This window comes from Saimiri boliviensis, chromosome 10 (assembly GCF_048565385.1).
Source record: "Saimiri boliviensis isolate mSaiBol1 chromosome 10, mSaiBol1.pri, whole genome shotgun sequence".
NCBI classification, from domain to species: Eukaryota; Metazoa; Chordata; class Mammalia; order Primates; family Cebidae; genus Saimiri; species Saimiri boliviensis.
This window is the reverse complement of record NC_133458.1, coordinates 8111540-8182203: the sequence shown is the minus strand read 5'-3', so window position 1 is coordinate 8182203 and position 70664 is coordinate 8111540. Positions and strand designations below refer to the sequence as shown.

Here is a 70664-nt window from a genome sequence, read left to right as displayed (position 1 = left end):
TGAATTTTCATTAAGAATGTGAGCTATATTTATGATCAGAAAAACACTGAGAAGTATCCAAAGGGAAGAACACCAAGGACCCTCGCAGATGCATCACCTGTGCACTGACTACATCGTAGGATGTTGTCTCAGCTTTGCTAGCCCAGAAACTCCACTCAGTCCCTGCATCAGTGAAGACCACCACCAACTCTGGCTTAAACGGACAGGGGCTTATTTTCTACAATACCCAGAGCAAAGCAAATTCGGGCTGGGGCAGTGTCTCATGAATGTCACCAAGGAAGCAGAGCTCCTCTCTCTCGTTTCTCCTTGAGTGTGACTTCTTGAGTGACATCCTTGAGTGTGACTTCTGCCTTCATTGTCACAAAAGCGCTGTTGCACTTTTGGGCCTCACAATCATGTTCTAGGTAGAAAGAAACGGGAAGGGCAAAAACATTTTCTCTAGCAAGGCTTTACCTTTGTTATCCTGCAAAAGGACACATTCCCTATAAACTTCTGACTACGTTGCATCGGCCAGAACTATGGCACACGGCCCCGCTGAGCTTCAGGAGGATCTGGAGGAGAGAGTTTTTTAGCTTGCACATGGATTCTACCAACAGAGAAGAATGGAAAGTAGATGTGGGGCAGCCGTCAGTGGTGCGCAGCCCCCATGGGCAATCGTTCTAGCAGAGAACAGTTCCTGCCTGCGGTAGGCTGATATATGAACCAGGGCCCTGTGGATTCGTTGCCACTCCAGCCACCAGAATGACCTTCCCACCAGAACACTCTCCTTCCCAGGATCAGGGAACTGGGAAGTAAGATTGTTAAACTAAACACTGCCTGGTGAACATGGAATCAAATCCGTGGCGGCTGCTAATATTGGAGGGCATTAGCCCACGCTATGATGTGGCCTGAAAACTCTCCCTGCCAGAGGTCAGCATGCCAGCATCCTAGAATCCTAGATGTTCATGACATTCAAATCCCACACCACCCCCCACCCCCGGACAGTGCTGGGCAGACACCGTCAACACCCATCTCTTGGACTCCCCATTTTGTGGGGCATCCATCCCTAGGTCACCCTTCATCTGCTCACTTTATTTATTTAGCTTTATTAAAGCCACCTCTCTGGTTTACCTTTGGCCTAGAAGGCTCCCTGTCTCCTGATGTTTCTGTTGATTCTAGTAACCAAACTCTCCTGGGGGCCCTTCTTTTGTCACCATGGGGACAGCCAAGGAGTAAGCTCTGCAGACTCATGAAGCCAGCTGGTGGGGACTGTCTTGCTGTGTCCTGCCAGCATCTCGAAATTCTATCCTACCTTGAGTGGTTGCAGTGTTGAGGGTTGTTTTGCCCAGAGAAGAAAAGGTTGGGGGGACTGGAGCATCTGCCTAACATACCTGAGTCATCGTCAGGGGCTGGGCTGATGGAGCATCTGGGAGAAGAAGCAGGACCCACAGATGGAAGGAGCTAGAAGACAGATTTCGCCTATAACAGGTACTGTCCAATGAAGTCAAGCATGCTTCACTCCTGGACAAGGATCCATCCATCTGGTCTGTGGTGGAGGGGATTTTCATTTTGCATCGATTCAAAAGAACGTGCCAGCAGTAAAGAACGTACATCCACCACCAGTCCAGGTTCATCTCCCCAGAGTTTTCAATTTCTCCCATCTTTTTTTGGTTTCCTTTCTCCTTCTGAGAAATTTAGACATCTTTTTTTAAATGTCCTTACTGCCAGCCTCCTGCTCCCAATCCGGGCCTGAGTGTGAAAGTGTGAACCTCCTTTTCTAATAGGACATCTGAGGCCACCGTGGGTTTTGCTAAAGAAATTGTTATGGGGTTCTCATTCAAAGGAAAGTGTAAAATGTCATGTTTGTGGAAGTAAAGAACTAAGCTATGAGAGTCAGCCCATCAGCCTCCCTCATGTTTCCTGGCCTCCCGTGAATTTCAGTGGGGCCATGAAACTGGCCCCAAGCTGGTGTATCTCTTCTGTCTCCACGTGGCAGAGGCTGCCCGCTGAGAGGGCAGAGCCACAGGATGTAAGCTGCCCGACCCCTGTCACGGCACGGAGGAGTACTTTGTGGGACCTCACACTAATGAGAAATAAACCGCGGTTAAGCCTCTGACGTTTTGGAGTTGGCTCGCGGCAGCAGTGAGCCTGGCTTAACCTAACTAAACACTTGCCAAGCCTTTTCACATATCCTTAAATTGCATGACCACATATGGGGAGATCCTATCACTACCACTTTACAGATGCAATAAATGAGGCCCTTTAGCAATGACTCTGAGGTCACATAGCCAGCACATGTTGGAGCTCATATTTGAACCCAAATCAGTCCAACTCCAAGGCATATGTTTCCCCCTTCCATGCTAACTCCCTTTCTTCAAAGATAGTCCCAAATTGATTCTATTGGCTGGGGATTCTTTTTCCTACCTTAAACCCAGTCTAGAGAACTCAACCCAAAAGAACATCTTTATATATGCGAAGCTCTCCTTTATACCTCGCTCCTGTTCACTCACCAATCCCCTCAGCCAAGAGAGAGCTGGAGGAGCACCCCCCAGTTAGAGGAAACATGACTACGCACCCAGGCCCAGGCCATGCACGCCAGGACCCCTTGCTTCACCACACAGAGAGCTGGAGGCCGTTTCCCACAAACACGAGTTCACCTGGAGGACATGTAAGTCCCATTTTAATGTCCAAGGGCTAGAATTTCATGAAGTAGCTGGAAAGTTATGAGGGTTCAAGTGTCACAGCAATGGGATGAACCAGGTCAATCAGGGGAGGGAAGCACAGCTGGACCTGAGAACGCTGATCAGGGAGGTGAGGGACAGGCTGGAGATGGAGAAAGTGCTGACCCTTCAGGAAATGCCAAGTCTGGGGTCTCAGAAGCCTGATGGAGCCAAGACAGGATGGAGTCCAGGTATGTCCACAGCGAGGTGGAGACCGAAGGAGCCTGCAAGGTATGCTCACCATGATGTGTGTGCCCAGGAACGGAGCGACGAGAAGTCAGGATCATCCAGGAAAGGGGCAAGGCCCAGAGGGCACCAGCCACGTGGATTGTTGGGACTGTGTGCTGCAAGGATGGCGTGCCTTTGAAATGGAGTGGCAGAGGGTGGAGTGTGGGAGAGAGCGCAGGTCACAATGTCTCCTGTCCCCCTAGAGAGAGGAGAAGGTGATTCTCCAAGAAGGAGAGGGAGCAGTTTGGATTCGGTGGTGTGAGATAGCTTCCCCCTTATCTTCTTGGAAACTGCCCAGGACCATCAAGCAGAAAAGAAAACCAAAGCACAGTGGCCATAGCTGATGAAGCTAGGAGACAGATGAGTCTCTGAATAATATCCTCTCCAACTAGAGTGAAGACTCCACCTGCATGAGAGGAGAGAGGCCTTGGTGGTGGCAGCTCAGGAGGCTGAAGGCATAGCCCAAGGAGATAAACCTGGGACTCCTTCCTTCAACAGTGGAGCAGACCCAGGGGGCCTCTGCAGACCGAATCAGCTTCTGAGAACCAGAGGCAGGTGAAGGCACAATCACACTGACGGGCCTCTGTGTCGGGAGCAGCCTGTCCCAGGGAAGGGGATCCGTGGAGATGCACCAACCAAACCCCCTCTGAGGAAAGACCTGTCCCACCTTCTGCAAGTGCCTCAGGGGCAGCCTCCAGCTGTCAGCCTCCCCAGGGCTTCTTCAGATGAGGACCACTGCTCATCCAGGTCACGCCAGCCTGTGTGCATGTACAAAGACCGATGGAAGCAGAAGTATCAAAGTCTACCGCATCTGTCCAAACCAGGACAACCCTCTTGTTCCTTTCAGCCCTGGGCCTCCTCATGGGTAAGCAGAGGCTGTCAGGCTGCATCCCAGCTCAACATCTGCCTCTTCCCATTCCTGCTTCCCCTCCTCCCTTCTTCAGCCATTGACCCAAGGCCACCTATAACAAGCATCCTAATCCAGACTGTGACCCCCATGGTAGGTAGGAGAGTGCCCTCGCCAAGATGTCCTCATTATAATCCCCAAAACCTGTGAACACGCTACTTTACTTGCCAAAAAGGACTTCGCAGGTATGATTAAGTGAAGGATCTTGAGATGCTAAGATTAGCCTAGATTTTCCAAGTGGGCCCAATGTAATCACAAGGGTTGTTATGAGAGGCAGGAATGTCAGAGACAGAGAGATCTGGAGATGCTGTACTTCTGCCTTTGAAGATGGAGGAGCGGTCCATAAGCTAAGGGATGCAGGTGACCTCCAGGCACTGAAAAAGACAAGGAAGTGGCTTCCTCCCTAGGGCCACCAGAAAGAATATAGCCCTGCAAACATTTTGACACGACTTTATATCTTACAGTTCTGGAGACCCAAAAAGAAGTCATAACCCATTTTGCCCACTATGACCCTTTTTGGATCTCCAGAACTGTAAGATATAAAGTTGCATTATTTCAAGCCAAATGTGCATTAAGTTTTCAGTGTTTTTTACCAGAAAGTTGGAAGTAATACACACCCTATGGCAACAGCGGAACAAAGACTTTGCCCTGTGGACAGCTCCACACCTTCCGATCCCTACGGAGTGGAGAAAAGAAAAAGTTAAACAAATTCAGGGTTTTTTAAAAAATAATTCACAGGTTCATTTTTGCCAGTCTAGAACGGCCCCAGCCCCTACCTCTTATGAACCTCCTGCGAATATCTGGTCCAAGAAAACTTGTCTGTCTCAAAGAAGGATAATATTTAGATCTATACACGATCTATACAAAAATATTATAGCCTAAAAATGAGAGAAAAAATGGCAGATGAAAAACACTTGTCAAAAATGTATTGCAATGAACAGATGAAAAGCATATCCAAATATTTTGCCATGAATGTTTTAAACTTAATGAAGCAACAGCTCAAGAAAGAGATGGTGAGAAAACAGAAGGATATGAGAAGAAAGTTGGCAAAACCCAGGAAAGAGTAGAATCAAAATTTAAATCAACACAGAAATGAAGACAAAACTGGAAGCAGCACGAGAAAGTGCTATAGAACCCAGAAGGGGGAAACAGATTAGACAGGCTAGTGAAATGAAAGGCAAACAAAGGAAGTGACAGCTGTGAAGGAGGGCAGAGCAGCTCCAACTTCCACAAAATTGGAGTGCGTGAGGAAGGAACGCAGCCACAAAACAAAAAAATAATTCACACACAGTTCCCTAATGAGACAAGGCACTTTTTCACATTTCCTGGCCATTTGGCTTTCCCATTTTGCAATGTGCTTGTTCTGTTCTTTTAATCATTTTTCTATCGACTCCAATGCCTTTTTCATATTGATTTGTAAGGGCTCTGTACATTCTGAACAGGAGTCTTCTGTAGGTTATGTGCACTGCACATATCTTCTTCCCCTCTGTGACCCAGCTTTTTTTCCTCTTTACAGATGTTTTGTTTTGGTTTGGTTTGGTTTGGTTTAAGGCAGAGTCCCACTTTGTCGCCCAGGCTGGAGTGCAATGGCGTGATCTCAACTCACTGCAACCTCCGCCTCCTAGGTTCAAGGGATTCTCCTGTCTCAGCCTCTGCAGTAACTGGGATTACAGGCATGCACCACCTCACCCGGCTAACTTTTGTATTTTCAGTAGAGATGGGGTTTCCCCATGTTGGCCAGGCTGGTCTCAAACTCCTGATCTCAAATGATCTGCCTGTCTCGGCCTCCCAAAATGCTGGGATTACAGGCATGAGCCACCGCACCAGGACTTACGAATGTATTTTTAATAAACTTCTATTTTGGAGTAATTTTATATTTACAGAAAAGTTGCAAAGATAATGCAGAGCATTCCATAAACCTTCACCCAGCTTTTCCTAGCGTTGACATTTTAAATCACCACAGTACGTTTGTCAAAACAGAGAATTTAACAGGGGTGCAATACTCTTAATTAAACGAAACTCTCTTCACACTTCACCACTCTTTCCACTCTTGTTCTTTGTCTGTTTCAGAATCCAGAACCCAATCCAGGACACCAGGTTTCACTTCATTGTCATGTCTCCCTAGGTCTCCTCCCATGTGTGACTGTTTCTTAGTCCTTTTTTAGGATCTTGACCCTTTTGAAGACGAAGTATTTTGCAGAATGTCCCTCACTTGGGGCTTGTCTGGTGTCTTTGGATGATTAGACTGCACATATATGTTTAGAGGTGAACCATGGAAGTGAGGCGTCCTTCTCCTCAGTTCATTTCTAGGGCACATGATCTCAGCATGACTTATCTTTGGGAATATAAGCTTTGAGGATTTGGCTAAGACTTTCCCACTGTGATGTGACTCTTCTTCCCTTTCCATATTCCATTCTTTGGAAGCAAGTTCCTAAGTCTAGCTCATACAGAAACCCATATTTCTGGAGGGGGTAGTGTTTACCTATATTAGAACTCATCTGTATGGAAGATTTATCCCTTCTTCTCCTTTTGTTTACATATTCAATCATGCATTTATATCCATTTGTATTTGTGGATATTTATTTTATTCTTTAGTTTGTAATTCATTACTATTTGTTATTTACTTTGCTGCTTGAATTGTTCCAGCTTTGGCCGCTGCAAGCTCATTCAGGCTGGCTCCTGTGTCCTTGCAACACGTCCTTGTCATTGTGGGAATTTGTTTGATTACTCACCAAAGATGTCTCTTGATGAACAGAACTTCTTCATTTTAGTGTATGAACCCATGTTTTCCTTTAGAGTTAGTGCTTCTAGTTTCATGCTATTACTTTCTAAAGGGTTTTTTGTTTTGTCTTTCACAGATTGTGATCAGGAAGCATCACACAGGAGCTTCCAGGGGACAGATGAGTTCGATTTCTCAATCTAGATGGGAGTTATCTGAGTGTATCAAGTACGAAAGTATGGGCACACTGGCCCGCAAGAAATAGGACATGGCAGCTAGAATGCAGGTGCAGGCTGGAGGAGGAAGAAAGGCACTCACGGCATGAAGGGTAGGGGCGGGAAACGTAGCATTACGGTGGGCTCTGCTGTGCTCCAGCAGCCCAGCTATCCTTCCTTTTGGAAATTGCCTCTTGCACAGCTTTGTAGGGTTCAACTACCCCACAAAGGAAGAATCAGATGGCTCATGCCTGCACATCCTAGATTAATTCAAGAAGGATGGGCACATGGCCCAAAAAGGGCCAATATTCCATTTGATACTGCTGATTTTGTTTTACTGCTTTTTCTTCAGAGACAGAGTCACTCTGCGGACCAGGCTAGTGTGCAGTGGCACTGTCATAGCTCGCTGCAGCCTCAAAAACTCCTGGGCTCAGGTGATCCTCCTACCTAAGCCTTCTGAGTAGCTGGGACTACGGGTGCATGCCACCACACCCAGCTAATTTTTTTTTTTTGTAAAGATGGGGTCTCTTTATGTTGCCTAGGCTGGTCTCAAACACCTGGGCTCTTGAGCTCCCACCTCGGCCTCCCAAAGTGTTGGGATTAAAGGTGTAAGCCGCTGCATCCAGCCTTGTTATTTCTATTTTAGAGAGAAAGGGCTTCTCTCATGAGAGCTGGATTTGTAAAGATCACAACCTGGAGCTGCTAATGGCTTCCTTAAAGCCACAGAAAGATACTGCCAAAAAATAAACCCAACAAAAGTAAAGCAGAGCCAAAGTTGGAGGGACACTGAGCTCTGAGAGCATCAGTTGAACATGAAAATCCAGCCAAAGCTAAAACCAGTAAGGTCCCTTTCCCGTTAGAGCAGCCAACAAATTCCCTTTTAGCATAAGCTAGTCGAAGCTGGGTTTCTGCAACTTGCAACACAAAGCGTCTTGTCTAATAAAAATGTGTTCACGGCCGGCCACAGTAGCTCACACCTGTAATCCCAGCACTTTGGGAGGTCGAGATGGGCAGATCATGAGTTCAAGACCAGCCTGGCCAACATGGTGAAGCCCCATGTCTACTAAAAAAGTACAAAAATTAGCCAGACATGGTGGCAGGATCCTGTAATCCTGGCTACTCGGGAGACTGCGGCAGGAGAATCGCTTGAACCTCGGAGGCAGAGTTTGCTGCGAGCCGAGACTGTGCCATTGCACGCCAGCTGGGTGACAGAGGAAGACTCTGTCTCAAAAAAAAAAAAAAATGTGTTCAGAAGACAGAGAGCAAAGCTTCACTTCATATGAAGGTAGAGTGAGAGGAAGAAATGAGTTTACCATGAAGTTTACCCCCAGTAGAACAGTGGTTCATAGGACACACTGGAGAGTGAAAATTTCAGGGAGCAGAGGAAAGAGAAAAGGGCTAAGAAAGACAGGGCAGAGGTGTGTAGGAATAAGGCTCAGAGGAGAGCAACAGCCTGGGCCTTGTGACATTAGCAGGCAGCGCCTGGAATAGGTCCCCATCAGGCCATTCCCTTCATCAGGCCAGCAGTTCAGGTGATCTGAGAGTACATTGCCTGACAGAGGAATCCTGCGAATGTCCATCCAGAGTTCCACTCTTTTGATGTAAAGTCACTTTCTTGGTTAGAAGTAATTTGGGTGTAATACTGTCATGGTCAAGAAGACACATATTAAGAAGCTCGGGTCGGGTGTGGTGGCTCACACCTGTAATCCCAGCACTTAGGGTGGCTGAGGTGGGCAGATCACCTGAGGTCAGGAGTTTGAGACCAGCCTGGCCAACACGGTGAAACCCCATCTCTACTAAAAATACAAAATTAGCCAGGCGTGGTGGTGCACACCTGTAATCCCAGCTACTCAGGAGGCTGAGGCAGGATAATTGCTTAGAACCCAGGAGGCTGAGGTTACAGTGAGCCAAGATCGTGCCACTGCACTCCAGCCTGGGCAACAGAGGGAGACTCCATCTCAAAAAAAAAAAAAAAAAAAAAGAAGAAGAAGGAGAATGAGAAGGAGAGGAGGAAGAAGAAAGAGGAAGAAGCAGCTGAGCACTTAGTACTAGCAGGATGCACATCAGACTTGGTGAGGGAAAATCCACAGCATTGAGCCTGTGCATAGCCTCTGTCTCTGCTGCCACAGGCATTTTGTACATGGGCCCATTGAAATCACTGGGATGGCTGGGGGAAGCAGTGGGGAGGCTGACCAATGTCCACAGGGGGGGGTTGCGTTTACTGAGAGCCTCTCCTGAAGAGAGCATTCACGTGGGACACAAATATCCTCACATGTTCAGGGTTCACCCACCTCCCTGTTCGTCAGGTTGTTCTTTTACCAATCACCCATCTCTGTCCCTGTGGAGCCTCTGAGTCTCTGACCAAATATTGTCCATTGCCCATGAATTACTGTTGAGCTCCACTCCGCTCCATCCGTTCTTCCAGGTAAAGTGTGCACCTCCATAGACTAGATCTTAAAACTGAGTTAAGTAGAAAGAGAGGCAGCAGCATGGAAGGCATCTATTTTCCACCAACAATTGTGACGACATTTTTGCCTCCAGATCACAATAAATGGTGTTGTGTTTGGAGAGAAATAGGCATAGCCATGGCTTCCTGATCCTGGATTGCAGCTAGTGAGTGATTCTGGTGTCCGTTTCCTGGTTGATGGAAGAGTTAGCAGTTCCCTTGTTGGGCCAGTTCCTTGGTGGTGTTCTGAGTGCTGGGTCTGGAAACAGTCTTCCAATTTGGCAACAATTTTATGGGCACCTAATTCTCTGTATTAAATCCTTTTCTGATTTAAACAGCTAGACTTGGTTCTATTGTCTGCAAGTCAGGTCTGCCTGATACCCCTGTTAGAGAAAGGAATAGAAGGAACGTAGACTAGACAGGTCTCCTTACCAGAAGAAATGGAGAATTAAAGAGAAGGCGAGTAGGAGAGAAGGACGTATGAAAAGACATGCAGAAATAGAAAGATGCATGCAGGGACAGAGGCAAGCACACAAATGGTCCAAATTACTGTTCATTAAGTCCCAAGAGCATGCTCTACATAAAGGTAGAAGGCCTTCCTGGGGACAATGGCCTGCAGTTGAGAGATGAACGGTTGGCAACACGGAATTGAGAGGCTGACTTGCGAGGAGGTGAGAAGTCGGTATGACGTTAATGAAGAATGAATAGAAAGTCTTTGAGAATGGTGGAGGATAGCATGCAACAGACTGGATAATTGTGACCTTGGGAGAATAAAGAGCTAACTCTATCCTACCAGTCTACCTTGGGTCTCAAACATCAGAACTTCAGTGTGTGATTTCCAGTAGAATTAAAGTTCCTGGAGAAGCGCTGCAAATCTTTTTTAAATGATACAGAAAGACAAAGAGCATATTAATCATGCATAAGACCATGCCAGCCAGCTAAGAGACTGTTCCATGTCCATTGTGAAGCAGCTGGACATGTTCTAAAGACATAAATGCTGTCCAGAAATGGTGAGTTGGAATAGAGTTGCTGCTGCCGCTCCTTCTCGTTGTTGTGGTGGTGGTGGTTGTTGTTAAAATACACTGGTGAGAGGTAGCCGCGGTGGCAGAACAAGGGTGGCATGTGTGATTATAACAATTCTATTTATAAGTCAGAAAAGTTCCTTGGGATATTTCTAGACTGCCAAGAATTTGGCAGGCGCCCCATGCAGAAGCGAGGACCCTGAACCATGCACATTCAATTAATTAAATAACCAGTGCATCCACCTGGACTGGTGAATGTGACTGATTTACTTTGAGCTGCCAAGTATGTGCCTGTAGGCAATGGAATAATGGCCCCAGACAGAGAAAATTTATAGCTTTTGGCACCTATTCTGACTCGTTTCCTTCTCAGCCTACAGGAGGGTTTCAGGCTTTTAAAAAGAAACTCATTAATAGGGATTCAGTGGTCATCTTGCTGATGCCAGGGGTTGGAAGAGCTGGGCCTAGGTCTCCTGACTCTTTTTCTGGAAGGCTTTTGTTTCTCTTTATCTAAGAAGTCCCACTATTGTATAATTACTTAACCTAAGACCCCTGAACTGAGTTAAATATATCCCCCAAAATCCGCATCCACCTGGTCCCTGTCAACATGGCTTTCTTTAGAAAGAGGGCATTTACAGATGTCATCAAGACACCAATGATTGCTGGCAACCACCAGATGTTGGGAGAGGTGAGAAGAGTCCTCCCTGGTCCCTTCAGAGGGAGCACAGCCTGCCAACACTTTCAACTTCTGTCTTCCAGAAGTGCCGAGTGTCCACTTCTGCTGCTTAGAACTACCAAGTTTGTGGCACTTGGTTATAGCAGCCCTAGGAAACTGAATTCAACCCTGAAATCTTTATGATGTTTACTCAGTCTGTGCCCTTTGGCCACTTTGCCCTAAATAGGACATTTCCAGCACATAGGATACAGTGTTTAACTAGCATTTCATTAACGCCACCATATATATATATTTCACTTATAATTTCTTAATAACTTCAATTAATAAACAGCATATGATATGGATATTAATGGCCCGCAGTTGCTTGTTTGTTTAATAAACAAACAACTCAATGCTGGGCATGGTGGCTCACACCTACAGTCCCAGCTACTCTGGATGCTGAAGCAGGAGGATCACCTGAGCCCAGGAGTTAGAAGCTGCAGTAAGCTATGATGGCATCACTGCACTCCAGCCTGAGCAACAGAGTGAGACCCTGTCTCAAAATATATATATAGATAAAATGTGTATATATATATATATATATATATATATATATATATATCCCCATATTGCCACATAAAAGAGAACAGAACCAGAATAGCAAAACCAAAACCCTTCCTGAAAACTATTCCTGTTGTAGATCTGTGGAGAATATCTGCAACAAATCTGGGTGACAATGTATTCCCACAAACTCACAAACCCAAAGTATGAATGTGTCCGGGCAAACTGCTGATAGCGTCAAGAACAGCGTGATGTAAACAGTTGTGCAGGAGGAAGAGCAGAAAAAGCAGCTGGGCCTCTGCTGGGCCCGGGGATCATAACAGCACAGCCCATCTGCTGTGTGTCCAGGGACTCCCTGCAGGCCTGGCAGAGCGCAGCAGCCAACACCGAGCGGGGGCTGTGCAGGTGCCGAGTCAGAGGTGAGAACAAGGGGACCTCAGTAAGATGGCACTGTGCTGGAGTGATCTGGGCCCTGGGAATTCTGCACACTGACACAGCACAGCTCCCTTCTGAGTCCAAACCCAGCACTGGGGAAAAACTGTTTAGAAAAGAATGCAGATTGATTGGGTTGGGGCCAATGGGGACAAAGGGAAGACAAGGCCCAGTTTAAAGTTGGGGAGGAGATCAGAGGAGAGAGAGTGCTCAGAAAGTGGGTCCGTATCTTCTAACCCCGTGTGAAAGAACGGAAACCAGACTCCAGAGTCATAAAGTCCAAAAAAAGTTATCCTAGCCCAACCTGCTCCCCAAAAGTACAGAGAAAACTCATTTAACTTAAGCATGAGCAGTGGGAAAGAATTTTACATAAATATCATTCTAAGTTAATTTGAGAAAAAAGGGACAAGAGCCAAATAATATCCTACAGATAATGATGGCACACCAACCGGAATGACTCGGCCAGAGCGCAAACCAAGACTGGTTCCTTCTTGTTTCAAAAATACACAAAATGATGAATGCTATGAAGACCATCATGAGTCTGAAGTAGAAAAGCTCCAAAATAAGGAAATAACAATAATATGAAAGAGAGAAGAGATTCAGATGTGAAATGAAAATATTTTAGAAATGAAGTCTAAATTAGAAGAAATGTTGGTGCAATTAGATGTAGTGGATAATGTCTTCCCAAAATAAAGGATGAAAAACAAAACAGTTTTAGTCAAAAGATATGAATAAGGCAATGAAAAGAATTCAAGAGACAGTAACAGGAGGTGGACTAAGAAGAAGAAGTGTTCATATAATGAAAATCCCTGAGAACAAAACAAAAGCCACAGAACAGAACAATAGGAAAAACTAAATTTAGAATTTTCCTTTTGTTTCTCTTTATCTAAGAAGTCTTCCTATTATATGATTTTTTTTTTTTTTTTTTTTTTTAAAGAGAGAGAGAGAGAGGGCCGGGCGCAGTGGCTCAAGCCTGTAATCCCAGCACTTTGGGAGGCCGAGGCGGGTGGATCACGAGGTCAAGAGATCGAGACCGTCCTGGTCAACATGGTGAAACCCCGTCTCTACTAAAAATACAAAAATTAGCTGGGCATGGTGGCGCGTGTCTGTAATCCCAGCTACTCAGGAGGCTGAGGCAGGAGAATTGCCTGAACCCAGGAGGCGAAGGTTGCGGTGAGCCGAGAGATCGTGCCATTGCACTCCAGCCTGGGTAACAAGAGCGAAACTCCGTCTCAAAAAAAAAAAAAGAGAGAGAGAGAGAGAGAGAAAAGAATGAAAGAGAAAAAGAAAGAGGAAGAGAAAGAGGGAGAGAGAACGGGAGTCTTGTTTTATTGCCCAGGCTAGAATGCAGTCTAAAAATGGGTATTGAAAACGTCTTTTATGCCAATAATTGTGACAGTAGAGACAGGAAGGTATAAGGGAGGAAAATAACAAACAAGCCGCCAACCAATGTTTCATTTAAACCTGGGAAATGCTGTGCAATTACTGAGGAGGGATTTACTTCCAATTATGTAGTCACTTTTAGAGTAGGTGTGATGTGGTACTGATAAGAATGTATATTTTGTGGATTTGGGGTGGAGAGGTCTGTAAATGTTTATTAAATTTACTTGTTCGGGGTCTGAGTTCAAGTCCTGGATATCCTTGTTAATTTTCTGTCTTGTCGATCTGTCTAGTATTGACAATATGGTGTTAAAGTCTCCCACTATTATTGTGTGGGAGTCTAAGTCTCTTTATAAGTCATTAAGAACTTGCCTTATGTATCTGGGTGCTCCTGTGATAATTACTTAACCTAAGACCCCGGTACTGAGTTAATCATGTCCCCAAAAATCCCTGTCCACCTGGTCCCTGTGGATATGGCTTTCTTTAGAAATAGGGCCTAATAAAGATACTTAAAACTGCATACTGTATTGCATATGTAAGCACATTGTACAATTAGGAAAGTCATCATGGGACAGCCAACTGGGATATATGCTAGTGGGACTATTGCACTTTGAAAGGAAAAAAAAAAATCTTTGGATTTTTTGTCAGTAACAGACCAAGCTACTGACAGAAGGAAGTGGAGGAAAGATGAGGTTGCATTTTGATTTTTCAGTGGCCATACTTAATGCCAGAAGACCATGGAATAAAATATTCTAGGTACTCAAGGAAAGACAACGTGAGCCAAGACAACCTTTAAGTGGAAAGGCTGTAGACAGATTTTCATTATGTCTGCAAATGTTCGAGAACTCAGGGAATGTGACTCTCATGCACTTTTACTGAAGAATCTACTAAAGAACAGGCTTCAAACAACACAAATGACTGGAAAGCTGTTCATGCAAGTTCAGTGCCAAGATGAAATGATAATTATAATGGCAGTCCTGTAGAAAGCGATGGCTGTGTTCTGACACTGTGGATAGATGACAACAATCACAAATCAGGAGGGAGCCCAGTTTGGTGGTGGCACCTGTGGCCCCAGCTACGTGGGAGGCTGAGGCAGGAGGATTACAGAAACCCAGGAGTTTCAGGCCACAGCGAGTTCTGATTACACAACTGCACTCCAGCCTGGATGACAGAGACAGACATCATCCCTCGAGAAAAAGAAAATGGGAGAGAGTGGGGAAAGTGGATAAAAAGTAAAACAAGCTTGCTGGTTGCCTTCTAGGTAGAAACAGAAAGCCAAAAAGTATCGCCTCAGAATACATGCTGGAGAGACGAGGGAGGGAGAAGATGTTACTAGCCAACTTTAATATTGCTCGAAGTAGGGAACTGACAGAAAATAGCCAAAACTAGCAAGCTAAAAGTGTCATATAAAAGTATTAGAATAAAGGTATTCATTAGAACAAAAATTCAAACCTTCCTAAATACCAAAAGAAAGTCAATAAAATTAATCACATTGATGTATCAATATAGATATAGACATGTGTATATGATTATATGTATAATGAAACAATGCGACAGAACTGAGATCAAACATATAGATCAGATCAATCAATATAATTGGGCTTAACTCAGCTGTTAGAAGAAAAAGATATCCATATTGGCTAAAAAGGAAAAATCCAGTATTATGCTATATATCAGAGGCAATACTAATACAATGAGATTGTGAAAGTTTAAAAATAAAAGAATATCAAAATATTCAATACTATTGAAAGATATAACAGGCAAATAAAAATTAAAAGGAATTATGAGTCACCATCTTGCTATTCAACAAGGTAGAATTCAGAGAGCATTAAGTGAGACACAGAAGGAGGCTACAGAATCCCAAAGTCTGCAGTAATGGTGAAGATCTAACAGTAAGTACCACTTATATGGTGGTGGCTTAACAACAACTTCATGAAGCACAAACTATAAGAGATGACAGCAGAAATATGCAGAAACATGTTTCTTTACAAAATAAATAAATCTCAATTCAAATCAACTAGATAGGTAGCTAGCTAGCTACAGATAGATAGATAGATAGATAGATAGATAGGAGAGAGAGATGACTAATAGATTGATAGATACAAATATGATAGATGATAAATAGATGGACAATTGATAGACAAATGATAGATGATAGAGATAATATATGATTGATAGATGATAGAAAGATAATTGATAGATCATAATAGAGACATAGCTGGACAGATAGATGATAGATAGATAGATAGATAGATAGATAGATAGATAGATAGATAAATAGATAGATGCCTGTAGAAAACTTAACAAAATCATTAAAGTAGATATTCTAGATAAATTAAGCAATGTGGGTGGATGCTGTGATATGCCACCCAGATTGTCCTTCTGAAGTGAATGTCATAATACCTACATATGGAAAGTGCCACCAGAGGACAGCCCTCTGCTGTCAGCCCTCCCATGGATTTGCCTTGGCAGGAAAACAACTGCCTCACCCAAGGTCACATCTCCTTCCGGAGCAGCCCACACTCAGTGATGGATTAACACGGGGTTAGAACAGCCAAGCCGGTCATTCCTACACAGCATCTCTGAAGGGCTCTGCCAGCCCTAGAGGTCCCTGTGGGCTCAGCTGAGCTCTCTGTTGAGGTCAAGTCACAGACCGACTTGTCCCTCTACCCAGTCCTCCTTCTTCTCCCTCCTTCCAGTCTCCTGTCTCAGAGTCTGCCCCCAGGGAACGCAACCTGTGATGGAAACATACAAATTAAAAAGACACAGATACCATTTCTCATCTATCAATTGGGCAAAGATCCAAAAGTGTGACCGCATAGTCTGTTGGTGAGGTTAAAGAAAGAAGTTTTCCCACATTGCTGGTGGGAACTTCAGCAATATTTTTAAAAATTACATACGCATTACCCTTTGATTCAGCAAATCTTGGAATTTCTCCCAAAGATATACTAGCAAAAATATGAAAAGATGTTTGCACAAGGCTATGTATTGTAGCAGAACTTCGTAATACCAACAAAGGACTGGAAACAAATGGCAACAACCAGGGGACTGTTTGAGTCAGCACATCCCTACGATGACGTTCTACACAGCTGTGAGGGAATGAGGCGCATCTCTTCTTACTGATGCAGACTCCTCTCCAGGTACTAAGTGGATCGAGCAAGGAAGAAAAAAGTACATATGGACGCTTTCATTCATCTGAAAAATGCAAGTAGGGAAACTAGAAGCATCCATCGCATACACTTGCTAATTTTAAAAAATGTTTGAAGGACAAACAAAAATACCTTAACAGTTGTCTCTGGGAGAGGAGGGGCATAGACTGGATGACGACCGGCATAGAAATGAGACTTCTTTGAATATACTTTGCTTTGCAGATTCAACTTTAGAATTAAACTTAAAAAGCAAGCCCTAAAAATGAAAGGGGAAATTACACAAATGAACCATAATTATGGAACATAACCACGCAAGAAGGAATTATTCCAACCAACTTAAACACAGTGATTTCACTATACATCCCTAGTTGGTTATATTAAGGAGAAAAAGAACTTCAAAAATATCACATACGATTTCCAGTCACCATAGCGTTAGTTGTGGTGGTTGGTATTATTGCTCTGAGATGACTGCATGTGTGTTTGTTGTAAGATAAAGCCAATGAGTAATGATGTTTGTGCCATTAAGAGTCAGGATTTTCAGTGTGGGAAAAAGGAGATAAAGATGTAAGATCAATTAGGTTAAATTAAAACTCCGTAGTTCTGAATTAGAATTCGTGATAACAGCATGAACACATTATATAATGTCTTCAAAGGATTGCTTATTTCCTAGCTATAGCCATTGAAAGGCCCTAGACCAGTCTAGTAGTAATGAGAACTCCTAGCTATAAATACATTTCCTATTAAAAAGAACCAAGACTCATCGGAGAAATGGCTATCTCCAAGATCAGGACAGGAAATGTACAAAATGATTTGGTCTGGAACATCTTGTAATATCATAAAACAAGGACACCATCAAGATTGCATGCTAAGTATTCTTAACACCCACAAAGGGCCCACAAAGAAACTCTGGGAGGTTTTGGATCTATCACCCTGATTGTGGACATGGTAACACAGGTATGGGCACATGTCCAAACTCATCAGATTATACACATTAAACATGTGCAATCCTTTGATTGTCTATTACACCTCAATAAAGCTGTGTTTGGGGAAAAGAAAAACTACCAGGGTCATGTCAAAATAACTCAGGAACCAATCTGAATATAAGTTCCCAATGACCAAAGACGGAAACTTGTGAGATCAATAATGATAATGATGATGAAGGGTTGAAATACATTGTTTTTTCTCCAGCATATGAGTTTATAATACCATTAGAGGAAACTTATTCTTCACTTTGGGGAGATGTCAAGGAACCATATTTTGAAAAGCCAGCAAATAAAGGGAATGAATTGCATGTTTACATTGCCCTCACCATATGAACTTTACCTCTAGGTAACCAAATAGTTACTGAGAGTTCATTTCTCACCATAAGAGAATTACAGCTAATAAATAAAAAAGGAAGATAAATTAGAACATCACTATTTCACAACCTGTAATGAATTAACAGATTAAAGCAACCATCCTTTATAGCTACTAAATCGCAAAAAGAGAGACAGCCGGCTATTTCTTTGTCTCCTGCCGGAATAACACACAACTAACTAGAGAATATGTTTGACAAAAATTGAACCCTGAGTCTGATAAAGTCTCTAGGTTTAACTACCAACTTAGGAGAAATGCAGATGACAGAGAAAAATGTAGAGTGACCAACCATTCTGGTTTGCTCAGGACTGTCTTGGTTTTAGTAGTGAGTAAACTGGGCCTGTTGGCCCCCTCTAATGTTGAACCACATCATGAGGATACAATCAGCAAAATTCAGACTGTAGAAAACTCTAATGAATGAACAACCTAGATTCTTCAATCAAAACAAAACACACAAAAAAACATGGCGGATGACCCCATAGATTAAAAGGTACTTAAGAGTCGTATCTACCGATTGCAGTGGATAGGTCTTATTTGGTTTCTGGTTCAAATAAAGAAAAGTATTTCAAAAATGTATGAAGCTGGATGCAGCAGTGCTTGCCTGCAGTCTCAGCTACTTGGGAGGATGAGGCAGGAGGATCACTTGAGCCCACAAGTTCAAGTCCAGCCTGGGCAACACAGCAAGACCCTGTCTCTATAAACCATATGTGTGTGTGTGTGTGTGTGTGTGTGTGTGTGTGTGTGTGTGTGTGTACATATACAGATAAATGAAACAACTGAAGAAGTCTGACCACTAACTAAATATTTGATGATATCAGGGAATTACTCTATCTTAGATGTGGAAATGCTATTGCGGCTACGTATTTTTTTTTGCAACCTCATCTTTTAGAAAAACTGAAATATTTACAGATGAAATTATATGGTGTTTGGGATTTGCACCAAAATAATCTGGTGTTGGGGAGTGGAGGGTGTGAGGAGACAAGACTGGATATAAATGATCCTTGTGAAAGTTGTGTGAGAGATACCTAAAGGGATATGATACTGTTCTTAGTGCTTTCGTATGTATTTTAAATGTTCCCTAATACAAATAAATTTTAATTCAAAAAAACAAAAAATACAAAGGGTGAGGCTCACCTGGAAAGCTGAGCACTTTCCTCCGTGAGTCAATTTTCGGCCTTTGGCCCTGACACCCACACTCCTTTCCACACTTCACTCTGAATTGTAAAAATTACATCTCAGACTCCCTCACCAACAGGCCTCTGGCTGAGTTTCACCAATGAGAATCAATAACAGGAGAGGGGAGGAGAGGGGAGGGGAGGGGAGGAAGCCACTCAGCTTCTACCACAACTACAGCAGGCTACTGTGGCTTTGAGCAGCGCTGGTGGCTTTGTGGGGACCATAAGAACGGCTCACACTCGGCAGCTCTCCCACAGCAGCAATGAGTGTGCGCCATGGGCTCTCTCCGAGAGGCAGCAGCAGCTTCATGACCTATTAGCATCAGCCTTTCCTCCTGTCCACTGTGACAGCCCTTCTTCCACATGTGCGGCCCATGTTTCCAGCAGTCCCTGCACTAAATCCTCTTTGATTGAAATATCTGGAGTAATGTCTGCTTTTATGACTGCACACTGGCTGATACATCATGACACCAGATGACCAGCAGCTATAATAGGTGTAGAGCTGATAAGAAGCTTATGCAAAGAAAGATTGGTATGGGATTGCCAGGAGCTGAGGGAAGAGGGGCTAATGGCCATGAATTCAGGGCAGAACGGCCATGAATAAGCTCTGGAATTAGTCCCAAGCATCCTATGAATGCCAGTGGCTTGTGGTTAATCCACAGACCCAGAAAGAGTCCCCTTTGCTTCCTCTGCTCAGGGGAGAGAAAAGGGTGCTGGAGAAGGGAGACGCCATGGCTGGTCCCATATACCCCTCTTCCTACCTCTCTTGACGGCCTCAGGCCAGCGGGCAACAGCTGCAGTGGTCAGCATGGTATGGAAGCTCTTCCATCATCAGAGACCTGGGAGGTTTTGACCTTGTGGCTTATCCATCTTGAGTGTGACACCTCATGCTTCAGTCAGCAGGGAGGAGGAGAGGTGAAGGGCACCTCCCAGAAGTTACATATGGCACTTTCGCTCCCATCTTGTTGGCCCGAGCTTAATCACAGGGCAATGCCAAGCTGCAAAGGGGGCTGGTGAGCGTGGTCCTTATTCTGGGAAGCCATGGGATTAGCTCAACATCAGAGGTTTCATTATTAAAAAGGAAAAGAATCATGGATATTGAGGCAGGCAATGAGCAGCTGTGGTCACAAAGAGTTGTGATGATATACGTAACCCGTGTATCTACTGTGGGGAGGACCCAGACATATGATATGGGGATTGGCCTGTCTCCCCCACTCCTCCAAGCAAACCCCTTAAAAAGTCACCTTCCACGGGAGGAGGGTACAGACCAGAAAACTACCTATCAGGTATTATGCTTATTACTTGGGTAATGAAATAATCTGTGCTGCAAACCCCCATGACATACAATTTACCTGCATAACAAACCTGCACATTTACCCTTGAACCTCAAATAAAAGTATTCAAAATTTAAAATTTAAAAATTTTTTGAAGTCAAGCTGGGCACGGTGGCTCATGACTGTAATCCCAGGACTCTGGTCAAATGTTCAGGACCAGCCTGGCCAATGCGGTGAAACTACAAATACAAAATTAGCCAGGCATGGTGGCGTCCACCTGTAATCCAGGCTACTCGGGAGGCTGAGATAGGAGAACTGCTTGAACCTGGAAGGCGGAGGTTACAGTGAGTCAAGATCGTGCCACTGCACTCCAGCCTGGGTGATAGAGAGACATTTGCAGCTGTGTCCTCCACTGCCCCAAGCACCACTAACACACAGCAGTGTGTGTGACAAGCCTTTGCTGAGGGCTGAAAGGGTAACAGAACCACTGTGGGGGAATAATCTAATGCTAAATGTCAAACATCAATTTTTCTAAATATTCATTGGCCATTTCCCAGCAAAAAAAATTCCTTACTGTCCACGCATCTTCATAGGCCATGGATGTCTCTGGATTCTTCTCCCTCTCACCTCTGGCCTCATCTCTCCCAGGATGCCCTTAAAGACTCAGAGTGTGCCAGGCGGGGTGGCTCATGCCTGTAATCCTAGCACTTTGGGAGACCGAGGCAAGCGGATTACTTAAGGTCAGGAGTTCAAGGCCAGCCTAGCCAACATGGTGAAACCCCATCTTTACTAAAATACAAAAATTAACCGGGCATGGCAGCACGTGCTTGTAGTCCCAGCTACTCAGGAAGCCGAGGAAGGGGAATCGCTTGAACTCAAGAGGCAGAGGTTGCAGTGATGGAAGATCCCGCCACTGTACTCCAGCCTGGGTAATAGAGTGAGAGTCTGTCTCAAACAAACAAACAAACAAAAAAAAACCTCAAAAGTGATTCCTGGCTGGGCATGGTGGCTATGCCCGTAATCCCAACACTCCGGGAGGCAGAGGTGGGCAGATCACCTGAAGTCAGGAGTTCAAGACCAGGCTGGCCAACATGGTGAAACCCCGTCTCTACTAAAAGTACAAAAATTAGCTGGGCATGGTGGCATGAGCCTATAAACCCAGCTACTCAGGAGACTGAGTCAGGAGAATCACTTAAACCCAGGAGGCGGAGGTTGCAGTGAGCTGCAATCACACCACTGCCCTCCAGCTTGGGCAACAAGAGTGAAACTCCATCTCAAAAAAAAAAAAAAAAAAAAAAAAAAAAAAGATTCCTGGTGTGTCACCTCTGACCAGCCCTCGCTTACCCAGGCCCCTCTCTAAGAACCTTATCATTAATAGCCAAGCAGACCCCAGGGTGCTTCTGAACAAAAGGAGCTGCCTCTTCCTCACAGGAATAATCTTTTTCTCAGGACATTCAGCTTAAACTACAGCCAGCTTTTTAAAATACTTTTTCTGCTAATATAGAAGACAGAAATGGCAGTTTCCACTTTCAGTGAGAAAACGTGGAGGTAGGAGGTAAAACCAGGCCAGAGGTGGCTTGCCACAGTGCTGTGCAGGGGAGGAAGGCTGCTGGGAAACCCCTCTTCCCAAAAAATCATGGCGAACAGGCCTGGAGCGGTGCTTCCGAGCCTCAGCATCACGGCCATCTGGGGCTGGCTGATTCCCCGCTGTGGGGGCTGTCATGCCTACAGGTTAGCGGCATCCCTGGCCTCCACCCACTAGATGCCAGTAACTACCCACCTACCACCAGCCTGAAGTGGAACAACCGAAAATGTACACAGACATTGCCAAACAGGCCTGGCAGCAATATTGCCCCTGAGGGAGACCCGTGGACTGGAGGTAAGACATGGGCACCTGGATATAAGAGCAGAACAAGATACCCTGGCTCTGTTCCTTCTGACCTGAGACTGTCCTTGCCCTCCCCTGAGGTTTAGGCCTGTGACCGGGAGCCACTGGCAGGGAGCCAGAGAAATGGAGAGATGGGTAGGGCGAGGGCCTGGGAGCTCCAGCCAGACACTGATTATCCCTGAAAAAGATCCCACTGCTTCCCTCTTCTCAAAGACATAACACCTTCTGGGGGAAGGGATGGGAGCAGCTGAAGGGCCCCACGCCATGCCCCTCCAACCCCAGAGAAAGAACCTCAAGCACAGGCCGCCCATTGCATCAGTTACCTTCACACTCAAGAACAGGCCAGGCCAGGCACGGTGGCTCATGCCTGGAATCCCAGCACTTTGAGAGGCTGAGACAGGTAGATTGCTTGAGCCCAGGTGTTCAAGACCAGCCCCAGCAACATGGTGAAACCCTGTCTCTACAAAATAAAAAAAAAATAAAAAAAATAAAAATTAGGCAAGTATAGTGGTGATCACCTATAGTCCCAGCAACTCAGGAGGAGGCTGAGTTGGGAGGATTGCTTGAGCCCAGGGAGGTCAAGGCTGCAGTGAGCTATGATCACACCACTGCACTACAGCCTGGCTGTCAGAGGGCGACCCTGTCTCAAGAAAAAAAAAAAAAAAAAAAGGAACAATCTGGGTTTTACAAAGCTATGTTCCAAGGCTTGGGAGCATCACAGTTCTGCATTTGTGGAACTGAGGGACCAGAGCTGTGTCCTACAGCTGGCCCTGCCTCTATTTCTATGGCCTTGGCCAAGCCACCTACTGCCTCCAGGACTCCATCTCCTGCTCTGCCATGTGCTCTCAAGAGCCTCCTGTCCTGCCATTCTCAGCTCCCCATCCTGTGCCTGTCTCAGCCTCCAGGGATCTGTCACTTGTTTTCTCAAAAGCCCACTTTCCAACCCTGATATTTGCAATTAGCCAGCCAGCTTTCCCTGCTCTACATGACAGTGACAACAATGGAGACAATTAAAACCCCAAGTTTCCATTTCCAATCCTCAGGGGCAAGGAATGCCCATGAAGATAGCATCGGGCAATGCCACCCTGCTGCTGGTCCTTCCTGTACACCTCTGCAGAGAGACTTCCTCAAACAGACCCTCTCATCTCCATCGCCATCTCAGCCCCGGCTGCAAAGAATTTATAATTGTGTTAGGTAGACAAGACTAACAACACATTTCTAGTTTATTTCACCAAAGGTGAAATATTCCACCTTCTCCACAATCAGGAAAATTTATCCCCAAAATAACTTGGTTTATATCAGGTGTATTTCATAATTTTAACCCTTAACCTGTGCTTTTAAATTCCACTTTAAAATACAGAAAGAGCTGGCCGGGCACAGTGGGTCACCGCCTGGAATCCCAGCACTTTGGGAGAGAGAGGCAGGAGGATTGCTTGAGGTCAGGAGTTCAAGAGCAGCCTGGCCAACATGTTGAAACCCCATTTCTACTAAAAGTACAACAATTAGCCAGGCATGGTGGTGCACACCTGTAATCCCAGCTACTCGGGAGGCTGAGGCAGGAGAAATGCTTGAACCTGAGAGGTGGAGTTTGCAGTGAGTTGAGGTCACTCCACTGCACTCCAGCCTGGGCAACAGAGCCAGACTCTGTCTCAAAAATGCACTACAATACAATACAGTACAGTACAGTACAAAAGGAGCAAATCCATCATTAACCTCTGGGCCACAGTGCCCCTCCATCTCCCTCTGGCCCAGGAGCACATGGCCATCTGTTCCCCTGAAGGCTGTGTTGGTTGTGCTGACTGATCTAACGAGAGTCCATCCTGTCCCTTCACGTTCCTCCAGGTGCTGGTGTCAAGACACCTGTTATTCCCTCCTTATCATTCCCAGGTGCTCTCACAGCCAACAGCCAAGTCCCTGCCCCATCCTCCAGAGCCAATTTCAAATGACCCCCCCTCCATTCATAACTGTGCCATTGCTATTATGCATCAATGAATGACTTAAGTTGAATTTTCATCACCCTGGCCCTGTCTGAGAACTGAGCAGGCAACTGGAACTCTGCCAGTCTCAGAGTCTTATTTGTAGATTCCTCCTCTATGTAAGTCAAATGCGTCCCTTAACGATTTCTGAAAATAAAAGCAACTCGATAACGTGGTTACCATGTGAGACTCCTGAAGCCACATTGGTAAGCTCCTTAGACCACAGAGAACACACTGTTGAAGTCACACTGTGAGGAAGAAGTGGACATCCCTCCAGTCCAGAAAACCCTGCCCCTGCGAGCTTTGCAGTGAGAACTGAAAGTTCAGCCCTTTTGGTTTTTATTGTTGTTGTTTTGAGATGGAGTCTCACTCTGTCGCCCAGGCTATCTCATCTCACTGTAACTTCCACCTCGCAGGTTCAAGCAATTCTCCTGCCTCAGCCTCCTGAGTAGCTGGCACCACAGGCACCTGCCACCACATCTGGCTAATTTTTGTATTTTTAGTAGAGACAGGGTTTTGCCATGTTGTCCAGGCTGGTCTCTAACTCCTGACCTCAGGTGATCCAACTGCCTTGGCCTCCCAAAGTGCTGGGATTACAAGCGTGAGCCACTGTGCCCAGCCTGAAAATTCAGTCCTTTAAGAGTCATCCCGGAGCCCACCATCTAGGCGTGGGATATAGGTGAGGTCAGAATCTCCGGGAACCAGGTAGCTGCACATAGTTAGCTCAAAGAGGAAATTGCTTCTGAATTGAGTTTACCTAAGTCCCAAGCTGTAGTTCACACATGGCCCTGGTCTTACATGGGGCAGCTTGCAGCTTTCTTATGGGAAGAAAGGAGGGCAAGAGGTGGCACAATCACAGACCGGTGAGCCCTCCAAGAGAGTGAGCACCCCCAAGTAATGAGCTCTCCTTGACAAACACGGGGTGGAGTGAGGAGCAGAACATGGCACCCCACAGCCAGAAAGAAAAGCAGGAACTCAGAAAACAAGCCAGGGACAGTGACTTGCTTCTGTCATCCCAGCTACTTGGGAGGCTGAAGCAAAACAATCGCTTGAGCCCAGGAGTTCGAGGCTGCAGTGAACTATGACCATGCCACTGCACTGCAGCCTAGATGAGAGTAAGGCCCTGTCTCAAAAAAAGAGAAAGAAAACTGGGGAAGCCGATTGAGGGGAACGCCAGGCAGTCACAGCTCTTTCCGCCACACTCTAGACAGTGGCCTCCTAGCCACCTCCGTGGAAGCCCCATTGGGAAGCCGTCTGTGGAGAGAGCTGCAAAACGTGCCTCTGCTCAGGCAAGAAGTCAGGCAGTGGACATGTATCGTTATTGAGGAGAGTGTCCTCTCAGCACCGTTATCCGTATCCAGTATCAGTCCTATTAAAGAGCTGGTGGCCCTTGCCTGTAATCCCAGCACTTTGGAAGGCGGAGGCGGAGGTACGCTTGAGGTCAAGAGTTAGAGAGCAGCCTGGGCAACACAGCAAAACCTCCATCTCTACAAATGTTTGTTTTTCAATTATCCAGATGTGTTGGCACACGCCTATGGTCTCAGCTGCTGGGGAAGCTGGGGCGGGAGGATCACTTGAGCTCAGGAGGTTGAGGCTGCAGTGAGCCATAGTCACATCACCGCACTCCAGCCTGGGCAACAGAGGGGGACCTTGTGTCTTAAAAAAATAATAATTTTTAAAAAAATTGTTGAGAGAGATCCAAGATGGCTGATCACTAGCAGCTCGGGATTGTAGCTCCCAGTGAAAACGCAAAGAACGAGAGGACGCCACACCTTCACATGAATTCTTGTTGCTCATGCACCAGGTGATTCCCAGTGGAGGAGCCCCACGGGTCGCCAGCGCGACTCTTGTGACCGGCGAGGCAGTTTTGCCGGTGCCTCAGAGCATCGGTTCTTGGTGCAGAGTCAGAAAAGCATCATCAATCTTAACGCCGCTGATTTAGTCGGTGCAGTGGGTTGCTCAGATTTCGGCGCTGAGAATCAATAACTTGGACGTCCACTCAGAAACCCAATTACAAAGACGGTAATTGTAAAGACCACAGATGGATAAATCTACAACGAAGGGAAGAAAACAGTCAAAAAAGGCTGAGAATACCCAAGATCAAAACGCATCTTCCTCAGCAGGGGATCCCAGTTCCTCATCAGCAACGAAACAAGGCTTGATGGAGAACGAGTGTGTTCCAATTACAGAAGCAGGCTTCAAAATGTGGATAATAAGAAACTTCTGTGAATTAAAAGAACTTGTTCTAACACAATCTAAAGAAACTAAGAACTTTGAAAAAAGGTTTGATGAAATGTCAACAAGAATACAAAATTTAGAGAGGAAAATAAGTGAATTGATGGAGCTGAAAAACACAACACGAGAACTACGTGAAGTATGCACAAGTTTTAACAGCCGAATTGATCAAGCAGAAGAAAGGATATCAGAGGTCGAAGACCAACTCAATGAAATAAAACTAGAAGACAAGATTAGAGAAAAAAGGACAAAAAGGAATGAGCAAAGTCTCCAAGAAATATGGGACTATGTGAAAAGACCTAATCTACGCTTGATAGGTGTACCTGAATGTGACGAAGAGAATGAATCCAAGCTGGAAAATATGCTTCAGGATATTATTCAGGAAAATTTTCCCAACTTAGTAAGGCAGGATAATATTCAACTCCAGGTAATACAGAGAACACCACAAAGATATTCCTCAAGAAGAGCAACTCCAAGGCACATAATCGTCAGATTCACCAGGGTTGAAATGAAGGAGAAAATACTAAGGGCAGCCAGAGAGAAAGGTCAGGTTACCCACAAAGGGAAGCCTATCAGACTTACAGCAGATCTCTCAGCAGAAACCCTACAAGCCAGAAGAGAGTGGGGACCAATATTCAACATCCTTAAAGAAAAGAACTTTCAACCAAGAATTTCACATCCAGCCAAACTAAGCTTCATAAGTGAAGGAAAAATAAAGTTTTTTGTGAACAAGCAAGCACTCAGAGAATTCATCACCACCAGGCCAGCTTTACAAGAGCTTCTGAAAGAACCACTACACATAGAAAGGAACAAACAGTATCAGCCTTTCTAAAAAATACCAAAAAGTAAAGAACATCAATATAATGAAAAATTTACATCAACTAATGGGCAAAAGAGTCAGCTAATATTAAATGGCAGTATTAAACTCACATATATCATTATTAATTCTAAATTTAAATTAACTAAATTCCCCAATTCAAAGACAGACAAGCAATTTGGACAAAAAACTAAAACCCATCGGTATGCTGCATCCAGACCCATCTCACATTCAAGGATACACAAAGACTCAAAACAAGGGATGGAGAGAGACTTGCCAACCAACCAGAGAGCAAAAATAAATAAATAAAAAGCAGAAGTTACAATTTTTGCCTCTGATAAAATAGTATTTAAAGCAACAAAGATCAAAAGAAGCAAAGAAGGACATTATATAATGATAAAAGAATCAATGCAACAACAAGAAGAGTTAAAGGTCCTAAATATATACGCACCCAATACAGGAATACCCAGACATACAAGACTTAAAAAGAGACTTAGACTCCCACACAATAATAGTGGGAGACTTCAACATTAATATTAGACAGATCAATGAGATAGAAAATTAACAACGATATCCAGGACTTGAACTCAGATCTGGAACAAGTAAACGTAATTAACATTTATAGAACTCTCCACTTTACACAAAATATACACTCTTATCAGTACCACATCATATCAACTTAGAAGTTTAATCGAAATGTTGGTTGGCTCCTTGTTTGTTACTCTCTTCCCTCATTTTCTTTCATGTCTCCATTATTAAGGACAATTATAGGCATACCCATATTTAGACTGCATTCTAGCCCGGGCAACAAAGCAATACCCCCATTCTCTCTCCCTCTTCCTCTTTCTCTTTCTTCCTCTTCTTTATTCTTTTTCTCTTTCTAAAAAAAAAAAAAAAAATTGTTACAGGGCCAGGTTTGGTGGCTCAAACCTGTAGTCCCAGCACTTGAGAGGCCAAGGCGGGTGATCACCCAAAGTCAGGAGTTTGTAACTAGCCTGTTCAACATGGTGAAACCCCGCCTCCACTAAAAATACAAAATTATCCAGGTGTAGTGGCACATGCTTGTAATCTCAGCTACTCGGGAGGCTGAGGCAGGAGAATCGCTTTAACCCAGGAAGCAGAGGTTGCAGTGAGATCGTGCCACTTCACTCCAGCCTGGGCGACAAGAGCGAAACTTGGTCTCAAAAAAAAAAAAATTGTTACAGGACATGTGTCATGCAGTGTCACAGAGGATTGCTGTAGACTGACAACAGTTCAGGACAGGCTTTATGGAGAAGGCTGCCGAGAGCCAGGTCTTGGAGAATGAGGAGGACTTGCCTAGGATCGAAAGCAGCTCTGTTGGGCACTTCATAAAAGTGGGGCCATGGTCATTTTCTTCTATTTCTCTCATGTGGTCCCAACTAAATGATGAGATACTGAAGGGTGCAGGTGTATCCCATCAGCCTGCAGCAGGACAGGAAGTGAGGGGCTGCGCTGCCCTGCACCCTCCTGCCTTGAGCAACTTTGAGCCTCGTTCTCCTCCACTGAAAACTGAGGGGGGTGGGCTGTGCTCTCTCAGGACTTTTTGTGACTTTTTGTGACTTTCTGTTATTCTAGGTGGGGCTCAAGGAAACACTTAAAAGTTTTTAAGTGAAAGCTCTCCTGCCCTGAGTTGGGGTATAAAATCTCCACGGGGGATCCCAGGCATGATAAGCACCCATAAGGCCCCGTCTGCTCTGCTGGAGTGAGGCCATCTGGACAGGTGCCTCACCAGCACCGGGTCCAGCTGTAGAGCTAACCCAAGGCCAAGGGCCAGGGAGACGCCACCCGCCGGGGATGCTGAGGAGAGAGGCGTCTGTCCTGCTGTGTCAGTTACGTGCAACCCACCAAGCACTTCAGCCAAAGGAGCTGCCTCTTCACTAGTCACTTTCAGCCTTTCTACACTTCTTCCATTTCTGAACCACAAATTTGGCAGTTACCCAAAGCATTCAACGTTTGCCAGTCAGCTGGTGAAAAGTTAGCAGGAAGCTTCAAGGAGTCTGTCCTCCTCAAGCAGCGCTATACCCCAGCCCCTCCTCAGTCATGTCTGGTGTGACTTGAGTTTCTCATAAGCAATGGCATTTGCCGTCCCCTCCAAACACAGATACTTCACCTGATCCCTGAGGTAACGAGAGGATGGGCTGGGCTGGAGCTGCAGCAGCTGCCTCGGCAAGTGGGAAGCTAATTGGCTCAGGAAGGGATATTCCTAAGACCTCGGCTTTGCGAGCCCTGAGCCGAACAGCTCAGCCTACAATCATACACCACTTCCTGTGCCCCTCGGGACTGCCTATGTGGGCACCATGACAGGAGCCACTGAGCCTAGCCCAGACCGACCCTCAGACCTGCACCCTGCTCTGCTCTCCCAGGAGGCTCTGTGCCTCCTGTTCAGCTTCAGCTCGGTTCCTTTGCAGCTTCCTCACCTCCTTGCCGGCTCCGCATCTCTGCGATGTGATGCCTCATCATGAGCCCTAATTATTATTATGGGAAAACTGCTTGCTGACCAACAGAGAAGCCTTTACTGCAGCCCCTCCTCCCTTCCAGGGTCACGTGCTCATTCCTCCCTGCAGTTCATCAGATACATCTGGATAGCATCCCCATGGCTGTGGGAGGACTAGGAAAAAGGTTACCAGTGAGGATGGCACTGACAGGGTGGCAGAGAACTTAGGGCCTGGAGGTCTGGGATCATCTTTTAAGTTGTTTTCTGGCCTGCATTGTGAGGTAACTTCCCCAGTGTTCACAACGCCCCCCCACCACCACACACACACACACACACGCACGCACACACACACACACACACACTTTTTTCTTTTTGGAGACAGGGTATTTTGCTCTGTTGCCCAGGCTGGAGTGCAGTGGGGCGATCACGGTTCACTGAAGCCTCAACTTTCTGGGCTCAAGGGATCCTCCTGCCTCAGCCTCCCAAGTAGCTGCGACTACAGGCACATGCCGCCATGCCCAGCTAATGTTTTTAATTTTTTTGAAGGGACGGGGTCTGACTATGTTACAGGCTAGTCTTGAACTCTTAAGCCAAAGCAATCTTCCCAGGCACAGGAACCCGCCCCATGCTTAGGAGCCGGTGCCTGCTGAGTCCAATGTCTCAGGTGACTTGACTCAGAACATAAGCCTCGCCCCTGCCCCCAGGCATCCCCAGAGACATGGGGTGGCACTGGACACATGGACTCAACCCATTTCTTGGTATTTGAAAGAAAAAGCTCCCCCAGGGCCAGAGGACAGAGGACAGCTGACAGCATTCACTCATTGCCATTCCTAATCCTCATTCCTCCACGCTCCTTCCTCCAGCCCTGAGAATAATAACGCTTCCCTAAGGCCACTTAGAGCCCCACAGAAAGCCAAACTTCTCTGCAGAAGAGTCATAAACCCAGGGCACCCAGGGCAACTTGACATTAAACAAAACCCCTCTGCTGAGACTTCCATCCTACCTGGGCTGCCTAAGACCAGGAGACCACTCTGATTTGATCTTCCTGGTGTCCCTAATCAGCAAGTTCCATCTGATTATCTGGCTGCCATCACCTGGTAAAGCAGAAAGGGGAAGCGGAGCTGTCACATATGGTTGTGTTGCTATGAGAGCCCTCTCCAGACTGTTTCCCTAATGACTGATTTTCTTGCCAGTTAGCATCTAAGTCTTTTGTAGCCAGGCCTTATGCTATTGCTAATTTTAAAATAATCGTAAGAGAATCATGCTAAATTCTTCTGCTCTGGTTTCTTAGCAATGTCTCTTGCAGACTTCCAACTCACTTACAGGGCGTGATTATTAATATAAAATAAGGAAGCTGGTTATGTAAACAAGCGCCTCAGAATGCATTCTCTTTTTTTTTTCTTGTAAGACAACACTTTAACCCAAAAAACTCGAATTGTACTCGGATGTTTAGTAATTCAAAGTGATTAAGAATCACTTTCCTTAAAATGCTACTGTTAAGAAGATCAAGATAAACTGAGTTTTGGGGGTGGGAGGACTGGGCTTTTTTGAGACAGGGTCTGACTCTGCTGCGAAGGCTGGAGTGCAGTGGTCTCGGCCGGCCCCAGAGTGCTGGGATTACAGGCGTGAGCCACCGTATCCAGCCTTAAATTGAGTTTTTATAGCTTAATACCATGCATATATGCAGCATTAAGAAAATCGCGGCCAGGCGCAATGGCTCAAGCCTGTAATCCCAGCACTTTGGGAGGCCGAGGCGGGTGGATCACGAGGTCGAGAGATCAAGACCATCCTGGCCAACATGGTGAAACCCAACCCCGTCTCTACTAAAAATACAAAAAAATTAGCTGGGCATGGTGGCACGTGCCTGTAATCCCAGCTACTCAGGAGGCTGAGGCAGGAGAATTGCCTGAACCCAGGAGGCGGAGGTTGCGGTGAGCCGAGATCGCGCCATTGCACTCCAGCCTGGGTAACAAGAGCGAAACTCCATCTCAAAAAAAAAAAAAAAAGAAAATCGTTACTATTTAATCTTTTACTAAGTTAATTTTCACACCAACCACTCTTGAATGACATACAATTATCTTAACATGCCCCCAAACAGTCACTTTGGAAAGCCCTGTGTTTCCCATTCATTTCGACGTCATTGAGCACTTGAGAGAAACTAACGCACCACGTGTGTCCTCTTATGGTCCTTGTGTTGTCCAGCCACCAGGACTCCCACAAGGAAATACCTCTTCCTACAGCAGTGTAAGCTCTCAGTGAAAAGCAAGTTCAATCAGGTTTCAGTTTCCACAAGGCTGTCACCACCCGAGGACAAGCGGATTCCACAGACCTGAATCTGGAAGTGCACAGCCCTGGGTGAAACCTCTCTCAGCCTTGACCATCGAAGGACAAATGAACAGCCACCCAGAGGGTGGTGAGCTGGAGCCCTCCACTCAGAGGCCACCTGGAAACCGGAACGGGGAGCAAAACCCCCTGCAAAAATGTATCCCAGCTCCACCTCAGAGGCATCCCAGGGCCTGGTAATAGGGTGGGGCCTGCAAGCCTCCAGACTGGGGCAGCCACAGACAGGCCCCAACATTCATTCTACAAAATGAACAGCTGGAGGCTCTTGGTCCAAGTCTCTGGTTTATTCTCCCCACCGCTCCCATCATTCTCTTTCAAATATTTAGTATTTACCTTGGCTGTGCTAAAGTTAAAAAAAAAAAAAAAAGATAAGCATTTGTACCCACAAGGAGTGGGATCTGTGCTCCCTGGGGAGGTGAGCAGGAGAGGCAGCCACAATCTAAGAGGCCAAGCCTTTGGGAGGAAGGCAACCTCCAGGGACAGAAGCAAGTTTTGGCCCAGGAAACTGCCCAGAAGATATCTCCCTATTCTGTGCACAATCCTCAAACACAGGGACGTGTGGGCTTTCTAGTGGCCACATCAGCTGCTGGGCACTGTGCTAGATGCTAGGTGGAAAGAGATGACAAGATGACCAGCATTCAGCCCTTCTCCTTTACGGAGGACAGACGAGCAAGCAGGTGGGGTGTGGGGAGCCCCCTCACACAGGTGACAGCGAGTGTCGCAGCCAGCTGAGAAGCCTGCAGAAGGCCTTGGGAGCGGCGATGTCCATGCTGGGACTGGGAAGACGGAAGGGTCTCTCCACACCAAGGATGAGAGAGTCTGCATCACAAGAAGAGGGCAAAGACGGGGCAGATGCCAGAACACGGTGAACAGGACGGAAGCTTACATGGCTGCAGCACCGGACACATGGCGGAGAGGGGAAGGGAGCGGACAGACGAGTCTGGAAAGAAAGATGAGAACCTCTGTGCAAACCTGGCACAGAGGGCTTTGTCCTGCAGACAAGGAGAAGTCCATCTGTCCCTCAGGACCAGCAGGCATGTGACTCAGACCACCTGGGTTCACATTCTAGTTCCACTCTCAGGAGCAAGGGACGCTCAGCAGAGTCCCAGCCTCTGCGGCTTTGGTTTCAGGTGGTTGGAATAATGTTTGCTGCAAAGGTCGTGCTCAGAAAATAGCCGTTGCTGTTATTTGTCCATGAGATGTGAGAGATTTCCCACCGCCCAGCTGAGCAGGGATGGGAGCTCAGGTAAGGACAGGTGCTGGAGACCAGCTTGCACCTGGACAGGCAGGCTGGACATCCCTCCACTCTTGGAGCTCTGGGCATAGAGGAGGAGGCGAGAGAGGCACCGCCCTGTCCCTTCAGTTCCTGCTCCCAGCCCCTGACCAGACTGCAGCTCGGGGCCCTGCACCAGGCTTCCGCCAGGTGTTGACACCGCATGGATCCCTTGCTATCTTGCCACAGTCCCTCCACCTCCCATCCTGCCCCCTGGCTCTCTTGGTTTGGGAAAATTCTCAGCTCTGGATGACAGGCCCTTAACAGCCAGGTGACCAGGCCTGCAGGAGGGGAGACTGCACCACCATGGCTTGCCCTTGTCCTCACCACCAAACTTCCTGTTGCTCTTGGAGCCCAGGTGACGGGAGGAGCCGGGGGCAGGCCTGCCTGTGGCTGAGCAGTGCAGGCCGGAGGATGGGTAGGGAGAACCCGGAGTCAGACATACCTGCCACCAACCAGGGATGCCACTGCCAGCCAGTCACCGGACCAGCCTGAAACTGACTGTCCTCGTGTGGATGCTAAGCTGCCCTCCACCAGGGTAGGGATCCAGGACGCAAGGGCAGAGCACGCAGCTGAGACTGAAGCAGGGAACACCTGGCAAACACAGCCACTGTGACTGCTCCTCACCCACTCTCCAGTCTTAGCAGGGGACTCCTGGCAGAGACTTGACATGGGGCATCTGGGCAGCCTGGCCCATCCACACCGAACGACTGACCCCATGACACCCATGTGTTTCTGTCAAGGACTGGCATGGACAGCTTGCCCTCTGCTGGGCCCAGTCCCCATCCTGAGCACAGACACGCACACTCACACAAGCATTCACTCCTCGGGAGCACCACAACCTACACCACATCTCCGCCGCCCAGGCAGGCCCTCACCTAGCAGAAGGCAGCTGACCATGGTGCTGGCATGGTGCCACAAAGAAATAACCAGTGGCACCTCTGCTGCAAAGCCAGGAGGGGAGCAAAGGCCCTTCCTTCCTCTCTTCTTTGTGCCCACCAACACCCACCCGACTGCTGGACAGTGAGTGGTGGGTATCAGGTGGGCTCCCAGGATGAAGGCACCCTAACGACAAGGGCAGACCACGGCAAGGCTGAGACAGTGCCGGGGAGCAGGGACTGGGCTCAGCTCACAGCACAGCATGCGAAGAGCATTGAGCTTCGTGTGTACCTTCACTGTTCCCCATAAACTCCTGCTTGGGTTTGTCTCCTGCCTTGGGCTCCAGAGTCCATAAACAGAGCCATGCCCCATTGCACCAAATCTTGGCCACCCAAGCTAGACCCCCACCTGCACCAACAGTCACATCAGCCAACCAGGAAGGCATGTGTACAACTTTCAAACCATGAGCAGAAGCAAGCTCACACTCACGTGTGCACGTGTCCAAGTGTGGAACAGATCCTGATGCACAACCCTGTCTTTTCTGCCTGGCAGGCCTGTCACCCCTCCCCACCTCTGACCTATGGCTCTCATCCTCCTCCCTGTCTCTCCCAGGAAAGGGGGAGATCCCTTCCTTCTCTCCTCCCAGCTCTGAGCACAGGGAACCTGCCAGGCTGCTCAGAAACCAACACCCACCCACCCAGGCAAGGGCAGTGAGAATGGTACACTCATCTTTAAAACAGAGTCAACAAACCCACCTCGAAGAGTCAGAGGTTTCGAGGATTCAGTGAGAAGCTGCTGAGGTCTCTGGAGGCCTCTAGCAGCTCCTGCCTGCAAACCGGCCTCCCTGGGCACAGCCTGCCCACTGCCCATCAGCACTCTGCACCAGCTGCAGCCCCAGCACCACAATCCTCCAGGGGCCTCATGTCCTCACAGACCCAGCAGCACATGCACACACACACACACACACACACACAGAGGCACACGTGCACACACCATTTACTGTCCCCACGACCTCTGCCTTGCTTGCTCCCGGCCATGGGAATGAGTCACCCTGAAGGTTGTACCCTGTTCAGGAAGCTCCTCGAGATCCAGGATCACAGGGGACCAAGGTGACCCAAGTGAGGCCCATCCACAGCCAGACACCAGGTGAGCTCTGGTCGGGGCTGGGGTCACCAGTGTGTCCAGGCCCCAATTGTATTGGACAAGATAAGACCAAGTTGGAGGCGGAGGTGGGGACCAGGACTCAAGCCAATTTCAGGTTAGGGTCAATGCGGGCTCAGGGTCCGCGAGAGGGAGACAGCACAGGACTGTGTCGGCAGTCAGTGCGAGGCCAGCTGTAGGAGCCAGGGTGCCCTGCCTAGCAGAGGCACATGGCCCTTAGGTGCTGGACGCCAGGCCACTGTCCCATCAGGACTGCCTCTAAACGCATGCAGTCCAGGGGATCTTTGTCATCCTGAATCCAAGGCCCTATGGAGACCAGATTCTGTCTTCTGGAGATGAGCTGTGTCAGCACAGGGAGCGCCGCCCCCGCAGCGCACACCCACACCTGGACATGGGGCAGCCCCGTGGGCCTGGGCACATGGCCGGATTCCTGTGCAGGCACCTCGTGCACGTCCAGACGATCACAGGACACAGCAAATAAGAGTTACACCTGCCCAGCACCACTGGAGTCTCCTCAGGATAATTATTTATTATTCATAGTCATCAGCATCTTCATTAATTATTCATATGATCCTTAATTATTATCCTTAACAATAAGAGCAGTAAATAGCAGAAAAGTCCTTGAGGTGCCTAAGGCCCAGGGCCGGGTGCCTCCGGGCAGTTAGACCAGCTAATGCCCTCAGGGCAGTGGGGGGGCCACAGGCCCCACCCACTGCCGGCCCTGCCCCTGCCCCTCTCACTGGGGCTCAGGGGACTGCGGCAGGAGATGGTCCCAAGGGCTGCGGGAGGAGCTGTGTCTTCGAGGTCCTCTCCCCTGGCACAGTCAGGGCCTCCTGAACGGGGCCTCCGAGGGGAGCGGCCCAGCAGTGCTTGATCCCTGGGTGAGCCACATGTCCACACTGGGCAGCCCCACTAACTGCCCGGGTCCGAGCCGTGTCTGTGCAAGGGCTGGGAGGTGAGGGCCCCCAGCTGGCCCGGCAGGGAGAGGCGTCGCGTGGGGCCATCTTGAGGGAGCTCTGGGTCCCCTGGGGGCAGCTCCTCACACGCCAGGAACTGGGAAACCTGCAAAACACACCGAGCTTGGGCAGGTGAAGAGGCCGTGGAGGAGGAGGAAGTGGGGCAGGAGGGCGCGGCGCACAGAGGTTGGATGGGAGGAGGGTCAGGTGGGCAGAGGAGCTGGAGGGGGCAAGAAGAGCCAAGGGAGCCAGAGCAGGACCCGGGCCACCAAGGGGAGGCACCAAGCTGGGAAGTAGAGAAAGGCGCTCTCTCAGGACAGAGACCAAACAGGAGAGCTGGGAGCAGGGAAAATCCTAGGCCCTCAGCGTGGCTGCTGAGCCCAAACCCAACCTGGAATAAGCCGTCTCTGCGCTGGGACAGAAGCTGGGACAGAAAAAGAGGCAAGATTCCTTCCCACAATCCAGAAAGAACTCAGGGACCCAGGAAGCGGCAGGCTGGCGGCCAGGCATCTGAAGGCCAGGGAGAGGGCCGGGGCCGGCGGGGAGGGGTTTGTGGGGACTGAGCGTCTGCTGGTGAGAGCTCTGCGGGGGCGGCTGCAAAGGGAGACTCGCACATTTGCTGACGTGGGCCCTGGTGTCTGCAAACAGGAGCAGGCAGCATATGGGAGGGGGGAGCGGATGCCAAGGAAAGGGGGGAGGGAGCAGATCCCAGGCCGCCTCTGGCAACCAGAGGAGTCCCCAGAAGGGACGCGGAGGGTGGCACAGACACTGCCATCCTGCAGAGGCCTGGGACACGCAGACCACCCGAGAGAGGACAAGGGGCAACCGAGACCCATCTCTAGCAGAGGGGACAGAGCAGGCCCAGGAAGTCCTCCCCTCTGGGCTTGGCCTCTGAACCCTGGGAAATGCCAGGTGTCCTCCAGATGACCCTGTGACAGCCAGTGCCAAGGGCAAAAATGGGCAGGACAGTGAGAGTGTCTCGGCAGGGACCCGGGACCCTGTCCCTGGACACACTGGTGTGCAGCCTCCACTGCCAGGCCTCAGGCTCCATCAGTTCTTGGAGACCACCCGTGGCCATGACACAGGTGCCACAGTTGGAGCTGGCTCTCCAGGTGATGCTCAGGGCCTGGCGGTGGAGACTGTGGACACTAGGGGGGTGAGGCTGCGGGCCACTTATCCTGAGGGTTCCCTGCACCCAGCTGTCTAGGGGCTTTGAACAGGGGACTCTCCTGCCCTACCCTGAGCCTGCAGCTCCCAAGGCAGCCTTCCTCCAGGAGGACAGGGAGGAGGAGGGCAGGAGCAAGTGTCAGGGAGGCTGGGCCACACAGCCCAGCAGAAAGGCAGCAAAGCAGGTTTGGACTGGATTTAGGACAGAACAAGTGGGTAGGGGCGCCTTGAGGAAGGGGGACCAGAGCTTACCTGAGAAAGCGAGTCCAGGGTGAGAGGGGGGAGGGGGCTGACAGGCAACATGGGGGACGTGGAAGTGGGGCCAGGCCCCGGGGTGGTCACAGCACTGTAGGCGGGCGGGACCAGCGTCATCTGCCTCTGAAGCAGCTGCAGGACGGTGGCCATGTCTGCACTCAGCCGGGTCTCCAGCCTGGGGCAGGAAGCAGGGGGAAGCTCAGGGAGGTGGGGACACCAGGGACAGCCTCCGCTGGGAGCGGGGACGGGGAGGGGCGTCTGGTCAACCCAAGCCTCTGCCCTGGGTTGACCAATGTGGCAGCCTCCAGCTCAGCTTAGAATGGAAGGAGGGGATCCAGCTGCCGCACACACAGACAGGCCCTCTCCCTCTCCCCAACAACACCGCCAGGACTTGGACCAGACTCCAGGGCGTCCGGCGCAACTTGCACTCCCTCACCTGTTGAGCTGGCGCTGGAGGGCATCCAGCCTGCTCTCCACGTCACTGCGGGGCCGCCGACCCGGGCTGGAGAGGGGGATGTTGAGGAGGCTGGGGGTAGGGGCAGGGCAGCGAGGGAGCTCCTGGTACTGGCGGCCCCGACTGTCCCCCCAAAAGCTGAAAATGTTGGACACTCCCGAGAAAGCGCCTGCAGCGGAAGAGCCATTGAGCCAGTGAGCAGGTGAATGTCCCGGCCGAAGCCACCTGCCACAGCCCCGCCCAGGCCCTCCCTCGCCCACCCCACCCCGCCCCCGTACCTGACAGGGGGTTGCAAGTGTCGCTGCTCTTCTCACAGTCCTCCGTCAGGGGCTCCCCACCCGGCAGCTCTCCGGGGGGCCTGGGGCTGGAGAAGGGCACCAGGCGGAGGGGGCTGGAGCTGCGGCCTGGGCCCTCATCCTCACTGCTCTCAGGGCTGGAGGGGCCACTGGACGGGCTGTCCCCCCACGGACCCCCTGGCCGGCCCCGGCTACTCGGCCCTGCCCCCGCCCGGCCCGGCCCCAAGGCCGACACCTCCCCTGGCTGCTCCGTGTCTGTGGGAAACAGAGAATGGGCCTCAGAGAAGGGTGGGGAGGGGGAGAGGCAGGGGTGGAGGAGGGGACAGGAGCGAGCCTGCGAGAGGACTGGGCAGGACGTCCTGGTTTGTCCCCCGTTGCTGCTTCTGCTATCTTGCACCCACTCTCTCAAGCTGACTGAGAACTCCCTGTGCCCCCTGGCTGCCCAAGCACCGGCAATGGTGCTTCCGGGGTTGGGGGCTCTCTGGGACTTCCGGGCTTCCGCCCTATCATTGGTCCCCTGGCCCTCCTTTGTCCTGTGACTTTCCTCCTCATTAATTTAGGGCAACGCTCACAGAGACCCCAGGCCTGTGAGGTCCAAAAAGCCTAGGCTTGCCCTGGAGGGTGGGAGAGGGCTACCTGGAGGAGGTGACAGCTGCAGGGGCCCTGAAAGATGGGCAGCATCTGAACAGCTGGGGTGAGGAGTGGGCACGCTGGAGGAAGGGATGGGAAGGTCTGGGGCCTGAGCGAAGCAGACATGGCCACCCCAACTTCGGGCTCCCAGCCTCACCTGGGCCCCGCCCTCCTTCCCCACCCCCCTCCTTCCCCACCCTTCCGCACCCCCCTCCCCTCCCTCCCCTCCCCTCCCCTCCCCCACCTCACCCTTGTCCGAACGCCTTCGGAATGACAGCTTGCGCTTCCGTTGCCGACTGAAGCCGCCCTCTAACTCCGCACTGCCGGGGGAGCCCGGGATCATGTTGGTCTGGAACCAAGATCAGTATCAGGGCTCTCCTGCCCCACCAGGGTCAGGGCCCAAGCTCTCTCCTTAACATAGAAAAAGTAGGGCTGGGCTCCCAGCTCTGGGGAAACACTTCCCTGCCCCCAAGTGACCTCTGCCCCAGACAAGGCCTGAGTTTGGGACTTTTGTAGCCTGCTCTACAATACCATTTGACAGACAGGGAAAGTGAGGCAGAGAAGCATCACATTCAATGTCACACAGCGAAGGGGCAGCCACACGGCTGGAAGCAGGAGGACGGGGTCCAGCTCAGGAGAGCCGACTCACATCTCGCAGGTTGAAGGTGATCTCCAGGCTGGACCAGAAGTGGTCGGAGAACTCGGGGTACATGTCCAGCACCTCCAGCAGGTCGTCGCGATGGATCTTGTGTAGGTCACAGTAGGTGAGGGCCCGCACGTCCCCGTTCGACTTGCCAGGCCTCGCATACAGGTTCAGAGGCTCCCCAAAGATGTCGTTCTTCCCTGGAGGCCACGGAGAGGACAGGGAGCTCAGCCCCGGGGGGCGGGGGCATCCAGGCAGCAGGCACCTTCTCCCGGCATCCCCACCCCAGGCAGGCCATGTCCCCTCTGCTGGGTCACCTGCTGGCTGGTCCCCAACCCACACAGCCAGGATGCCAGCCCACCCTCCCTCCTGGGAGGCAGGACAGTGAGTGCCAGGGGACTGGCAGAAGGGGCCAGAAACCCAGGGTCTCCCAGCAAATGAGACCCAGACAGCAGGACTACCCAAACCCCATGTCCCAAACACCCTCTTAACCAATCACTGCACCCTTGTAAGCAAAGTTCTTCAAACCAAAGATCAGAACACAGTAGTGAATCAAAACCAACATTTTTTTTTTTTTTTTTTTTTACTGAAAGAACATACAGTAGTTTAGCTTAGCATAGCACAGAACAGAAATGCTAGAATGTACCACATGTAGTAAGGCCAAGTGTTATGTAGTGAAACTTTGATTTTAGTTGTGCGGGGGTGTGTATTTGTGTTTGTACAGAGCTGAGAAACAAAATCTAAAATGTCCTAACATAAACCATGGTTGAAAGAGTTTGAAATATCTGCCCTGAAGCATGCAGGGTGAGGGAAGGACAGGCAGAGGGGAAAAGGTCCCCAGTGTGTAGACACACTGACACACCCACCATACAGGAGGCGTAGAAAGGAAGTGGGGAAGGGGCAGACCTCCCTTGGCTTTGGATATGCCAAGTGGCCAGGCAAGAGGCTGCAGGGAACCACATGGCCCTCAGTGAAACCAAATGCCCCACCTCCAGGTGAGCACTGCTTCCTCTACTGCCCAGGCTAGAGGATCTAGATTGGATCCTACTTTAAGGAAGCAAAAAGTGTCTGTTTGTGGGGGATCCTGAAAGGAAGGAGAATGTGGGAACCCCAGAATTCAGCACCCCTCCCCACATGGGGCTCCTCTCCATGGCCCCGCTTGGAGGGCCTGAGTTTAGGTGAATTAAAGGAGCCCAAAGACCCTGCAGGCAGTCCCAGGTCCACAGCCCCAGCGACTGCATATTCAGAAGGCTCACACCTCTGGAGGCTGCAGAGGGCATTTCCAGGCCAGTGCCCACCCCCCACCCCATACCCAGGATGGCCACGACGACGTCGCCCCGCAGGATCTCGATGGAGCCCCGGGAGATGAAGTACAGGGCGGTGAGCAGGTCCCCAGCATGCACCAGGGTGTCCCCCGGTGGCGCATGTGTGGTCTTGAACTTCATGGCCAGGGCCCGAAGGCAGCCCTTGGTGGCCCCTCGGAAGGGCTTGCAGTGCTGCAGCAGCGAGCGGTTCAGGTGCAGGCAGATGTCGGCCTGCAGGCACTCGGGGAAGCCCTTCAGCACCTGGGGGCGCGGAAGGGGTTGGCTCAGCACATCCTCCCTAGGGACCCGGACCCACACTCCACTTCACCATCCCACCGCTCCAGGTCAGGGAAATCTCATCCTGCAGGCCTGGGAGATCTCAGAAACATCAAGGGGCCCAGTGTCTTGGGAAGGACCTGGGTCCCCACTCCAGCTTCACCACCCCTGGCCGAGCACCCTTGTGTTCTAGCCCTTCATGTTCTTATTTTTAAGGCGTAGAGACCATTCCCGCCCTGGGCTATAATAGGGGTTTAACTCCATCGCCCACGTGACATATAGCGCCTACCCCAGAAGGGGAGCTCTCCAGGGAAGGGGCTCCAAAGGCTTCCGTTTCCTCACGGGCAAAAAGGGGCAACATGCCTCCAGGGCCCTTCTTAGTACGGAACGGACTGTGACCGCCTGAGACTTGCTTGCTGTGCCAAGAGGCTCCCCTCTGTCATCTGACTCTTCCCAGCCTGCCACCCATCCACCTCGCTCTGGTGGTCTCACCGCGTTCATGTCAATGCCATTGGTGTAGGACCAGGCATGCTGGAAATATTCCTCGAGACGCTGGCGCAGGGGGTTGGGGATCTGGTGGAAGCGGATGAACTCCCGCACCCGGAGCATCTGTGTGTGGTAGCGGGCCGTGCCCGAGTAGAGCCGCTGGATGATGGCCGACACATTACCGAAGATGCTGGCATACATGAGGGCTGGGGACGTGGGTACGTGGGGCCGTCAGCATCTGCAGGGACCCCACCCACCCACACACAGGGACCCTGCTCAGGCCCCGCACCAGGTCAGTGCCTGTCTCAGCGTCGACATGCCCGTGAGATGCCCAAGTACATCTGTGCTCCAGCACACCCCACCCTTTAGCAGTGCCCGCCCAGTGGCCCGGCCCCCAAACCATGTCATCATAGTAGCTCCTGAGCCTCTAAGTCCCAGGGGCCTCACTCTGGCCCGGCTAGCAGCCTCAGTTCTCTCTACTTGGGCACTCCCCACCGCCCGCCCTGGGGCACACTTACAGCCAATGAGCATGACGCAGATGGAGAAAATCTTCTCGGAGTTGGTGTTGGGGGAGACGTTGCCAAAGCCCACGCTGGTGAGGCTGCTGAAGGTGAAGTAGAGTGCTGTCACGTACTTGTCCTTGATGGAGGGGCCGCCCAGGCCGCTGCTGTTGTAGGGCTTGCCGATCTGGTCGCCCAGGTTGTGCAGCCAGCCAATGCGCGAGTCCATGTGCGGCTGTTCCATGTTGCCGATGGCGTACCAGATGCAGGCCAGCCAGTGCGCGATGAGCGCGAAGGTGCACATGAGCAGGAAGAGCACAGCGGCGCCGTACTCCGAGTAGCGGTCCAGCTTCCGCGCCACGCGCACCAGCCGCAGCAGCCGCGCAGTCTTCAGCAGCCCGATCAGCTGGGGGTCAGAGAGGGGCACATTTGGTGGAGGGGGCGAGAGAGGAGGGGAGGCGCTGCAGCCCTCCGAGCGGGCATCGGCGGTCAGTTCCTCAAAGACTTCCTAGACCCTCTTCCTAAGAGTCGAAGCCTATGCTGGGCCCGGCACAGGTGTCTTATGAACCTTAGTGCCAGCTTTGGGACAGAGGGGCCGCCGCCTCCCATAGTGCAGATGAGGAAATGGGCGCTGATGGGCCAGTGGTCACCCTAGGGTGCCTGGCCAGTACTCCCACCAGCTTCTAGGGCAGTTTGTTGTGAGCTGCAAAATAATTGCCCCTTGGGGTAGATGAATTAGAAAACAGGTGTCTTCTGTGGCCCTCTGCAACCCTGCAAGGAGTCTGTATGGAGAGAAGGAGCATGGGTTTGCCGGGGTATCCACCATGCCTCTGCAGGTTCCTCGCCACCACGTCTCTCTCCCACTGTCTTTCTCTCTCTCTCCCTGTCTCTCTCTCGTTTTCCCTCTCTCTGCCTCTCTCTCTCTCTCTCCATCTCTCTCTTCCTCTCTCTCCGTCTCTCTTTCTGTCTCTCTCTCTCTTTTTCTCTGTCCTCCTCACCACACCCTCCACCCCACTACCTCCCACCATCTTCCTGGCCTCTCCTCTCCCCCCACCACCCACCTCCCTGCTGACCCCACCTCCTCGGAGCCAGAGCCGAAGATGAGCAAGTCAAAGGGGATGGCGGCCACCATGTCGATGAGGAACCAGCCCTTGAAGTAGTGGACGGCGATGCGGCCGGGGTGGCTGACCACCTCCTCGTTGGCGTTGACGTAGGTGGTGCGGAAGTTGATGAGGATGTCCACGATGAACATGATGTCCACGATGAGGTCCACCACGGCCAGTGGCTGGCAGGCATAGCCACAGTCGGGAGCAGCTGGGCCCTCTTCTGTCTCCTTCAGTAGGAAGGCAGCCGAGTAGGGCGTGAAGACGGCCGTGTAGATGACCAGCAGCAGGATGAGCCAGTCCCACACGGCCTTGAAGGGGCTGTAGTGCAGGATGGTCCAGCGGTGGATGCGCGGCGCCTGCAGCTTGTACTCAGGCAGCACGTCGGCGCCCAGGGACAGGACCTACGCATGGGGAAGGTGGAGGCGTGGGTGAGGCGGGCCACAGGACCTCAGGGGGCGGGAGCCATGGCACCTCCGCCGGGGCCAAGCAGAGTGAGGAGGAGGCCACAAAAGCTTCCGTCAGAACGCCCACCCTTCAGCCAAGCGACCACAGCTAATGACCACCCCCAGGTTTGGGCACCATGGCTCCCAAAATGCCACGCAGCACAGGACCTCCTGGCTGGCTCCAAACAGTTCCAACAGTTCCTGGCAGACGTGCATTCAGGGCACTCGGCTCCCCACTGGCAATGCAGATGCGGGCCTGTCGCTGTGACTGCCCTGAGACACGGACCCACACCCCCAACCATGCACGCCGTAGTGTCAGTCCAGAAAAGGTTCCAAGGACTACAGCTCCCAGCCCGGGCAGTGGCCCCAGGAGCCACAGTCCCAACCCACCGAGTGGTAGTTACCACAGTTTCTACCAGCCCCTCTTCATGCCATGGGTCCGAGGACACCAGGCAACCAGTCTCGGGTCCCTTGGTCTTCCGGGATAGAGAAAGACCAAGACACTCCCACTCTCACTCCCTCAGCCCCCTCTCCAGGCTCAGGACAGACCAGTCCTCATCCTCCCACCCTCTTACCAAGGGACAAAGAAGACATAGCCCAGCTGGGAGGAGATGGCACGCAATGTATACAGAGGGCTGTGCACACAGGGACCACTCAGGGTGACACACGCAGCCCTGTGCCGCTCACAATCACACTCTGCCTCCTCCACAGACAGATGCAGGTGGCCATCCAGACCCTGTGACACGTGCCTTTTGTTCCCAAGACAAACTAAGGAGAGCTCCAGCCAGCTCCTCCATACCGTCCCAGAAGCCTCTGGGTCTCCCTCAGAATCAATCCTCTCTCAGACGTGCAGCTCAACCCTAGAGCCCGCTCCCAAGCACTCCCTGCCATCCCCGGGCAGCCAGCTGAACCCAAGGCCCTGTCCAGCCCCCATGAAGTCCAGAGGTGCTGGCCCTGCTTCCAGAAGCACTGACTCCCGAGCCCCCACAGCCTCAGGCTCCTGGGTTGGTGAGGCCATAGTGGATGAGTCCCAAAGACTCCCATTCATATTCAGGCTGTGGTTGCCCAAGACACCTTCACAGGTGGCACTGCTTGGACAACATCTCCTTAGATAACCAGAAGTTAAAACAAGTCAGAGTTAAGGATTTGACCACCCTGCGGTGGACACAGGGCCTCCAGAGATACCAGATGGGCTAGGGGAGCAGTGGGGCCCGGGGCAGGGAGGGAACCCGTGGACAGGCTCCCAGGCCCCCATGTCTGCTCTGCCTGCTGTCCGAGTGCCCAGCTCCTTAAAGCAGAGAGCAAATGTCCACGGGTGGGCGGCCCTTCAGTGATCAAGTGGGGACTGAAAAAAAAATCAATAAATGATTGGCCAGAACGCTGCTGAGAAGGGGGCAGAAGGTAGCTGCCCCTGGATAGGACTCTTCCCTGTGCCTGAGAGGCCAGGCCTCCGGGCGAGGGTGTCAGGACCACCCCTAACAGCAGGGACCCTACCCACGTCTGCGCTCAGCATGGGCAACACTGCACCAAGGCACAAACTCACATGTGCATGGAGCACATCTCGCCCTACAGGGGCCAGTCCCAGCTCTGAAGCCGCCAGCTCACCTACGGCCTTGGGCCAGGTCTGTACCCCCAGCCTGTTGTCCTGAAGCTGGCTTGTTTAAGCCAAACCCTGGCTCCTCAGCTGTGGGTGGGAAGACTCCCACCTGTACCTGTCCCCCAGCTGGAAAGAGCATATGAACCAAGGCAGAGGGCTCAGGTGTGCGGTGGTGGGGGCAGGGGTGGATTCCCAGACTCAGACCTGGGCCACCTCCCACTCCTCCTCTACCGTCGGGCCAAGCCTGCCCCAGGCTCTGATGGGAGAGCCACTGCATGGCTCTAGGAGGTAACAGACTAGTGCCTGGCCCAGCCACCACATTTCGGCTGCCCATGAAGAGATGAGCCAGGTGCCTCAGACCAGTGCACCCTCGCCGCCCACACAGTGGCCTCCACAGATTCCAGCCTCCTGCACCCCCAAAAACAGGACAAGCCTCCCTTGCCCGCAAGGGTCTTCCCCCAGCACACACAGCAAGGGAGCCCCAGCGCCTCCATGCCAGGCCCTGCTGCCACCTGCCAGCTTCTCATGGTCCTGCCCGTGGGCTCCTTCTCCCCACTCCGCCTCCCCACCATCCTCTCTGGGCACCCGTCTCATTCCTGTCATCTCCCGACTTTGCATTTTTAACCCCAGGATTGTGGGCCATGGCAGCCACAGGAGAGGGAAAGTCCCGGCAAGGGAAACTCTGTGAGCCCAGCCTGGGAGGGGAAGAGAGCAGGAGCCAAGCGCGGACGAGCAGAGCCAGGCCCCACGGCTCCCAGAGCCTCCTGCTTCCCAGCAGCCCTCTCCCCAGCCTGGAGCCAGAGCCCTCCGGCTGGCCACCTGCCTCAGTGCCCCAGCCCCGGAAGGAAGGGGTAGGGCCGGGGATCACCTACCTCCTGGGCCACGAGGCTGGAGATGCGCACGGCTCGCCTCACCCGGCCTTTCTGGGCCCTGGGCCACAGAGCCCCTGCCCTGCTCGCCTTCCCTGCTGGGGCCGCCATGGAAGACTTGGCTCCCCGCAGCCTGCCTGTCCTGGGGCCTGAGGACCCGGCCAGCACCTCACCTGCACCCCAGCAGCAGTCCCAGCCCAGGCTGCGCCCCTGAGGCTGGCCGACTGACAGCCAGGGCAGCCTCTGGCATGAAGCCAGCGTGGTTGGGGCTGGGCCCCGGGACTGGGGTCACCCTGGCAGTAAGCGTGGGCAGCAACCTGCCTGGCTTGAGCTGCCCATGGCCCCGTGGTGTGGGCCCTGCTGCCAGGGTGCTGCGCTCTGCCCGCCCGCCAGCCCAGCAACGGCAGCACTCGGAACCTCGGCTCCTCCAGCCGGCCCCTCCTCCTCCTGGGTCCCCACCCCCACCCCACCACACTGGGCTCCCCCGCCCCGCCGGTGCCCGGCCAGCGGCCCCCTCCCCCGCAGCCCCAGCTCCTGCAGCGGCGTTCCCGCAGCCTGAGCCCCTCCCCCTCCGCCAGCAGCCCGGCCTGTCACCGCAGATTAATGGTCTCCCCAACACCCCCGCCCAGCCGGTCCAGTGCTGAGCCAGCCAGAGTCAGACAGAGACACCCAGAGATGGAGAGACTGCCGGTGACTGGCAGGAACACACGCGCCTGCCGACACATACAGGTGCATATGCAGACCCACCGCAGCTCAGGGGCACATGCAGCGGGCACAGGAGCAGGGCAGCCGCCAGGGGCTCAGGTGGGAACCAAGAGAGAGGCAAGGGAGGAGGGAGAGAGGGCTAGGCGGCCAGATAAGGGCCCAGGGTGAGGGAGAATGTTCTGGAGTCAAGGCCAATGGGCTGGAGACCTGGCGGGGACCCAGAAAGCCAGGCGGTGGGAGCAGGGCCAGGAGGCCGCTGAGGGAGCTGCTCCCTCACATGGGCCAACGCAGGCAGCTGCTATGGAAGGGGCAGGAGGGGACAGCTTGGGACAGGAGTCCCCCACATTATCCCAGCTTCTCACTCACTGCAGGGATCTGCACTCCTGACCCCCCCCACCCCTAGCCCCCAAAAGCGAGGATAAGGTATATGGTGGATGAGGCCATGGAGGGGTCGCGGGTCCTCTCGCCACCAGGAAGACCCATAACCCAGGAGGGGACAGAAGACCAGGCTGGCTAATGCCCCGAGACTGAGGGGTCTTCTCTGGCCCAGGATTCAGGGACTTGACCCCTCCATATCTTTGTACCCACCCCACCCACTCCCCTCCCCATGAGAAAAAAACTTGCTTCTCCCATGCTTTGGGGACATAGTTGGGTCCCTTGAGGACATCCTGGCCATCCCCACAGGACTGGGGCCCACTCTCTGCCTGGCATAGCACCTTGGCCTAGAAGGATCAGGACCCTCCTGTCTTTGCCCTTTGTGGCCGCTTCTCATTTGAAGCCTCCCAGTTGGCTTGGCCCCCAGGAGCCCCGTCACACACCCTGCAGCCAGACAGACACTTCATGTCCCTGAGGCTGCCTTCCCCCCTGCTACTGGCCCTGTCCCCAGCCTCAACTACCCTGTGCTCACCCTATGCCCTGTAGGCACGCACCTGATGCACCCGTCCTCAGCATCTGCCGTCCCCAGCCCCTTCCCCAGGTCCCTCCAGTCCTCTCTCTCCAGGACTTCTCAGACTGTCCCCTCCCCCACCCCAGCTCTGGAATACCTCCCCAACCACAGCCCTCAGGTCTGCCTTCCTCCAAAAGGCCCTCACTGTCTAGCCCCCTCCTCCCTCCTCTGGACCACAGCCCACTCCCACCCCCTCCCCAATCTCCTCCAAGGTGAGAGGAGAGCCCAGCCACTGGGCACCTACCTGGGTGACCTTCTCGGTGACATTGTGGGTCCGCTCCTTTATCTTGGGTGCTATGATCTCACGGTCACTGGTGGGCGAAGCCAAGAAGGGGTCGCCCTTGAGGTCCACAAAGTTGAGGGTGATTTGGGGAATCTTGCTAATGGTGCGGTAGCGCACGAGGTCCGAGTCTGAGGTGGAGTTAAGCAAGCCGCTGCGCAGGGGGTGCATGGCCCCTAGATGGAGAGGCGGGTGGTCAGGCCAGCAGGCCTGGGCTCCCAGGCTAGGAAGGCCACCCACAGAGACCAGGAGAGTGGAGACCAGGCCCTGCACAGGTGGGGCCATGGGGCACAGGGAGTCCATGGGGTCCACTCAGGAGACCAGGGGAGTCACAAGAAACAGGAGAGGCCGGACCCCACCCTACTTTAAAGAAACAGCCAGGAGAAAGCCCTGGGACCAGGAGGAGGAAGAAGAGAGGGTCTGCCCCAGGATGCTGGCAGGCAGGGGCCCAGGTGGTGTTCCGAGTCCGGGCTCCTCTCCTGCCCAGGGCATTCCTGCCCAGGCCTTCCTGGGACAGCCAGCTCCAGGGGCCCACCAGGGCTCTGGGAGTGGAAGAATGTAATGGGATGAATGGACATTTAATAGCACAACAGGCCACTTAATGGAATTAAATAAGTGCTTAATGGGATTTCCATCTCCCAGGCACCCAGGACGTCGTGGAAAGGTCGGAAGCAGAGGGCCGAGACTGCGGCAAGCCTGGCAGCCGAGGAAGCTGGGATGGGGCAGGACGGGGCCCACGGCGCCCTCACCGGTGCTGGCGTGGCGCGGTGGCGGGGGCAGCGCCCCTGCGCGCATGGCCTCGATGTCGTCGGCCGACGAGGCGCGGCGCACGCTGGCGCAGCTCTCTCGGGAGCGCGTCCGGGCCAGGCTGCAGCTGGACTCCGAGGCGTCGGGGTTGAGGCTGTGCGCCCGGGGCGAAGGGAGCGGGCCGGGCGCCGGGGCGGGCGGAGAGCCAGGGCCCACCAGCGCGCGCCGCTCCTCCGCAGGCCCGAGACCCGCCACGTGGTTGTCCATGGCCGTCACTTCATCCAGGGCCAGAGATTCGCTGCTAGGCGCCGCGGGCGTCAGGTCCACGTCCACCACCACGGCCCCCGGGGCTCCCGTGCCGCCCGCGCCGCCCGACCGCACCGACGACTCCCTGGCCGTCAGCGCCAGCAGCGCGGGCAGCTTCAGGCGGAAGGTCTTGGCGCGGCCTGCGGGAGAGGAGAGGCAGGTGGCCGCGGCGACCCCGAGCAGCCCGGAAGGGGGCAAGGCGTGGTAACTGCAGCCCCAACCGCTGCCCGGGAGGGAGCAAGGCCGCCTTTGTACCCTTGGAGCCCCAACCGCTGTGTAAAGGAATGAGGGGAACCGGCACCCCTCCATCCCGGCTCCCATGCACAATAATTCGACCTCGGGTCTCAAAATCATTCTAGAAGCCAGTCATCATAAACCGCCATATCTGAAGCGACACTTCAGGGCAACACTCCATAAATCATCCCTGGCTCACACCGGCCGCTGGCTGCCATTTTAGACATGAGGAAGTGTGGACACAAAGGCGCCATGTCACACAGCCAGTGGTGCCCCTGGCTGTGTGGGTACCTAAGTGGGCGGAGCCATACCAGGGGCCTAAGTGGGTGGAGCAATGCCAGGGGCCCTGCCCTGGGGGTTGGCATCCGCTGAACAGGTAGGGTCAGTGTTACTGACACTGTCATTTTAGTGTGTGAGAAACTGGGAGATGGGCACTTTTGTCATGATGCTGAGGGACAGCTGAAAATTACGCGAAAGAGGCCATCCTGATGGAGGAGGGGGCTCAGAGCCTTTGTTGTCAAGGATAGTCCAGCCCAGGTGGACATTCCTTCCCTCAAAGCCTCTCCTCAGCTAGCCAAGACCCCAGGAAATTTGGCCAGTCCATGGACAAGGACCAGAGGGCAGAAACTACACAGAGCTGAGCCCATGGACAGAGCTTCCTACTGAGCGGAGGATCCGATCCCAGGTGGTCACCTGCACCACCCTGGGGCTGCTCAAGCCAGGCTGGAGAAAGGAACACTCCCAGGGGATGCTGGGACCGGAAGCCCAGCAGGTGAGGCTAGGAATACAGTGCTATCCCACGCCAAGGACCTGGGATTCTGGGCCCTGTCATTCCTCCCCTGTGTGTCCAGGGGAACCAGGCCACATCTTCAGGGTACAGGGTTCACTCTCCCACCTCCAAAAGGACCCCCCTACCCAACCACTACATCCTCCCTTCCTGCAGAGCATTGACCTTGGGCAGTTCACAACCCCAGAGAGGTGAGACCATGTACCCCTGAGCCAGCCCTAAAGCATGCCTACACTTACCTGGGGCCAGCCAGCTGGTGGGGGGGCCCCGGTGATTGGTGTCATGAGCCGGGGACCCCACCATGTCCTTCTCCATCACCACCTCGAAATTGAGGATGAACATGATGACAGCCCCATCCTCGTTCTTCACGGGCACCACATCCACCAGACATAGGAAGCAGCTCCCTGCAGAGTGGGAGGGCATAGCCCCTTGGCACCAGTGCCCTCTTGGTGGGCAGAATACCCAAGAGCAGAATACCCAGAGCAGAAAGCCAGGCAGGATGGGCCCTGGAGCCCAAGAGGGCCGGTGTACTTCTGCCCCCGCTTATGGCCCTTCCTCTCCAGGACCTTGTGTCCTGATCCCCCACCTGGCCACCTGCCTGCCGCCCTCATGGCTCCCCTCAATCTATCTGCCCCAGCTTGTTGCTGCTGCCTCCCCTGCCCCTGTCTCTGCCTATGTGATTTCTCTAGCTCTTTCCCAGATGCACTTTTTCTCACGCTGGCTATGATCCTCTCTTCCTCCATCTTTGATCTGGTTTCCTCCCCATCTCATTTCCTCATATCCTCCAAGCGCCCCTGTCTTTCCTTCACACCAGGCACTGTAGCACGGTGCTTAAGGCCACAGACTTCAGGCCTACAGTATCTGGGTTCATAGCCCGGTTCTGCTGCTTAATCACTTATGCTTTTTCTCCTAAATTATTTAACATCCCTGTGCCCCATTTTTTTCCATCTATAAAATGGGACGAATAATTTTTTCTTTTTTTAAATTTTTTTTTAACTTTTTGACATAATCATTGTACATGTTTATGGGGTACACAGTGATGTTGCGAAACTTGTATATAATTCTTTTCTCATGAGTTGTAAAGATTAACCAAGTCAGCACATGCTGAGTCCTCAGGCAATGGCTGGTGTGTGCTGCGCGCTGCAGACGGTCTGCTGTTCCTATCTGTCTCCGGCTCTGTTCTCTGTAGATTAGACCAGCCGTTGTGGCAGCTCACAAGCTAAGGACAGACGCTGACAGCAAGAGTTTCGAAAACTTTACAGCAATTTGGCAACACCACAATATCCACGCATGTGCTCTTGTATTTCACAGATGTACCAGCCTGTAACATATTAGCATTAAAGAAAACTGATCCCTCACCCAAGAGTCTAAGAAGCACTGCTTCTAGATCTTTCCTCTTCGGTTCGCCTTGTGTTTCTCTCGATCCTTGATGTTTTCTTTTCCAGTCTCCCTCTGTCCTCCAGAGCCCCTGCACCAGGTGAGGTCAGTCCCCCAAGCCAAGCACCCCTGGCCTCCTTCGGCTCTCTGTTGAGCACACGGGCCCCCACACACTTCCCTGCATGCTGATTTCCAAAAGAGACCCCTTTAGGCCAAGCACTCACTCAGTTCTGCCAAAGGCCCAGGTCAGAACCTCCCCACAAGTCCTTAATGAAACCAGAAGGCAGTTAACATCCTGCTCCAGCTCCTCTATGACCCCTGGGGACCCAGGCAGGCCCCTCATCTCCCACTCTCCCCAGGGAGCCTCTTCCTTCCTCTCAGCTCTCCCCTCTGCTCAGCTGTCTTCTCTGCCTCCCAGTGTCTCCTGTCCCCACCAAAGGGCCTAGTGCCTAGAGTCATGAGCCCTGGGGCCAGCACTGGCCCATGGTGTCAGTGATGGGCCATGCTAACGGGGAGGCTGCAGCCATGGGGGAGAGGCAAGGGTGACAACCACGCAGTCCCACTCCATCTTAGCAACCCAGCCCCCCACCTTTTTTTTTGAGACAGGGAGGGTCTCACTCTGTCACCCAGGCTGGAGTCCAGTGGCATGATCTTGGCTCACTGCAGCCTCTACCTCCCAGGTTCAAGCGATTCTCCTGCCTCAGACTCCCGGATGGCTGGGACTATAGCTGCACGCCACCACACCCAGCTAACTTTCGTAGATTTTGATAGAGACGGGATTTCACTGTGTTAATCAGGTTGGTCTCAAACTCCTAGCCTCAAGTGATCTGTCCACGTCGATCTTCCCAAAGCGCGAGGATTACAGGTATGAGCCACCACGCCAGCCTCTCCTCACCTTTCTACCTCCTAGAGCCTCCCTGGTTCACCCCTACTCCTGATCTCACACCCACAGCAGGGGTGACAGTGGTGGTGCTGTGAGTCAAGGCAGAGGCCAACAACCTGGAGGCAGTGACACCCCTGGGAATAGGAGCTGGTGCTTGGTGCTTGTCTGTGAGGTCAAGGGGCTGCATGCCGGGGAGCCAGGGAGCAGGCAGGTGGGAAGGGCCCGATGGGAGATGCTGGCCAGGCTCAGGGACTCCAACCAGCTGAGGATTCATCTAGGGGAATGAGGTCCTCTGAAACCTCACTAGGTGAAGGGGCTGGCCAGGAACTGTCCGCCCCATCCCGCGGCCCTTCCACTCACCACATCCCAGACCCTCACGGCTCTGTCCGAGGGCCCTGAGCTCAGGGGCTCTGTCTGGGTCTCCCTGCAGCAGCCACGCTTGTCCCCTGACCTCCGGCCTCTGACACACGGTTATGGTGTTGGAAGCTGCAGGGGGCTGGGCCCAGCTGGAGACCATTTGGCACCCAGACAGCCCGCCTGGAGTTTATGCCCTAATATGGTGATGGCCGGCAGCGGCCTGAACAGGGACGTGCCTCACCAGGACTGAGGAGAGGCCGGAGACCAGGGAGCCTTAGCACAAGAGACCCCAGCGGCCACCCCAGGGATGGCAGCCAGCCAGGCCCTCAAACCTCAGTCCTCACAGGGAACTCGCCTAGAGAAGTCTACAGTCTGGAGCCAAGATGACCCCAACCTTCAGAGTGAGCTGGAGGCTCTGTCCCCAGTATAGGACCCCAGAAATTCCAACTTCAAGACCTCAGCACCCCGTCCCCTCTTCAGCTCCAGCTGCTCAGCAAGAGAGATCAGAACGGCATTCTGAAGCCTACCCAGTCCAGGACCCCACATCTCAAAACTCCCCACTGGAGTCGCAGAAACTCTAGGCATACGCCACCTCACAGCACAAGCCTGTATCGCATGCCTGGACACACACACGAGAGAGAGGAGAGAGAGAGAGAGAGAGAGAGAGAGAGAGAGAGAGAGAGAGAGAAGAGACAGAGAGAGAGAGACAGAGAGAGAGAGAAGAGAGACAGAGAGAGAGAGAGAGAGGAGAATCTGCTGGCCCTCTTCCTTTGATGAGATTCAAGAAATTTTTCCTTTTAAAATAACCCTGTCAAAGGCCTGGTTATTCCAAAAATGTGAACTGGAGCCCTGCCTGATGGCGGGGGTTGGGGCGGGGGAGATCTAGCGATTGTCAAGGGGATGTGGAAGGAAGGAAAGCCGGGACCCCAGACAGGCCTGGGCTGTCTGAGGCACTGCCTCCAACCACACTCCTGGGTCAGCTTGGGCTTCTGTGAGCTGCCATATCACCTGCTCCCTGCTCTTCAGCCAGGTCCCCCAGCCAGACCCCATCCCACCGCCAGCTGGATTTTGAGGGTTGGGAGTGCCTTCATTTGCGCCAGTGCCCACCTACTCCAGACCTCCAGGCCCTCGCTCTGCTCTCCTCTCCCTCGACTCACCCTGGCTTCTGCCATGGCCCAGCTCCCCAGGACAGAGCCGAAGAACACAGCTGCTGCAGGCTGCAATTCCACTGAGAGCCACTCTGTGGCAGGCATGGCCCACACTCCCGAGGTGGCCTGTGCTGGGCACTCTCAGGGGGCAGCCAGGACAGGCAAGGAGGGCAGAGGGGGTGCAACAGGGGAGGGGTTCCCAGTCTTAAAGGGAGGGAGCATGGGCTGTGGAGTCAAGTGGCCTCTGTGCATTGCACAAGAATGACTTTGGGCCAGTCACCTACCGGCCCAGAGCCCTGGGGTGCTCATCTTCATCATGGGGTGACCCTGCCCACCCCCTGGGGTGGTAGGGGCGAAATGGCCTAAGATATGTGAATCTCAGAGCCTGATTTGAACTCTCCATAAGCCTGAGACAGAAGAGAGGCAGACAAGGGTGGAGGAAGCTTAGCAATGAGAGGCCCCAGAGCCAGCTTGGCTCATGTGGCTAATGCCAGAACAGTCTGTGCTGGCCCCACTCCCAACCCAGCCTCAGCCCCAGCACTGGCTGAAGGCCCCTCACTTTGGGTGAGAATGTTCCCCCTGCCTGGCCCAGGCCTGCTTCCAGGCCCTCTGAACGGGGTGGCACCCAGAGATGCCACCATCCCTGCACAGGCTCCAAGTTTCCTTAGAACCCCCGTACTTTTGGGCCCAATGGCCCTGGTGAGGCAGGCGGCTGGCCACTCAGCAGGCCTCCAGAGGCCACGCAGCTCAGTGCAGAACAGGAGAGCCAGGCCTGGACACATTCCCAGGGCGGCAGGTACAGCGCCATCCTGCCCCCACCAAAGGTCCCCCTCATTTCTCAGAACACCACGCCACCAGCTTGCTTTCCTTTGGTGCCAGTCCACACCCAGCAGTCTACCTGGGGTGGGGGGCATTGTCCCTGTCCATCATCCCAACCCACCTGAGGTCAGGGGCTCCACCCAGTTCCCCACCTCTGGGCGACCCTGGCCTAGGTCCGGCCCCACTTGGAGCCACACTTGGCTGTGGCAGGGACAGGCCTTATCTCCCATGTCAGCATCAGGTGGTGAGGAGAAGGCTGCAGATGGCCCTGAGAGGCCTTGGGCAACATCATGGGGTCAGAATCTCCGTGCGCTCCTCTGTAAATGAGGTGTCATCACAGCTTCTTCCCAGGCGGCTCCACCCAGGCCTCTGCAAATCACTGAACACATCCATGCACAGGAAGCATTGAGCCACCATGACCAACAAGACACCAGGTGCCTGCCTGCGGTGACCCCCTCCCCCATCCAACAGGACCCCAGCTCGGTACACAGGGCAAAAAGGAGGAAAAGAGAGCAAGCCAGACAGGCAGAGGAGCCCCGGGGAGCCGAGTCACTCTCCCCAGCCATCGGCGGTCCTGTGCTAACTCTCTTCTGCTGTGGCTGTGGGCAGGTCACCCACCTCCCTGAGCGTCAGGCTCCCTGCGGGTACTGTGGGGACAAGTGATTCCTGCACTGGATGCCAGATGAGATGACAGATGGCTTTGCGGAAGCATCCAGAGCTCGAACAAGGCGGGGTGCTGGTTCCCTGCAGGGAAGGTGACCTCAGGGAAGCAGCCATCCTCACCCTGGTTGCCTCCCTGCCTCGCTTGAAGCTGAAGGAGCTGTGCCCAGGACAGGCCCAAAGTCACGCTGAGGGCAGGGGGCTGGGGCTCCAGTCCGCCTGTCCGCCCCAGGCAGAGAGGCTGTCTCCGGAGCAGCAGCCCAGGGCTGTGCAGTGTCAGGTTATATTTAGCCTGGTGGCGGCGACAGGAAGATGCAGCAGGAGCCGCTCCTGGCAGGGGGCCACCGTGACACTAACACAGCTCTCATGGGCAGCCAGGGGCCTAGGAAAGGCCAGGAACATTGCAGGCCCAGGGGACAGATTTAGGGAGCCCAAGAGGCCAGTCAGTGAATGAGAGAGAGGCAGAGAGACAGAGATGGTGTGGGTGTGCGTGTGTGTGCGCGTGTGCATGTGCATGTGTGTGCGTGTGTGTGTGTGTGTGTGAGTAAGAGAGAGAGAGACCAATCCTAAGCTCCTGCCTCCAGGAGCTGGGAAATGCAGGGCAAGGTTGAGGGGTCCTAAGCTCAGACCCTGACCCCACAGAAACGGCATCCCCAGAGAGGCTCCACCAGCCCTTCCAGCCTGAGACCCAGCCAGCAATCTATGGGATCATTTATAGGGTCCTGGGGGCCTCTGTAGTCATCTAGACCCATCCAAACCCACTGCGTGTGGCATGCCTGAACCACCTCTGCCCTGGACCACAGTAATGGCCTTGGGAGAAGAGCTCTGTATAGAGAGGCTCTGGAGCCCAGCTCTGCCCCTCGGGGAGGTGCCTGAATGGGAAGTCCCACCCCCTGCCCTCCTGCTGAGAAGCCCTGGAAAGGTGAAACAAGGGCAGGCTGATGCCAGGAAGCAGCTCTCCAGGGCTTCCTGCACCGGTGCCTGAGTCCCCTGCAGTTGCGCCCCAGCCTCAGCCTTTCCCTCCCGCTCCCCGTGGTCCCCACTCCACTTCCCTCCAACTCCTCCTCACCTTCTAGAACCCCCACCTCCGGAAAGCTCTCCTTGACTGCTCCATCTGACCCACATGGACTCTGCCCTTGGACCATTCTTCCAAGTCAATTCCCTCGTCTAGAAGGCCACTGTACACTGGCCGGGCTTCCCGGAGCCCTGAGGCCAGGGAAGGACCGGCAGTTGCAGAAGGACCAAGGGTGGACTCAGGGGTGGCGATCTGAACTCATGACAGGTGGGGACAGGCCACGTTCCCACCCTCTCAGCTCTCCTCCAGAGCCAGGGGCACAGCCCACACTTTCACCACTGAATTTGCCCATTTCGAGCTGTGGTGTCCTCCAGCCTGAGTCTAGGCAGCCAACAGAGCAACCATGGGAATTGGAATTACTGTGCCTTTTGATGAAGCAAAATTCAACCTGGTCATCAGTTTCACAGAGGCTGATTACCCAGGACCCCAAGAGGGGGATGAAAAGCAGGAACTGCACAAGGTGTGAGACTTCTGAGCCTCAGTCCCCTTCAGCCCCCACTTCACTGTGAGCCCACACACAGCTGGCCACAGGGCAGCGAAGGTGCACACAGCTGCCACTGGCCACCAGGGGATACTGGGGTCTCCTCCAGTGAGTGGTCTGTAGGCTTCTAAGTCTGTGCTCTGTCTTAGCACCCAGCATCCACCAGAGAGCCTGGTAAAGCCTTGACAAAGTCCTGTCTCAATTCCAGCTCTGCCGTGGGTCACAGCTTAAACCAAGGGTTATAATTACACACACACACACACACACACACACACACACACACACACGACACTGTGAAGCAGCAACGAACAAACATGAGTGCCAATGAAAAGCCCCCGAAAAGTCAAGTGGAACATTCGAGCATCAAGACACACCACAATGATCCAAACATAAACAGCAAAAGCTGGCATCGTTTGCAGATGATGAGGTCACCTGCCTACAGACCCCCAAGAAATCAACAGGTAAACAATTAGAACTAGTTAGATCAGAGAGTGCAGCAAGGCTGCGAGATACAAGATTGGCCTGCAAAAATATAAAGCATTTCTCTACACAAGCAATCAGAAAACATAGTCAAAAACAATACGTCTTTTACAATAGCAACAAGACCTCTGAAGTATCTAGAAATTGACCAAGAAGGCACAAGAACCCTGTTGCAGCCAGGGAGACAGGAAACAAAATTTTAAACCAGCAAAAACACACAGAATTGATCTGGTAAACGGAGAGACAAACCAGGCTCTTGAGTGGGACAGATATAAAGATATCAGTTCTCTCCCAATTAATCTATATTCCAATCAAGAATCTAGTGGGTATTTTCTTTCTAGGAATTCAATAAACTTTCTCTAAAGTTTATGAAGAAGGGAGTCCGGGCGCAGTGGCTCATGCCTGTAATCCCAGCACTTTGGAAGGCCGAGGCGGAGGATTACCTGAGGTCAGGAGTTCAAGACCAGCCTGGCCAACATGGTGAAACCCCATCTCTACTAAAAGTACAAAAATTAGCTGGGTGTGGTGCTGCACGCCTGTAGTCCCAGCTACTCAGGAGGCTGAGACGGGAGAATCACTTGAGCCCAAGACATGGAGGTTGCAGTGAGCCGAAATCATGCCACTGCACTCCAGCCTGAGCAACAGAGCAAGATTCCATCTCAAAATAAAGTTTGTGAAAAAGAAGGGAGATCCACAGATAGCTATGTCAGCCTTTAAAAGATAGGATGTGGCACATAAACACCATGGAATACTATGCAGCCATAAAAAATGATGAGTTCATGTCCTTTGCAGGGACATGGATGAACCTGGAAACCATCATTCTCAGCAAACTGACACAAGAGCAGAAAATCAAACATCACATGTTCTCACTCATAGGCGGGTGTTTAACAATGAGAACACATGGACACAGGGAGGGGAGCACTACACACTGGGGTCTGTTGGGGGGAAATAGGGGAGGGACGGGGCGGGTGGGGAGTTGGGGAGAGAGAGCATGGGGAGAAATGTCAGATACAGGTGAAGGGGAGGAAGGCAGCAAATCACACTGCCACATGTGTACCTATGCAACAATCTTGCATGTTCTTCACAGGTACCCCAAAACCTAAAATGCAATTTAAAAAAAAACAGGATGAAGAGAGAGGATTCCCCTCAGCAGATGCTAAGGCATACAGAAGTCTATAGGTTTTTGTTAAGCTAGTATCAAAGCAAGAGCCGGTAAATAAATATTTGGAACAGAACAGAGAGCACAGGGACAGACCCACGGCTATGTGGGAGATTAACCTGATAAAGGCTCTCCTACAATTCAGTGGAAAGAACAGACTGTTTACTAGATGCCTTGGGAAAGCTGGCACGTTACATGGAAAAAATAAAACTCAATCCCTACTTGACACCACATACAAGGTAGGCTCAGGATGGATTATAGACCTCACTGAGAATGGTAAAACAATTAAGAGAACAGAAGAAGAAGAAAATGAAGACCCTCTGCAGCCTGAGAAGGGTGAAGAATTTCTTCAAGAGAACACCAAAAGTGCAAACAAAACTAAAAATCCATGAAGTTGTTTGCATCAGAATTAAGTATCTTTGTTGGATACATTGAAGAGAGACTGAATGGGAGACGATATTTGCCATATCTCTTTCCAGTTCAACAAAGAATTTAAATCGGGAATACACTGAATGCTTAACAGTATGCATTTGTATTTCTAGAGTACACAAGCAACTCCTGCAAGTCAACAAGGACAAAAGGCAGTGACACCAAAATTAAAATGAGCCAAGGGCATAAGCAGGCAATTCACAGGAAAGTAAACCCAAGAGGCTACCAGGCCTAAGGGATGCTCAGACTCAGTAGAAATCAAAGGAACGCCAATTAAAGCAACGAGAATCGCTGTCACCTCTTAGATTGGCAAAATCTAGAAAGGTAGGGAATGTCGAGAGTGGTGGAGATACGGGGGTACGGGAATCTGCACCTCTGAGAAGGAGGGTGATGACAGGCATGGCAGTACTTAGTTAAGTGTCCACATGTCTCACGATCCAGCAATTCCACTCCTGGGCGTGTATCTCCCAGACATCCTCACCCAAGTCCAGAAAGGACCATATCCAAGGATACTCACTACAGCCTCATTGATGGTGGCTGGGAGTTGGAGACATTCTGGGGTCCCTCCCTGGGAGAGTGGGCGGGTGAAACATGGTGGCCACATGCCACAGAATCCGTGGCTACAGACTAGATGTCGAACAGCAACCCAGCAGGACTTAAAGCAGATTCCCAAGTAAGAAAAGCGAACACCAAAATACAACATATAGCACAATATCATTTACATAAATTAAATCTATATGCATATATCCAGACAAAATACACATTTGCAAGAACATATGCAAGCAACACATTCCCAGTAAGTACATTTGAACGCTTGCCTGTGGGGAGGGTAATGAGACTAGAGAGTGAGATAAAAGGAAAAAGAAAAAAATAAAATGAAAGAGAAAGGAAAAAGCAATAACACAAACGCTGTGGTTTCACTTATTTGGGGGAACAGGCAGGACCCGGGGCCAGCAGCAGCCTGGGAGGAGGGAGGGGGAGAGGCAGGCAGGGTACAGGGTGAGGCGGGGTGCACCATAGCAGCCGGGGTGCGGAGGCCCTGGGTCAGGCTCATTTCCCACGATTGCAACAGCACAGAGCTGCAGCCACTTAGGTGACGCCCAGCTTCATGGTGAGCAGAATGAGCTCTGGCACTGCATGCTGCTTTGTGGGTGTCTGTCATCTCATTCCAGGAACACCCTCACACCCCAAAGTGCATCAGGGACAGGTGCTATGATCCCACTCAGCAAACGAGGAATGGAGGCTGGCAAACTCCAGCTAGAATCCAAGTTTCCTGAGGCCCTGAGCCCATCATGCCCCAGAAGCGCTCTCTGGGCGCAAGAGAGCAGCCACACTGGCACTGCACACTGGGCAGGGAGGGGACAGCTGAGCTCAGGTTCCCACTCTGGCACCCGCCAGCTGGGTAAACTTGGGCTAGTGCCTCAGCCTTTCTAAGCAAGAGCTTCCCTCCTGTGAAGTGGCAGAGAGAAATCCTACCTTTCACAGGACCACGAGGACCACCTGCGGTAAAGCACGGTTCCCCCATTTGCAAACTGTAAAGTGCAGTCACAACAATAAAAGTTGTGCCGCTGGGCAGGTGGCATCACCCCCACCTCAGCTGCGCTCTCTGCGGCAGCTCTAAGACTCTGTCCCCCTACCCCATCCTCCTCACTCCACCTCTGAGGGTGAAAAGGCTGGGAGCCCCCAGATGCTCCTGTGCCCCAGTGTCCTCCACACGAAGCAAGGCTAGAGGACTCCCAGACACAGCAAGTCTGTAACCAAGCTGGAAACTGCTGCCAAGTCACCTGATCCCAGGAAAGGCTCCTGCCCACCCTGTTCATTCATTCTTTCAACAAACATGTGCCGAGCTCCCGCTGTGCACCAAGCACGCAGATACAACAGAGAACGAAGCAGATGGGCTGCTCTCCCGCCTCGTGGAGCTGGCGACCTAGTCAGGGGAGCTGGACGGGAAACCTCCTCCGGCACTGAGACCTCATCCAGGACTGTGGGAGGCGGCGGGTCAAGGGGAAGACGCTGCCTGGCTCCTAAGGTGCTTCTCATTCTAGATAAGCGCCCAAAAAGGAGAGGGATTCATCTGAGGCCAACCACAGGCCATAGCAGAGAGATCTTTATGGGCCCCAAGACATGGAGGGGACTTTAGGGGAGCCCCACCCTGCATTCATCACCTGTCCCAGCATGCCTCCCTCCTCTGCTGACCCTCCTGCCCATGTTGGGAGGGAAGTTCTGTTAAACTCCCTCACACTAAAGGGTTAAATACTTTCTCTATACGGGGAGGGGGCAATGAGAGAGAATGTGTTTCTAAAGAAAAAGGAGCATTCTAAATGCAGAAGTTCTCTAAGGGAGGAGTTTCAGGAACCCTTCTTGGAACCTTGAAAATCATGCCACCCAGGAAGCCACCTCTGGGCAGAAAAGAGGCCCGGTCTCCCCCCATCTCACAACCCCAAGCTGGCCCTTCTGCTGCCCCACGGCTCCCCTCCCCAGAGCCCAAGGCCACCGTCAAACTCTGCTCCCATCCAGACAGCTCTTCACAAATATTTACATAGCTCCTCTCCGGGGGCTGCAGAAGACGCAACACGGAGAAGCTGCCCTCCGACGCTCTCCAGACTCCAGGACGGGTCGAGGAGTAGACAGCACCCTTCAATCGTGTCATGCCTGCCTCACCCATGGAATGGGACTGGGAAAGGAAGACCCCAGCCCCAGCAGAGGAGGATAGCTGGCCCCAGCTCAGGAATGATCCCTGTGGAGCCCCTCCAACAGGCCTCTGATCCAGCTGGAAAAGGGAAGCGTGGTGCGCAAGTGCTGCAGGGCAAGAGGCAACTGGCTCAGAGGCAGGGCCCCCACAGACCCCTGCGCCCCCACCAACCCCTCTGCCCCCACAGACCCCTGCGCCCCCACCTGGCAGCCTGCAGGTTCGCCTACTCAGCCCTGTCTCCAGGCTCACCAGGACTTGGCCAGGATAGTAATACCCCTGTCCCCAAGATGAAGGGCGCTCCCCTGATAGCTTCAGTCCCACAGGAAAAGTGCTCACGTGTCTAAGCCCCATCCTCCTCTGGGATCACTCTGCTCTGCCTCCTGTCTCAAGGAGACAAAACCCACTTACGCACCAATCCCTGTCCCACCCGCCTTCCCAGCCTCAAGGCTTCCCTTCCAGGAAAAGCTTCTTGCATCCCCAGCTCAGGCCTAGGGGGCTGAAAAGAAGCAGAGTGGGTATCTGAGCTGGGGAGGGGTCAGCCATGAGGGAGGAGGCGAGGCGTCGTTGAAGACAGGACATACGGCCTTGGGGGATGTACACGGGAAGGAGGCCCAGAAGAGTGGGGCTCATCACAGGAGGTACTGAGGGTTTCAAGGCAGTCTGAGGTCTGAGGACTGCAGGAATATCAGGAAGGCTGGGGTCTGAGGCCCAGGACAGAAGCGGGTGGGTGTGAGGGCCACCCTGGGCACAGTGCACTGGGGAGCAGACCTGGATGGCAGGTACCCACCCCCTCCCCACAGCCACAGCATCAGCTGTGGCAGTGGGGACCCTCTGACCCTGTTACCATGGCAACCGGCCTGTAGCTGGAGTGGAGAAGCCAATAGACTCTTCTGCAGAGACACCCCCATCCCCACCCACGCACAAGCTCCCGGGGACACAGGGACATCGAGCCAGGCCAGTCGGAGGTATGAGCAGCCAGACAGAGCCTTCCACATAGGGGCTCTGAGGGGCAGTGGGGGCACTGGGGACGAGGGAGAGAGGCAAGGAGGAAGGCTCCGGGGGTGCTGAGGCGAGGGAGGAAGAGAGGCAGAGGCATCAGGGAGGAGATAAGGACCAAGGGACAGAGAGGCAGCCAGGCAGGCAGGAGACAAAGGCAGGGAGATGTGGGGAGCGGGAGAGGACGCGCGCAGTCAGGCTGGCTGAGCACGGCGGCAGGAAGGCAGGGAGCAGAGGCAGGAACAACGAAGAGCAGAAAAGATGCAGGGGACAGAGAGACAGGACTCTGTGAGGTCTGGCAGAGGAGGAGCCACAGCCCCCATGGTGATGTGAGAGCACAGGTGTGGACCCAGCCGGCACCTGCTGCCTGGGGTGCCTCCCCAGGGCCCTGTGGGGATGTTACCACCAGCCAGCCTCACACCACTGGGCTCTGCCCCCAATTCCACCTTCATCCCAGGCCTGATTTCAAGGGGCAGTGAGTCCCAGGGACCTCGTGTCTCTCCTTCAGCCCACACTCCCCCAATCTAGCCTCCCCACCTCCCAGCAACTAAATAATGGGGCTGTCTGGCTCCAGGCCCTGACACTGCGCAGAGCAAGGCTAGAGGCACCAACACAGCACAGCTGTCCACGGTGGCGCCTGCCAGTAGAAGGCTCCACCTCCTGCCCCGCTCCCCACTCCCTGGGGCTGGCTCGGGCAGAGACCCTGAGAAAGGCCTGGACGGAAACAAGGGGTGGCACAGGCATTCCTCACCTCTGCCTCCCTACGGGCCCATGTGTGAGTACACACACAGGCATGCACACACACAGCCCAGTCCGGGCCCAGGATCACTGGAAAGACTGAGTGTTTCAAGGCAGAAGCAGCAGAGGCTGAGGAAATCTGTCTGCATCACCCCAGGCCTAGAATGCCAGGATACACGGGGTCCTAGGTGGCCAAGGGCCAGGCCAGCCTGTTGGCCACCAGGAGACACCTGAGCCCCATGGAAACTGGGTGGAAGTGCAGAAGGGGACAGGCGGAGATGGCTGGCGCAAGGTTTTCTGGGTCACAGCACCATTTGGAGTCGTAACCTGGAGAGGCGACAAGTCTGAACTTGGGCAGGGGATCTGGGTTCTAATCCCACTCCCTCCACTAATTCACTGGTCATCAGACCTCTGCTTGAAGAAGGAGGAAGCTCCTTCTGCCTGCAACTCGAGCGAGCTGGATGAGGTGATCCCACAATAACTCCTGTGCAGAAGGGGGCCCATGGCCCTCCTCTCCCAAAGGGTCCAGCCTAGGCCAGGAGGGAGGACCCTCCACCTAAGAGCACTCCACATATATCACAGCCAAAGCAAAGAGCCCTCAGACCCTGCTGCCAAGAGGCCAAATCCCCAGCACAGCTACATCTGCAGTGGGACTGGCACCGTGTTTACAGGGCACGGCCCATTGCAGGCACTGTCTGTGAACGCTCAGCACCCTTGTGAGGGTCCAAAGTGAGGCACATCATCCCAGAAGTAGAAACAGGCTCAGGGAAGGCCACCAACTTGTCCAAGAGTGTATCATTTCTGGCACTGTCTTAGATGCAAACCCAGGACTTACAGGTTCGTATTCTTCTTGTTACACCTGTGGTCGAGATAGCATACAGCATACAGACAGACCTCTAATTACCTGGTTTCATTCTCAACATATGACAGACAAAACAGAGCAGACAGAGCTCGTCCCAACTCTGCTATTTTCTAGCTGTGTGACTGTGGGGAAGGTTGCTTAACTTCTCTGAACTTCAGTTTCTTCATCCACAAAATGAAGACAATGGTAGTGTCTACCTCCCTGGGTTGGGAAGAGTGCATGAGATAAGAGAGGTAAAACATTTGGTCCAGTGTCTTGCCCCTAAAATCCAGCCACTGCCTTCAGGGTTTGAGTCTAGTCTCACAGCCCCTGCCTCCTGCCAGTCAGAACCCTGATTTGCTGTGAGAAAACCTTCCACAGGGTGCAGGGACGGTGCCCCCTCTAGTGTCATCCAATGATGCCACAGAATGTGCATGCCTGCAGAAGTGTGGCCTGCAGGATGCAGGGCTTTGCAGGGCCACCCCGGCCAACCCTGAGCACAGGGGACTGAAACATGGGGCTGGCTGGCCTGGTCCCACACAAGAAGCAGAGCGTGCTCACTGTCTACAGCAGACAAACCCCCTGAAGGCAGGAGCCTCTTCTGTCCTGCCCATCTCCAAGAGCCTAGTGCTTGCCAGGCTCACGGGGGTTGAGTAAATGCTTACCGGACACACGCTGGGAAGCAGCAAGGTTTGCACGTGTTCTAGAGCTGCCTCTGCAGCCAGATTCTGCCTGCTAGACCCCAGCCCTCCCGCTCTGCCCGCCCTGAGCAGAGCCCACCCCAACAGGGCAGTCTCCTTTCGGGAGCAGCCCCACCCCAGGATCTGTTTATCCGCTCTCCGGAAGCCCAGAGCAGCTGTGCTGGGGGAGGCGGTGGCTGAGCAAAGACACCTGGCGCAGGAGAGGGTGGCAGGGTGTGGCGCTAGACCGCTGAGACAAAGGGAACTGAGGTTGCGGGGAGAGGCACTCACCTCCCCCAGGTGCTGCTGAAGTGCAGGGCAGGACGGGGGCAGCAGAGAGAGCCAGAATCCTGCAGCCCTCCTTGGCCTCTCCCTCCGTGACATCTCCCAGACCTGTCACCTGGCAGCAACTGTCCTAAGGTAGCTAGGGGCCTGTGGCCGGAGGTCAGCGCCCAACCGCCAGCCTGACTTTTACCTCTATCCCCGCACGCACCTGCCCTCCCAGCTCGGTCTAACTCAAGTCCAACTTGCTCTAGGTGCCCACACCTGCCCAGGGAAAAAGAAACCAGAAGCACCAGACCCACAGCCTAGCAACTCCTTTGCCCCCTTGAAAACCATCTCAGCAGAGCGAGGTGCAGGCACCAGAACTGCGCCTCCCACCTGGCACACCGCAGGGTCCCCGCCGGCGCCACTCCCCTACAGAACCCCGTCCGGGCTCGGGCCGTTCTCCAGCTGCCCCCACAGCCCCGCGCGCCTTGCCCTCTTGACCCCGCCCCTCGCCGTGCCCCGCCCCGGCCCGCGCCTACCATCTTTCCGGTAGAAGGCGATCTCCACTTTGCGCTCCTCGGCGCCCAGCAGTGCCTGCGCGATCTGCGCGGCAGCGCGGCGCTGCGTGCGCGGCCCGTGCAGGAAGTCGCAGGTGCAGGGTCGCTGCATCACCTCGGCCCGCGAGTAGCCGCACAGCTCGCAGAAGCCGTCGTTGCAGTAGATGACCGCGCAATTCTCCACCCGAGCGTTGGCGATGATGAACTTGCGGCCTGCGGGAGGGGCAGGGAGGAGCGGGCGCGTGAGCGGGGACCCCAGCCTCGGGGACTCCCAGCCCTTCCCCACATTCTCCACTCACACTTAGCCGCCCGGGGACTGCCCGCCACAGGAAGCTTGGCCGAGACTGGGGTCCCCAGCAGGGGGCGAACGCAGCGGTGCGTGTGCCCAGACACAGGTGCTGTGGCAGGGCCTGACCGCGCGGAGCGCGCCCCCTCCTCCTCCTGGCCCGCGGGCTGGCTGCATGGCTTCCCCCGGGCAGGTTGCCAGCAGCCCGCCGCCCCCTCCGTACCCGAGGCTGAGGCCAGCCTGGCGGGTGTCAGCAACGCGTGTCAGCAGCCGCGGCGGAGGGATAAACACTGGGCCTAGAGAGGGAGCCTGGGAAAGGCCAGAGATGGCGGCCAGGATTCCCTTTGCATGGGCTCTCTGGATTCTGCTTTTAATTTCCCTGCTCTCCAAGCTGGGGGGGGGGGGGGGGGCGCTCCCTGAGCCACTCATTGTCCTGAGGCTCCCTAGGAAATCACTCCCCAATTATCTGAGGATCCCACCAGGTCAGTATCCTCTGGGACTTATGCAGCCCCTCCAAGGGCAGTCAGGAGCTGAGGGGTGGTTGTGCCAGAGAGGATCAGGGAAGTAACCCGTTGAACACCTGGGACGCTGCATCTCATTTGGTACTCTGACAACCCCATCATTATCCTCCTTTTATAGATGAAGAAATCAAGGCTCCAGAGAAGTTCGGCACCATGCCCAGGTCTTGCAGCTTGTAAATGACAGGGCCAGCTTTTGAACCTTGGTCTGGCAGAGGCAGAGGAAAAAGCTGAGGGTCACAGGCAGAAGCCAAGGTCATAGGAAGCAAAGACAGGGAATGGCAGCTCCAAACCCTGGAAACACCTGGAGCCTGGGAGGGGCCTGAGACATTCGCACCACTTGTAGGAATAGACCCAAGCCAGGGGAGCTGCTCCAGGGATGTGAAGCCTTCCTCACGTCAAGGATGAGCACCCCCATGGTTCCATTTCGGCCACACTTGGCTCCCCGACTCCAGGCCTGCCCCAAGAGCCAGGCTGGCGAGTGAGCGGCAAGCAGGCAGCAGCCTCACTTATGCCAGGCAAGACGCTCCTGGGATAAGAGCTTTTTATAAACAGAAGTTTCCGGCCACTTTGGCCTTTAATGCTGGGGATTTTAGTAGCAGTTGGAATTCTCCCCCTCCCCTCCTTAGCAGGCACAGCCCTCAGGCTGCAGCCCTAGGCAATCCTATGTGCAAGGCCGGGCTGCTGCAGGGCACCCTGAGGCAGGACGAGGCAGGTGGGACTTGCCTCCTCCCACCTTTCTCAGCTCTCCCTTCCTGGCCCCCAGGAAGTTGCTTTTTGGAACAGGGTCATCTTCTGGTCAGTTCCCAAGGCCCCCCAGACCTCCCAGGCAGCCATCAATTCCAGGAGTCAGGGCTTGCTGTCACCTGAAAAGTCCCCCAAACTCAGCCTCCAGCTCTGCAGCAGCCCAAGGCAGCCCAGAGGCCCAGCCACACACCCCAGCTTCTTAGAAGAAAAACCACCCCTTGTCCTCACTCCCAGGCCTGGGAGAAAAAAGCAAGTTTCTTCGAAGGCATACCCCACCCCCCCACACACACACCCTTCGATGAGATCCTGGAATACAGGAATGGGACAGAAGGCCTGCCCCACACCCCCATAGACCTGGAAACTGAGACCCAAAGAAGGAAGAGTCACTCAAGGTCACACGGCAGTCAGTGGCAAAGGTGGGGCTAGAAGCCAGCACCCTCCCACACCCATCCCAGCCTCCCCCTGATCCCCCCCACAGCCTCCCCCTGGGCCCGCCCCTGCTTCTCCAGGAGGCCCTCAACCAGTGTCACTGTCTCCACCCCCTCAGGATCATCTTGTTCCTCCGCTTCACACAATACTGACCATTGCACTGACCCCTCCTTCCTCCCACCACCGTTACAAGCACACGTTGTCCTGTGCTCACAGGGTCATAGGCAAGGAATGTCATCCTCTCCCAACTCCCAGGGCCCTTGGCAGTCACACCCACTGTGGCTCATGCAGCCTTAGGGACAGGCACATGAATGCTACTTGGGTGCAAACCCACAGCCAGGACATTTGCCTACCGTGGGACCCTTCTAGAAGCCTCCCTACCAGGCCAGCATTGGGAATGCTGTAGTCCCAGTCCCCATAAGGGAATTAGGTGACAGTGTCCAGAGCAGGAAAACTCACAACTTGGGGGTACAACAGGGAGCTGGTTATCCTCAAAGCCCAGCTCTTGCTCCAGGACGCCCTGTCTCTACAGGGCCCAAAAGCTCGCAGCCTTGTCAAAGGTACCTCCCCACCGCCCATCCAGGGTCTAACTCATGGGTGACACATGGGCTCAGGGTCATGCACACACACTCAACAGCAGATTACGGGCTGACCCTGCATCCTCGGCTTTCCAGTCCTTCAGGCACCACATAGTCAAGATGGGCAAGATCAGTGTGCGCGCCGGACTCTAGGCATCCCAGGGTGTGGGTCATACACACTCTTATGGCCTTGCACCCACACGCCCCCATCCACGTCCAGGCACCCAGAGTTGGGAACACCTGCACACTCCCATCCCACATCCCTTCCCTGCACACTCAGCGTGTCGCACACATTCTCCGATCCTAAAAGCCTGAGCTTAGCTTCCCGCCGCAAGCCTCAACCCCAAGCCCTTTGCCCGGAGCCCACGGCCCCGGAGCACCAAGAGTTGCCCCCGCAGCCCCCCACCAGAGCCTGGGGCCCACCAGGCCCCATTGAGTCGCACTTGGCGTTGCACACGGCCCGGGCACGCCCCCCCATCCACACTCGAAAGAGCTCGGCCCGCCCCCAGAGCCCCCTCCCCGCCCAGCCCCCTCCCCCACTCACTCTGGCCCTCGAACTTGCGGATGATGGTGTCCAGGAAGGTGTTCTGCGGCGCGACGTGGCCCCTCCGCACCGGCATCCTGAGCCCATGGGCGGGCCGGGCGAGCCCCCACCCACCCCGGCCCGGCCCGGCCCAGCACTAGGCTTCGGGTGGCCCGGCCGGGCCGTGGTCCCAGCACCCCGCAGCCAAGCCGAGCACGGGCGGGGCCGAGACTGGACTGCGGGCGCCGGGTCCTCGCTCGGCTCCCGGCTCCCCGCTCCGAACCGCGGGCCGGGCCTGGAGCCGCCTGAGCGCCAGCCGCCTGCCGCCGGCACACCTGTCTCCCGGCCCCCGCCGAGCCGCGGGGCCCGCTCCGCCGCGTCCCCGCGCTGCGCTCTGCCCGCCCGAGCGCCTGGCTCCCGGCTCCCGCCTGCCGCCGCGCCGACAGCCGCTCCGGCGCCCGCGGCTCGGGCAGCGCCTGCGGCTCGGCCCGGCCGCGGAAGGGTTAATGGGGCGCGCGCCCCTCCGGCTCCGGCCCCCGCCTCCCGGCCCCCTCCCGCCTGCCGCGCGCCCGCAGCGCCGCCCTCTCCCCGCCACCCCGCGCGCCCGCCTTTCCCATTGGCTGAGCCGCGCCGAGTGCTCCCCCCGCGCCAGCCCCTGGCTCTGCCAGGGAGCCCCTGGGATTCGCGCGCCCCAAAGAGGGGGAAGGGACCCTTAGGCTGGGGAAACCGTGAGGACAGGTGCCACGGCCGGCTTGGAGGCGGCCGGGAGGAAGGGATTCCACCCCCCCCCCCAGATTAGCGGCTAAGAAACCTGATTTGAAGGGAAACGGCGGGTCCTTCCGCCCTGGTGCCCCACCACGCCGAGCACCGGCTTGGTACACACAGCGTGCGCTCAGTGCCTACTGTGGGTGACCGGGTCAAGGCCTGGGCCCTGCGAAGACGAGCCTGGGGTCAAGGGAGACCCAGGAAATAGGAAGAGCAAGACAATCTGGAGGCCCCAGATCAGCAGAGATTTGAAATAGGGAGGGTAAAATTTAGGAGGGGCACGCCCCCTGCCCCAACACACACACACACACACACACACACACACACACACACACACGGAGCCCTCTCCGGGGCTCTGCAGGACTCTGCAGGGGAACGTACAGAGAGGGACATTCTGACAGCACTTGCGGCCTCCTAGCTCCAGGATCAAAGAGAGGCCCCTGAGCGCGAGGTTCCAGTCGGGGGAATCCCCCTGTGCGAGCGGCCCGCCTTCCGCCGGCAGCACGGGGCCAGTCTTGCAGGCCCAATAGGCAGGCTCAGGGCCCTGCGGCTGCGGCCACGGCCCAGCCCCTCCGAAAGCCCCGGCCTAGCCTCAGGCCCCTCCCCCCGCCAGCTGGCTCGCTCCAGCTGCGGCTCCCTTATTTAGGCAAGGAGGCCTGGGGATGCTCAAGGGCAGGCGGGTGTCTGCCCGCCGCCTGCTCATCGCCTGCATGGGTCTGAGTGAGGGTCTCGGGGCGCAGTGTCCTCGGACTTAGCAGTCAAGCAGGGCCCCGGGAAGGCCAGGGCGGGGAGGCGAGTGTTGACAGCTGAGTGGGCGGGCGGGGAGGGAGGAGTCGCAGCTGAACAGCCGAGGGTCCCCTCCCTGCAGCCCGATCAGAGACCTGTCTAGATGGATGGGGCCATGTGGGGGCTCCTGAGGGCTTGCAGCTGCCTCTGTCCTTGGAGCAGGG

At 53.3% G+C, this 70664-nt stretch overlaps 1 protein-coding gene across 5 annotated transcripts; it reads right to left on the bottom strand.

Moving 5' to 3' along the window:
* Window positions 1–36062: 36062 nt before the first annotated feature.
* On the bottom strand, window positions 36063–70187 carry KCNH2 (potassium voltage-gated channel subfamily H member 2). Of its 5 annotated transcripts, none has more exons than XM_074378918.1 (15): window positions 70096–70187; window positions 65851–66081; window positions 50469–50633; window positions 48905–49348; window positions 48120–48331; window positions 43288–43716; window positions 42228–42615; window positions 41716–41915; window positions 40956–41208; window positions 39650–39843; window positions 39250–39349; window positions 38353–38625; window positions 38057–38243; window positions 37618–37795; window positions 36063–36304 (listed from the first exon to the last, which is right to left on the bottom strand). In XM_074378918.1, exons 2-15 carry the CDS (start codon window positions 65978–65980, stop codon window positions 36155–36157), a joined length of 3303 nt encoding a protein of 1100 aa, XP_074235019.1. In that variant the 5' UTR covers window positions 65981–66081; window positions 70096–70187; the 3' UTR covers window positions 36063–36154. The 5 variants fall into 5 exon arrangements, with proteins under 5 accessions (XP_074235019.1, XP_039328886.2, XP_074235017.1 ...); XM_039472952.2 differs by lacking the exon at window positions 70096–70187 and adding an exon at window positions 68971–69484; XM_074378916.1 differs by lacking the exon at window positions 70096–70187 and adding an exon at window positions 66735–67631.
* Between the last annotated feature and the right edge of the window lie 477 nt (window positions 70188–70664).

What these genes read in the sequence shown, in the direction of transcription:
- KCNH2 (XM_039472952.2), bottom strand. Translation starts at nt 69,046, where the DNA reads ATGCCGGTGCGGAGGGGCCACGTCGCGCCGCAGAACACCTTCCTGGAC. An exon ending in ATGGCATTGACATGAACGCG is followed by an intron (nt 41,209 to 41,715) that starts GTGAGACCACCA and finishes CCGCGCCCCCAG; the next exon opens with GTGCTGAAGGGCTTCCCCGA. An exon ending in CTCCAGCGCCAGCTCAACAG is followed by an intron (nt 37,796 to 38,056) that starts GTGAGGGAGTGC and finishes TTCCTGCCCCAG; the next exon opens with GCTGGAGACCCGGCTGAGTG.